The sequence below is a fragment of the Xiphophorus maculatus genome, chromosome 1 (genome assembly GCF_002775205.1).
Source record: "Xiphophorus maculatus strain JP 163 A chromosome 1, X_maculatus-5.0-male, whole genome shotgun sequence".
Classification (NCBI taxonomy): Eukaryota; Metazoa; Chordata; class Actinopteri; order Cyprinodontiformes; family Poeciliidae; genus Xiphophorus; species Xiphophorus maculatus.
The window spans coordinates 4,663,709-4,719,167 of NC_036443.1; the positions used below are offsets into that span (position 1 = coordinate 4,663,709).

Sequence of the window (55,459 nt, forward strand, 5' to 3'; positions counted from 1 at the left end):
GTCTCTCAGCGCTTGCTTTTCCTTTATCCTCTGTTCAAATTATTTTGTGCCTCAGCTGCAAAGTAGCCCAGTTGGTTTCAATCCTTGCTTTGCTAAAAAAGAAGAATCCAGAGATCTCTGGACATCTCTCCAGCAGCTGCCTGGAATACTCGGCAAGAAGTGCTTCACTTGATTTAACATTTCTTTCAACAGATGCAGACATTTGAGTTTAGGAACGACTTTATTTCCAGAGTGTATAATTTCTGACATGGCTATGCATAAAGTACAACAATCAGTCACAGCCTCTTTTGTTCTGGCTATGCTTTCATAGGTTTTTTTTTCTATGAACACTGAAAAGTGTCAGAAATGAACATTCTTCCTGTGAGTGTATTTACAAAACCCTGCTGGAAATCAGAGGGTGAGCTGTACAACAAGGACCTCCTACAGGCTGAGAGCTGGGCAACAGAGTTTTGCTTGACCAAAACCAAGACATGCAGGACGGGTAAAGAGCCTATGATGAAAAGGGTTTTCCTCCACAGACTTTACGCCCCTTTACCCTGCTTTTCTTCATCTAACATCAAAGTCAGTTTTATCCACAGACGCTCACAGATGATGGTTACACCATGGCTGCCGTTGCACTGACAGTATTGCCGAAGGCCGTGTTTATAGAGTCTCTGAAGTTTATACTTAACATCATAAGAAACAAAATGTTCACCTTACTGAATGATTGAACCAGTTAGTATCTCTCACTCCTTCTTCAAGTTTTATGCTATCATGTGTTTTTTTGGCACAACTTCATGCGATGCTGGATGAAGTCACGAGACATTGTGCAGTTGGAGTCAAATGACAGTGGTCTCTGGGTGGGCACTTGGTTTACCAGGACAAATGATGATCACCACAGTTCCACGAAGAGCACCGTGACCCAACGTCTAACAGAGGTTTCCTTCTGTAGCCGCAACACGGCAGCGAACAGTTCCGTGTTGTCAGTACGTTGTTTCTTTGATGATGTTGGTGGAGAAGGTGTGGTTGCTGGAAATGCTGATGGAGTGGCGGGTCAGGGGGTGCGGCTGCTTCCTGGGTGTGTGGCGGCAGGGCATGAAGATGTAGCGCAGCGTGGTGAAGAAGATCTGGCGGTAGGTGGCAGACACCAGGTTGTAGAGGATGGGGTTGATGGCCGAGCTGACGTAGAACAGCACGTTGGTCAGCATGTAGAAGTAGTGGTAGAAGTCGTACATGTTGCTGCAAGAATAAACAGAAGAGAGAAGGAAGGAAAGCAAAAATGTGAAATGTTTGGTTTTGACACACCAGTTGTCCCCCTTCTCACCCTTTGCTGAATGACATTTGACCTCAGGTGCACTTTTTGAAGTTTTTTGGGGAACTAACGGTCTGACTGAACATTCTCTCACTTCCCCGCCGTCCGACCATGATGTCACTGACCGTTGTGCTAAGAGGATAAACATGCTAAATATTTAGCTTTAAGCTTAAAGCTAATAGTTAGCTTTAAGTTGAATATTTTGTTTGAAGTCAAATATTCATCAAATATAGAAGTCAGCTAATACTTAGCTCAGAGCAAAATATTCAGCCAGCTCCAACTATTTATATCAGCGCAAGCTTTGCATGCTAGCTATTCACTTAGAGCTAAACATTTAGCTAACATGCAAATTCACTTGCTGATGACTGGAAGTGGACTACCAAAATAAAAGCTGGGGCTTGTGAACCAGAGGTAGGCCCAGCCATCCTATGCCAAGTGATTGCTTGTTCCCATAGGGAGGTAACTTACCAGTGGAGCACACCTCTGGAACAAGCAATTTCTGTCTTTAGTGAAATCATTTCAATGCTCTGATGAAGTGGCTCTGGTACCAATCAGTTGGCCCTGCCTAAGTGAGCAACGGTCCCAGCCTGACCACTCCTGTGAACATTATCTGGCTCCACCGCTGGCTGGTGAAGAGTTGCTCATGTCACGTCTTCATGATTGTTCCATTTCCTCTCAACATTTACAACATTTCAACTTAAAACATAGCATGAACCGTCTTAATGGCGGTACAGATTTTTAATCAATGGATCTCTATAGCAACAGTAATTACACCAGCCTGCCAGCAGGCGTTTATATGAAGGTTTGTAAGACCTAGATTTTATTTTGATAGTCCACTTCCATTTGTTGGCAAGCAAATTTGCATATTAGCTAAATATTTTGTTTAAATCATTTGAAACTGTGATATTTATGAATGAATGAAAGACCTGGTAAAAAAAAAAGACTTTGGCAAATGAACTCCCATTACAGGCTAAATAATCCAAATTGTTGTTAATATTTGACTGTGTATCTTTTGTAACACCATACATGATTCCTAGCTGAAATATGTATGTCATTAACAAACTTCTGTACAATCTAGTGACAAACTGATGACATGATCAAACTCATGAGAGTACATCTGATGTGCACAAAGAATCATTAACGGCTCGCCTTTGGAATTTCAGTCTTTTTGACGAAATAGCTGGGAGACCTAAAACACAAATGCATTAATATAATTACCAAAACTAATTATCTTTCAAGTGATCTTTTTGCTCTGATTACCAAAGAGATGACGCTGCGTAAACCAATAATGCACATTTCTAAGCCCGTGGTCCACTTCCAAAAACACAAGCCATTATTGAAAGGTTTTCAAGATTTAGCCTTGGGATTCCTGCCAGCCACTAACTATATTAATGCTGTGAAATCAGGAAACCAATGGCAAGAAGATTCTGCACGCTGGAATCTCACAGATACACAGTCACGTACGTCAGCTTTCCAAATCCATGTGGTACAAATCTAATCTCCAGAGGAATGAAAATAGCAGACACATCCTCTCCGCGAGGATCACGGTGAAAGTGTTGTAAAAGAAGTAAATTCATTTGATGCGATCTATTTATGTTGCACCTTATAAACGCTACAAAAAGGTTTAAAAGGAATGGAAAACCTTAAAGTGACTGAATCTATCTCCAATAGAGACTGACGATAAGGAAGCAGGAGATTAAGCTACAGAGAGAAGGGGAGGACATTAATGGAGGAAAAGTTACATAAGCCCAGACGAATGCTGAGAGATATCAGTAAAGAGAAGAAAATATCATGAGAGTGTAAAATATGATCATAGAGTACACCGTTCACATTTCTTTTTAATTTTGTTCCATTTCAGATCATCAAACACATTTGAACATCTAATAAAGATATTGACGATTTGATTGTATTGCTTTCTGGCTAATTGCAATTGTTCTGTTATGTCAGCTAGTCCTGGCTGTGCTACATGCTGTATGGAGACGTAGAAAAAGAAACGGTTTTAATGAAGCTGATCGGTGACGTAAGGTAAATGTCAGAATTTATTCTGCAAATGTGTTACCATCGGCATTTTAGAACATTAACAACATTGGCTAGAACATTGGCTTTTGGAAAAGCCAAAAACCACCTCAAGCTCGCATAAAAACCTTTTGCAAAATTGAGGAGGTTATTTTGAATTTTACCATTTCCCTCGACCCTTCCTAGTGCAATACTTCTAAAAATGTGCATAAAGAAAACTTCGATGGAAACACGGTTAATGACATCTATCAGTCTGGAAAGGACTACAAAACCAGTTCAAAGGCTTCACTATTCCAGCAATTCAATTCAATACGGTTCGCTTAAGTTACAGAGCACTAATTCACAAAAGATAGTTGCCCGAAGTCACAAAAACAAAGAAAAAAACATCTCATTTAAATTCAGAAATACATATTTAATCCAAGGTTTAAATTCAAATAAATACATTCAAACTTGATCTTTGTTTTGAATAAATGCAATCAGGTATAGTTTATCACTTCAACTGGTAATGAAAGTTTTGCAAAGAAAGCTAGCAGATTCCATTGAGACTTGCGGCAATCATCTCTTCTGTATGAGCATGTGGCCGCAGTGGACAGTTGATTGCATCAAGACATTAACTGTATAGCAATCAATCATACTGAGCGCGCAAGACATGATGATAGAGAGAACTCCCCTCTAACAGGAATGGACCTCCAGCAGAATCATGCTCGACGTGAGCGGTCGTCTGCCACCAACGGCATGGCAAACGACCTTCCAGAAAGAAAAACAGAGCATAGACACAAAAAAACACAAGCACTCAACAAGGATGGCCTTCTATGCTAATGAAAACGTAGAGAGGTAGTGGCAGGAGTAGCAGAGAAACACAGACGGAACAGAAAACTGAGTCGGGTTTTTAAGTCTGTGGGAGAAAAGACGGCTCAAGAAAATTGCTTTGTCTAGGAATGAGACAAGGTTTAACAGTGAAAGACAGTATCACAAGTCATGGATGCATGAATTATGTAAATAAATAATTACTGTCTCAGCCATGGTAAATACCCTCTACCAGCCAGTGAGAAAAACACAGTTTTGTCAGGGCTTTCCCAGTAATCTGGCTTGGCAAAGCACAGACACAGTGGGTCCGTCTGGCACCGGTCTGGTGTTGGGTCAGTCTACATGTGCAGAGGGAGTTTAGCCGCTTCTGCTCAACAATGGTAAGAGGAAATGGTGAGAAATTTGGACAAACTGAGAACAAAAAATTTAAACCTTGAGAATTTTTAACATGATGTACAAAAACATCTAAAAAAGATCCTTGTGTATTTTACCGTTTCATGGTCATTTATGCTTTACGTCTATTGCTTCTCTTCACTGTGTATGTAAGAGCAGATGAGAGTGACTAATATTAATATTCTCAAATGCGCTCCGTTTGATTTAATCAGACAAATTATATTTTGATGGACTAAAACTAGAGAGAAAGAGATGGAAAAGGCAAGTGAGAGAACAAGAATTGAATCTAATCAATAAGATGTAGCTCTCCTGCTTCCATTTTTCAGACGCTTTTAACCGATGACTCTAAAGGACTTCTTTAGTCAATACTTAAGTTCATTTGTGCATATGTTCTTTTAAAATTATGAATATAAGCAAACATACGTGGGTCTAAAAACGCTGATGCCCTGTTGGCGAATAAGCTATTGGAGATGGATGCAAAAGAGACTGAGGAAAAAACCCCCAAACCAAAGAAACAAACAAAAAACTACTCACTCTGACCAGTCGGAGATGTAGCAAAACATGAGGCGACGAGCGTGATAGGGCAGCCAGCAGACCACAAAGGCAACGACCACAGCTCCTGAACACAGGACAGAGTTGGGGAGAATCAGATGCCAATAAACAGAATGCATACATAAATCTCAAACGACAAAGTGAAAAGTCTCCCTTTTAAACTATGAACAATGTTCGGATGATTGGAGTAACAGTGTTCAAGAATCAGCGATGAGCAAAGCTGTGATTGAGGCAGTAATAATAGAGATAATTATGACCTTCAAACGTTTGATTAAAAAGACAAACAGGTCACACCCCCATGTCCAGATGCACTAAAAACCCCGGAGCCTGCCCTTCCAGAAAGAAAATTACTTGTAATTTGTATTTGATTGTAGATGAGCTCAAAAGGCAAAGTAATTTGAAGCCAGCTGCTATTTTTGAAGTTTGAATGCTATCCAGAAGCACAGTGCGGTGATGTTCACTTATACCCCTCGAGCAAAAATAGATTCAAGTCAGAAAAAAGTTTCAAATTATGATGGCATGATAACTAGAAAGGATTACTGTCAAATGTATTTGATGAACTGCAAAGAGCATTACCGTCATTTTCTCTCGTTCCTCTTTTTATTATTTAATACAAGAATGTTCTGCCAGTGTCAACCTCCTGCGCCACTGATAAAAACCTTTTTACATCAGCATTCATTAGGGATAGGGGACACAAATGCAACTACTGTGATTTTCACAAACATATTTTGTACAAAACTTCATAAACATAAAAAATACATATATAAAATGTACTTAAATTCCCAGACAAATCATCCACTAATCCAATGGTGTCCAAAGATTTTCTGGGCCCTCTATGGATTACAATAAAATCCCCCATGAATAAGAAAAAAAAAAATCAACTGGGCACACACATCGTTCAACCAGACATAATGATGTCAGACATTGTTCAACTTTGTCTGGTCCATTTTGTACTTTTACGAAATATAGGTACAAAATACCAATATTTTGTATAGGTTTATACACATATATTGTTTTTAAACTCCACTGAAGTTTATTTCACACTTCAGGTTGCAACAAAACACACTACAAACCATCTTTACAGTGAAACACTTTTGTGTAACTGTTTTTTTTTTTTTCACATTCATCCATACCGCTCCCCACGCCCCTCTGCAATGGCACGGCGCCCCACATAGGGGGTGCGCCCCACACTTTGGGAACCACTGCACTAATCTATCCATTTATTGTCACCAACTTACCAATTGCAGGTTCACAAGGAAAACTTAGAGATCTCTTTTCCAGTTGACAACTTCCCCTACACCTTTCACTTTCGTCACCAGACCAGACGGTACTGATCCACATAATTATCTTTCAGTCCATTCTACTTTCACTCACAAATATCAACATCTTTAATGAAAACACTGATATGAAACCCAAATAAAATTAGGCATGGAGGAAGTAGAGGGAAAGTAACATGCCGCGTATGATGCTGCCCTATGAACTCCACACCATTCATTTTGGCATGCTTAATGTCCGTGCAAAAACATCAGCACTGACATCGTCACATCCTGAGCTTTTATAAAGATTTATAAAACCCATTGGAGACGCAGCAATATAAAGGGTTTGCTCCACAAACAGCTTCGCTTCCCCACCTTTAGACTCCACCTAATACCTGTTAGGTGAAATCCCCTGGACATCCAGCCAGCAGTCTCTGTGTGTTCTCTGGTCTTTCATGTCGAAATAACAAAAAAGATGCACTGCGTTCAGAACTCAAGTAAAGCAAAGAAAACAAGTTCATATTGGTTACGGCCCTGGGCCTTCTGGGCTGGGTTGCAGGTGTCTTGTTGGCTGTCTTTGTGCTCCTCCCCTTTATAGGTGCTGCTGATTTGTTCATTTGGAGCACAGAGCATTTAAAACCTGGCTGTCTCCACCTTCTGGGTTGCCTTCGGCGTCCACTCTGCTCTTGACGCTTGTGGTGTTTTGTTGCCAGGCCTCAGCTCCCCATCCTTTTGCACATTTGCGTTTGTCTTTGTTTTTGCACCTCAACACTTGCATATGCACTATAACACATCCAAGCATTTGCATTACGCCACTGATACTGACATCCACAATCCATTGTTGTTTGTGTTAATAAATATTCCTTTTTATGCACTTTAACCACTGCATGGTCTCCCGTTTTGTTATGACTTTGAGCCAGTCGGAACAATATTCATTTAGTGACAGCAATACTAATGTTTTAACTCAGGAAGAGTTCAGAATATATATAATATAATATTTTGTGGAATAACTATGAGGTTTTAAAAGGGGTTCAGTGCAGTCATCTCTTAATTTCTTCCAGAATGTATCATATCTTTCATATCTTTGTCTAGATATGAATTAAAGAAATACAATGGCACAGGTCTTGCTGGACGTATCTGCCTCCTATCTGATTTATTATAGCTGTTACTCTGAGTAGCCCATCCTTCCAAAGCAAATATCCTGGGACTATTTGGGATTTGAGAACCAGTAATCACTTAAACATTAAGCACTCCATCTCCAAAACTTAATAAAGACAGTCTCTAAGAAATCAACTTCCCTGCCTCAGCTTTGAAAGCAGCTATGTAGGAGGCATACACTCTAAAAAGTGTTTTTGGTTGCAGCTCATTTTATGGGCTTATTTACATTAATCTCACTTTATTCTAAGTTTTGCTAACATTATTCATTTAGTGTGTTTAACAAATTTGGTTGGTACATTTGATTATATAAAGTGATTTGCTAGTAAAAATGCAACAAAAACTTATAAATTCAAATAGGAAAATAGTTGAATATGATATAACGTTTCCAAAGTGTTTTCCAAATGCCATCTCTGTAATAAATAGGTAAGCATGCCATATTGTGGCATTAGAAGAACTTGCTGTCTTTTGTTTTACTTTAAATCACCTCTCAAATTCAGTCTTCTTTTGTCAGTATGACCCAAAGTCCCCCCTGAACAGAGCAGCGTTTCTCAGTTCCACTGGTTCTGCTAGCTTCCTCTGGCTCTGTTTTTGATATTCCCTACAGATTGCAAAGTCACAGCTCAGGTAATGTGTAGCGCTTGCTAAAATGTCAGCACATCTCAAAAAGCCAATTGCCTCTCTTTCTACTACCTTCAAATACCAAAGAACATGAGCTGATAAACATAGCGGAGTGCTTGAATAAATGCTCCTGAGGTAAAAGCAGTGGAACCTGAGCACCATGAATACCCAACGTGCTTCCATGTGCAGCCCATCAAAAAAAGGGCAGGAAGTAAATGTTATTTCTCAGGATGCTCACAAAGAGATTGAGATTGGCAGATCACACCTCAGCATTTGGTACGTCACCATCATTCCCCACCAATTGGTCTCAACTGGATATTCAATCAACACATACAGAGTAAATGATGTTGAAACCATGGCAACCCATGCTCCAGTCACACATATATGTCAAAATTACGAACCTCTTGATCCACCAGAACAGTTTGTCCACCTCTACTGCTGCTGCTATTCATTGTGGGGTTTTTGTACCATATGGCAAAGGCTCCAACTTGGGTTGCGTAAGTGTTGAGTTAAGAGGTTTGATGGCTCCATTTTTGTAACTGGCACTCAAAGCAATTTTATGCTTCAGAGCTTAACAGCTGTCCCTTGAAGAAATTGAACAGCCTGTTGGTAGATGAACCTGACATAATAACTATTACCTTATTTCTCTCTCTGTCTGCTGGATGTGTTGGTTTATGAATAGTCCGTATGCAGAATTGCACTGCACAACTATGACAACTTGTTGGTCTGCTAAATTAGAGGCATTTCAGGGTTTCCCTCCGTATATTAAAAACCCGGTGGGCTTTACTTGCCCCCCACCAGGCTAAGCATTGTTTACTCATTTTAAATAGATTTGTTTTTATACAGTGATAGCAAAAACAGGTGGAGCGCTAGATAGTGTGGATGTTAGAACGTCAAAAAAGTAACCTTCCATATACGGTGTCATATTTGTCCCACCAAATAACTGATGTGAGTGCATATATTTTTGTGTACAAAGAGTAATGTATCGCATGTGGATTCACATCTCATGCGCTTGCTCAGTCACAGGATTCTCTAACAGGAGTACATCAGAAATAAAGGGACTGAAGAACTGGGGGTGTTAATATTAATGTTAAAAATTTTCTTTAATGTTTTTTTTTTAATGTATATCTAAGAATGCTGTGTGGGAGAAATAAATTACAATATCTGTGAGGGAAAACCCCGAAGGGATTAATAAAGCTTTGTGTCTGCGCCTGATAAAGTTTGGGTCAGTGAGCCACACCGTACACAGAACTCTGTTAGCTAGTCAGAGTATTCATCAGCAATAATGCTTTTGCTGTCCAACATTAATCAGCTCTCTACACGCCATATAAAAATACTGTTTCATGTTGTAGTTTTGGGTTTAATCATGCCTCAAATTCATTTGACTCACATTCCCTATCATATATTTTTCTAAAGCACATATAAAACTAATCCACTATTTTTTTGTTTTGTTTTTTGCAAAATCCACCCAAGTCACACTTGAAATTTTCATTAAAAGGCTCCAGCTTGTTTAATCTGACAGGAATCTTGGAAAATCTAATGTAAATTCAAAAGGATAGTAAGAAAAGACGTGTTATGAAAGCTGCATAGCTAAAATTCAGACGTCCAACTTTATTATTTTTTGTGAAGGGTGAGTTGTGATTGCTTGGCAATTAAAAATCCAAAATGTCCAATTGAATCTAGACAAACTGTCTTGATACAGGAGACAATATTAGCAATTATAAAAAAAAGTTAATTATTAATATCACTCAGGAATATATGTTCATGTACAGTATATATATAGTTAAATTCTCATAATTTAGAAAAGATTTTTAGCAAACACTGTGACTTTTAGTTGACAAAGATCCTAGCTGATGTTATAGGTAAATGTGGAAATTGGACCAAAAGGTGAATAAAATGACGCATTTGCATAAACACTTGCTTAACTGGGAGGTCACAGCATTTTTTCATTTTTATACCTCTACTCGCAAAAAAACAAAAATATTTATTTTAATTGCAGATAATATATGTCACACTGAAGGAGACAAATGCTTAAAATGTTTTTTCTAATGGTCTCCTTTGTTGTATCCCAAAAGCCTGATATTTTATTGTCTTCTTAATATCTGTAGACCGGTAAGAGGGTAACTGTGGTTGGGACAGGAAGCAATACTCATCCTTAAGGATTTCCTCCATAAATTAGCATGTGTTTGGATTTGAGGACACAGGAAGAGGCAACTTCCCTGCAAACAAACACAGAGAAAGTGCAGCTGAGATTGTCTTTCTAAAGCTTACGGGCATTGATATCATTTTCTGAACATGTTTATTATTGTCTCAGATAATGAAGTAAATGGGGACTGTTGCTCCACCAAAGACATGTTTCTCTAACATTACCCTGGATATTGGAGAAACTGAGAGGAAGTGAGGCCCGACCTGCACCGAGGACAAAACAACACACTTGTTTTCCAACACAATTATCTCCTTTTTCTAATAAAACAATTAAAATCCATCGTAGTTTGACGAGTCCATCAATACTTTTCTGACTGGTGAACATACTTATGTAGCCATACTCTTAATTGAAAACTAAAAATGTTAAAGTAAGGAAACACTAGAGACAGGATAGCAATCTGGACTGACAACAAATGAATAACAGTAAAAAAGGCACTGCTAAAAGATAATAGAATAAATAAATGGAATTCTAATTCATTTGTATTCAGACTAAAACTAACATAGCTAATGTTATAAATAATAAGAGTGAATGTAGTCCTTTAAAAAAAAAAAAAAGAAGTAATAATGTAAAAAATTAATGGCTTTTGATACAAAAATATCAAAAATTGCTGCAGCCGTGACTAGAAGCACAATAATAAAAGTATGCTTCATTGTGTGTTTTGTTCAGAAAGCTGTCTGGGAAAAACCTGAAGGGTCAGCAAAGTTTAAAGGATAAAAGCAAAGGAAGACCATTAACACTTTTTGAAATCCGTAAAAGCATCTTCAAATCAATCCTGAGACAAACAGAAAGGAAGTGCAACAAATTGGTAAATGGTGCAAATATTGTTTGTTCTCTGTGGTGATGCTCAACATTGATTTGGCCGTGGTTTGAAGTGAGCTCACTATGTTTTTCTCGGAAAAGGAGACAAAACATGGGCCAGTCCATTAGGTAACACACTCATGGTGCGACCGTGTGTGTATTACCTAATGCAGCTGCTTCCCTGAATCATTAGGAAGCTATGAAGTAGGTTCACTTGTTCATAAAGCCATTACTCATAATCTTTGCATTGATGCTGCTGTAGTTTTGGCAACAGCACAACATAACGTGCAAGATGATTGTTTTCTCATTAAAGTTGAAAATGATCAGGAAAAAAAGCACCAACTCACTGCCACAAACTTTAATAAATGCATGTTTTTAGATCTTATTGACTTCTTACTTCGGTTAGTAAGAACTGAGATAAAAAGCGCTATATACTGTAAATAATATTCCCATTCTAGTTGACGACTGGAGCCCATTTTTACTGTATTTCTGTCCTAGCCAATAATAACAATAATACTCAGTTGAAGCTGTGAGAGTCCATCTGAAATCACCCATCAATCTAGAAAGCAAACTGATTGCTTTAAAAGAGGGAAAAATCAAAGTGTTCTTGTGTTACCAATGGTTACTTCCAAGAAAAAGCGTGGAGCTATAATTGGTTTGTATCAAAACTGCCTCAGATGAAGGAAACTGCTGCGGATTGTACTTCAGCTGAAAGTTTTCTATCATCAGGAACTATATGTTAAGGTGTTTGCTTGACGTGAGGAAGGATTCAGAATGTCCAAGAGAATCTGTTGGGAAACCTTGCTTGAGAAATCTACAGATAACCATTTGTCTTGAGATGAATAGATGACATCGTCCACGCAAACTGGATTGAGCCAAAGTGTAACTGATGAATCTAAATGAACCGTCCGGCATTCCGGGTTATTAATTTAACCAGTTCATTGACATTGATCAACTGCTGCTGATTGAAGTTTTGCTCTGCCTCTCCAACAGTCGGGACACTAAAAGACTAGACACGGTCAAGCATGTGAGGAGAATGAATGAGTTTAAAAAAGAAAAGTACATAGATTCCATGAAGACAACCAAAAGGGAAAAAAAAGGAAAAAAATTGACCTCAATAATTCAGACTGTTTTGTCGAAAGGTGATTGATCGGCAAACGCAAAAGACCAAGATGGAGAGACTCCGGTTTCTGTCTGTCCTTGTAAAGAATGAAAGGAAAGAGCTTCTGTAATAATTCTATTACTTTCTTTTTCTAACAAATTAAATTACCTCTCTTACAGGTTAGAAAGAACTTGGCATAATTTCCTGGAAATCATAAGAAGATATTTGGACTGGTCTACATTCAACTGAGACTCAAAGGTCTACGCTAAGAAAGTCCTTGATTAACTTAAAGGTGCTCATTTAAAGAGGACATATGCAAAATCCACTCTGTTGTGTACTTTGAATATCGAGGAAAGCAGAAAAAGTTTAATTTAGTTTTGTCTAGATCAGGGGTGGGCACTCCTGGTCCTCGAGGGCCGGTGTCCTGCAACTTTTAGATGCATCTCTACTTCAACACACCTGAGTCAAATAATGAGGTCGTTAACAGGACTCTGGAGAACTTGACTGCACTTAGAAGGAGATTCAGCTGTTGGATTCAGGTGTGTTGGACCAGGGAGACATCTAAGAGTTGCAGGACACCGGCCCTCGAGGACCAGGAGTGCCCACCCCTGGTCTAGATGCTGTGTACATTTCTTTCTATTCTCTTTTGGGTCAATCCATTCAGTTTTCTTGGTTTTCTAATATTCTTTGAACTATTACGTCTCCGTAATTGAACTATTCCGCTAAGGAAAATAATGGACTTCCGGCTAGCCAATTTCACAAATCCGTCATTTTTGTTTCTCGCAGTGATCGAAGTTCAACGTGTTCTGTGTCTGCTGTTTTTAATTTTCTGTCACACTGAAGTGTTTCAGATAAAAAAATCACTTAAACATAAATATGTACAAAAAAGCAAGTCTGTTCCACAGTGTACAGCAACAACTGCTATCAAGTGCTGCATCCCCAGAACTAGAACCAAACATGGAGAAGCAGCATTCAGCTTCTTTGCTCCACAAATCTGGAACAAACTTCCAGAAAACTGCAAAACAGCCGAAAAACTGAGTTACTTTAAATCAATATTAAAAATCCTACCTGTTTAGAGCTGCCTTTGAACCACAATGAATGAAATGAAACATTCTCCAACAAATATAATGCTTATTGAGGATTTTGATAATGGCAATTCTCTTAAGATATGCACAACATGTTGTTTAATGTGTGTGTGTGAACAGATGCAACAGCTGGGGCAAAACCAACCGATCCATCAAAATGCAGGTCAGCAACTGCGTTTCCAACATTGATCAACACATTATTCCCAATGTGCCTACAGACGCAGGGAAGGTTTGTATTATTTCATTTCATGCAAGTGTTACAGTTTCCCTTCACTGTGTTTACACAGCGTGCGGGGTCATGCATGTGTGTGTGTTCATGAGCTCCACTCAAAGACTTTGTAAATACACTTCGCACGTCCCGGTGGGAAGAACACACAGCAAGTAGATTTAAGCACTGACTACACACATGCATCAAAGCAGAACAGAGACGAGACCGGTGAAGATAATTACTCGATTGGGCAACAGCTAAACACGTCATTTGGGACAGTTATTAATCTGCCTGTAAATGTGCTGCTAATTCATTTCTGAATAGAGTCAGCATTTGTGGAAAAAACAGCAATATAACAGCAAATTAAAAAATTACTAAGAGTTCAGATACCAAGAATGTACCAAGAATGTTATCTCATCCTAATTAGGTGATGACATTGGTTCAAAACAGAAAAAAATGAAGAATTTGTTTCCTACTGTTCTTGTTTAACTATTTTTCTAAGCTGACATTGCATGATCAGGAAGATACAGGAACTAAGACGAAACTGAAGCTGGTCTCCAATTGCAGCTTTCGATTTGGGAAATGGCTAAAGGGCGACTCCACCTAATTCTTCACTACCTTCAGCATCTTTAAACTACTCTAGCTAAAAAAAAAATACAACACTTAGACCCTACAAACCTGCACTGGATTATTCTCAACTAACTTTTTTCATTTGCTGTCATGTTGCAAATGGCAAAGCTGTATTTTATAGAGATTTCTTGCTAAAAACCAACTTAAAGCAGAACATAATGGTAGCCTGGTAACCCCCCCCCCAAAAAAACCTTGTCTTAAACTTCACTTCATCCAGAGGCTCTCAGCAGAAACGATTGTGTCCTGGAAGCATAGACTCTGTTGGAGTTTGAATTTTTACCTAATTGCTAATGTGACGTATGTGATGCACCAGTTCGACATTAAGAAGCTTACTATAAATTGCCTGCTCTGTACACAACCCCCCTCCACAGTGAAGAGAGAAATGGCAATCTGAACGAGGCGGCTGTTGATGATAATTCAATATTTGGAAGCGTGGCCAACACGGACTGAATGGCTTCGTTCACTTCCTCCGCTGCCATTGCTAAAGCTACAGGCAGACTACAGTTCTAAAACAGCGCAGAAAGTTGATGTCATCGTTCATGACTTCTCCTTCTGTTTCCTGATTGGCTCGGTCAAAAATCGACTGAAGACGTCCGAGTCAAGGGGAGAAAGCCCAGACTGGGCTGAAAACCAGAACTTTTTCTCGAGCGTAATTGCACAGGGCACAACAGTGGTCATGCTAACATAATGGTGAAGTGGATAAAAAATATTACATGGTCTCTGACAAGTGTGCCGTCTGCTACATTCAGCCCCCCTGGGGAAATTCATGATTGAGCCACATCTCGTTGCAGCTACAGCTGCAGGTCTTGAGGGAGGTGCCACATTCAGAGAGATGATTTTTGCCCACATTTCTGCAGAAAATAGCTCTCACATTTTCAGCTGGTCATTTAATCATGAGAATACATTATAAAGTACAAATTGTGCAGTCACCAAATGGCTCTTAAAGGTCTTATATTTCCGAACAAACACATTACCTCTAACAAGGTAACCAACTGGCTGGCTGGCTAATGTGTTGGTAAAAAAAAAAACAAATCTTTCTCTGAATAAAATTAAAAGATTAGACCCTTTCAGCATGTTCTATTTCAAACTCTACCTCACGTCTCCTTGAGGTAAATCCTTTTAACATGGACCTTAATTTTGTTCCCACTTCTTATGCAAAACGTGTTTTAATTTGGTTTAATTAAATCACAAGAACAGCATAAGTGTGAGGCATTCAAATGTCGTTTCCATCTCATTTCGGTGTCGGTGTTGATGCGAGTCCACAGCTGCTCGGTGAGGTCAAACAACCTGAAGGAAATTATTCTAAGTTTGTTTGCGGTAACAGATTAAAAGGAAATTTTAGAGTCGTCCGTGATTGCTGGGATTTTGCAGGAGATAAGTGTACTGCTGCCAAGGTGAGATTTGAACATCAACATATTTCACCATAGATAAATTGGACCCTTACTCACTTTTACTTTACAATCTCAATCTTAATACAATGAATGTCAAAGGGCTCCTTATGAGCCTTCCATGGCCTTTGCTTCCAGGTTTTTTCTCCAGATTCGTCCTGTATATGTCGCTTATTCCTTCATGACTGATAATGAAAACTGAGAAGCAGAGGGTGTGCTTGGCCTTGTACATCTTCTCCCAACTGCAGGAAATCAATTTCTCATTTCACTCTGCAAATTTACAACCCCTTTTTTTTTGTTGGCTGTCATTGTTGCTAAATATGCAGCAGTTACATGTTAAAGTATTCTCACTCGGACTAAATGAACATTTTTGAAGAGCAGATTTAATTATTTAATTTCAAAAATACAGCTGCAAAACTAAAAAAAAAAAGTGTTTTTTTTGTTCTTTTTTCATTGACATATATGGCCAAATCCAATCCAGAATTTTGCACAAATGTATGCAAAGCACTTTCTGGGTTTTTTTAAAAAAAATTTTTATCAACGCATATATAATCAAAGTCTTTCGAAATAAAGATTTGTCCCTCAAACGGTGCTGGCAAGCAAACGTTACATCTCTGTGCTGTTTAGCTACATTTGAACGAAGCATCTTGATTGTGTTTTGTGGGGAAACTATTTTTATGTCTAGGTTTTAAAGACACTCAAAGGTGATATAGTAGAGTAATAAAGATCAAAAACAATAGTCGGGTCTTGAGTAGAGATTTAAAAGTGAGTTTATAAAAACGCCTTAGTTCCTCTGCCAGAAGACAAACAGTTTTGGTGCTTTCTCTATGAGATTTTTATGTTAGCTTGCAAGGTAGAGCATATTTAGGTTGTAGATTTAGTTTTGGATTGGTAAGAGACAAATCTACAATCAGAAGCCAAAGAAGTTGTGAAAGCTGCCATATACATGAGAATGTCTTTGCCCTGGTCTGTTGTCAAAGCTAACTGCTTTGTGAACCAAGTGCAGACATGGAGCAGAGAGTAGTTATTACAAAATAAAAAAACTAGTCCAATATGTTATTAGCATCTTAAAGGAGGTCTGAAGTCTTTGTGGATTTTGGCGATCAGTGGTTGTGGTCTCTTCAAACACCAGCGATCCATAGAGGATTCCTGGTCTGAATGCAGGTTGAACAGTTACTTTCCTGAGCCCAGAATTTCAACAGGGCTTCTCTGCAGACAATACAGAAAATATAAAAGGAATTCATGGGCCTGTGACAAGGAATCTTTGACTGCTTCGTTTTAACCCACCTGTGAGAGTAGCGATCACACAGACATAGACTTTATTGTTATTCAGCTGCACATTTACAATATACGTGTTGAGCGAAATTTTGCTGAATGCCAAAAAATGAAAATGCCAGAGATTCATCGTAGAGCCAGTTCTTACCTTACTTACATTTCAAATGGCTCCCACCATTTTCTTACACTTTGATTTCGAAACATTTTCAACTAAAACTTGTTATACTTTAAACTTATGATTTGCTTTTGATAACTAAAGGTGAGCACAAGAATTCAAAAAGACGCAGTTGCAACAGTTGAGCCTTGAAAGGAAGAAGAAAATCTGTCACCTGACGACAAAAGTATTTTTGATGTATTCAAACGACTTTTTTGTGGATTTTTAAGTTTTAGCAGTTTGTACTTACGGAGGACGAGAACTCCATGGCGAAGCGACTGAGCGCGGTTGGATTCCACTGTCATGTTCAGCATGGTGGGATTTCCTCTGGTGATGGACATGCGGTGGTCTTGCTCGGCTTCCTGGAACATCCGCAGCAGCTGATTGGCTATGACCCCATTGAGCACGGAAATGGCAACCATCGGCAACACAAAGGACAGGAATGCATTTACCTGTTTAGGAAAGGGCAACATGTTAAAGACTGGTTGAGTTAATCTGGACAAATACTAGGTGACGTTATCATTACTCAGATAACAGTTAAGACCACAAGTTTGACATTAAATAACACAAAACCTTTTTCAGTACCAAGTCAGTAAGCATGATCAAAATAATCTATACTGGCTATAAAAGGGAGAATGGTGAGGAATATTTTACATACACTAACACATTTACATGCACTAAAAGTGCCATGCCTTTAATCAAATACTGGAAGTTTGTTGAAAATAAGTTGGTCTTTTCAGGTCAAATTAATGTTTTGAACAGACAATGGCCCTGTGTATACAGCCAAATTAGTTTGCAAAGTGGCTTAAGGTCAACAAAGTTAAGGTTTTATGAATAGTCATTACAAAGTTCTCATCTCAGGCCAATAGAAAATTTCTGGGCAGAGAGCAGGAATCTGGAAGCCAGGCAGCCTACGGCGACTTATTTATTCAATTCAAATGAAGCCTAGGCGCAAATTCAAACTGGAAGACTCTTTCATCCCCACCGGGACCCGTTAATTGAAGCGACCTGCCCACAATCGTCGACCTATCAACGCTGGACCAAGCCACGTCACGTCCAATCATCGACCAAGTCCCAGCTGATAAGGACCTTCATTCATGGCGTCCTTCGCTCTCCAGCCGAGCTCAACCCACCACCACCCCTTCTCCTCCATTCGCCCGGTCCTGAGGCCCGCACACTTCTTCAACCTCCACCACCAGTGCCGGGCCCTGGGGGATGACGTTCCTAACAGCATCGGGGATGCTCATCTGAAGCCCATCGCTAACGCTGCGATAACCGTTATCCCCAGCCGGGGCCCGAGCGCCAAAGACTTTAAATTCTGTTTGTCAATAAACTCTTCTAATTGTCTTCTTATATCCGTCTGAGTCTCTCCAGATTGAATTCAGTTTATTCGTATAGCGTTAATTCACAACAAATGTCTCAAGGTACTTTACAAAAAAATACATTGCTTCATCTCAATCATACACACAATCCAAACAGAGCAGTAAGCTATCAAAGTAGCTTAAAACATTTCTATACAAGGAAACGCAGCAGATTGCATCGAGTCACTGACCGTTACACCAATTGTTTCAGGAGGAAAGAGTACAAATTACAGCAAACTACTTTACACTGTGAAAGGATGCCCAAAATGTTTAACCCAAGTTATTTAGTTTTAAAGGCAATTTTATTGAATATGAAAGAAATGTACGTCGACTTCTGACTTTAGAAGATAGCAATACAAATAAACAAAAAAACATGTCTCTTTGTTTTAGCATTTAGCTTAATGAAAAAAAAAACAAATTTCTTAAAAATTAAGAAATGTTTTTTTTGGTTTGAGGAGATTAGTGCTACTTCGGTGGTGAATAACTGCATTTAAATGCATTATTATTATTATTATTATTATTATTATTATTATTATTATTATTATTATTATTATTATTATTATTATTATTATTATTATTATTATTATTTGTTGGGAACCGGGGTCTTGGCTCTTTGTGGGGATTTTCTGTTGCCTGCTGCTCCCCTCTTCATCCACTAGATGGAGCCTAGAGGCTGCTACACTTGGGAGGGCGTGCCCGCTGACTCAGGTAAGCACACCTGTGATTCATCATCTAATCCTCCAGGAGTATATGAGGAGCAGGCTGCCAGCACTTCGTTGCCTGAGTGTTTGCTAGTCATGGTACTCTTGGACCCTCTGAGCTCTATGTGTTTCTCTGAAATTACTTCTAGTAATTAATCCTTGTTGCCTCTCTCTCTCTCAGGTAGTGATGGCCAAATGAAGCCTCATGAAGCAATGAAGCTTCCCGGCCCATTGCTTTGCCCAAAGGTTCGTTACTCGGTGGTTCATCCATTTCTCACTAGTGACATCTGCTGTTCAAACTGTGACAACCTTGTCACTCAGACGGACATATTTAAAAACAATTAGTAAATGCAATAGTGTCACAAAGTTTTTCTCAAACTCAGGCTTAGTAACGGGAGTGTCAATTAAATCCTATTTAACTCATCTTTTTTAGTTATTAGAATTTGTAACCAATCCTGGTACATGTTGACTGTCAGTGGCTGTTTTCTTTTGTCATCGACTGATTGGACAAAGACATTTGTTTTAGTGTACTCAGAGTGCAGTGCTTGTTGGGGCAGACAGTATTTGAGTTTTGATTTGCCTCCTAAAAACTAAAATTCTTCAAAAGTTTTCTTTTTCTTGGATTTCTATTGGCTCTCTGATCTGATCCCTTATATTTTTACTCATCAGGCCAGAATTTTACTCTTCCAACAGCTTTAAGTTTGTTTCTGCTGTGCAAGACCGCTATATGTTTTGCAGAATAAAAAAAAAATAGTGGAAATTTCAAGAAGGTGAAAATTTTGCAGGTGAAGGGTTTAATTTTTATTTAAGAATCTTGTGAATGATCATCTCAAAGTATTCCCAGATGTCAGATTTTTTTCTTCTTGCTGGCTCCTTTTCAATCAAGTTTATTTGTGTTGCACATTTCAGCAACATTGAGGTTTCAAAGTGCTTCACATAATAAAAAAACACAAATATAAAGTCAAAAAATATAGCATAATTAACCATTGAGAAAACCAATAAACATTACATTTTGATGAGTGCCATTGTCCAAATCATTAACACACATGAACTATAAAAGGTTCCTTTTATTTCTGCCACTGCTGAAGACAAAACCCCTGATGCGATCAAATACAATAACCAATGAAGCAGCGGCTCATCACGCTTTTATTTTGAAAACCGACACGCAAAATGAAGCAGTCACGTGACCCATGCAATGTGAGGCCTCGTTTGTTGCCAGTCACGTGGTTTTCAACAAGACAACACAAGCCTCGAAACGGGGCTTCATCGGACACGCCCCCTTATTACTCAGCTGGTACAAGCCTCGAAGCCTGGCTTCAGGTAGCCCATCATTACAACATGCTGTACACGCTCTCATTTTAAGTATTGCTATTGTCATTACTATAATTATGATTTTTCTTTTCATTAGCCTGAATTTTTTTTTGTCCCCCCCTTTACTCCCCCCTGGTTCTTGGTGGTCAATGTAAATGACCTTACTAGTATTTTGTGTTTCCTCATGTAAATAAGGAGTATTTGTTGACATGACAGTCTATAATTTTATTGTGAAAGGGCTTGGAACGGAAGGTGACAAGCTAGACAATTAACTGCTCGGTCATGGCGGAGAGAGAGAGCGCGCACGGGTCGGAGCGAAAGGGAGATAATTACGGAGTAATTCTAATTTAGGTGTAGACAATCAGTTAATAGGCGCTTGGTTGATGAGGGAACAATGTGAGTGTTTTGTTGTGTAAATATATGTTTAGTTTTCCTGCGGAACTTGTAGTTCGCTATTGAGTGTGACGGTTTTGTTTTGCCACTAGATGGTGCTAATATTCTTTGGTTAACGGTCAACAGTTGAAATACGTTGTATTTTATTTCATGACACAGGGATGTTAAGAGTTTAATAAATACGTGTATTGTAACACATAATTATAGCATGAAAAATTACATACATATTCATTGTTAAGGTAAAAGGTTAGAACAACACTGTTTGAGTTACTAATGGTATTTTATTTGTATATTTTGTAGCTCTTACTGTGTGTTCACACACAGAGGCTGTAAAATAAAGGACTGTGAACCATCAGTTTGAGAGACCATCCTTTCAACCGGGACGCTACATTCAGTGTGTGATCAAGGCAGGTAGGACAAAAAAAAATACATTATGTTATACAATGTCAAGTTTTGATTGCATTTTTTTTTAACCCTTAATAACTTGGCCTTAGTGTTGTGGAGTTGGGTTGTTTCTGACAGCTGACAATCGTTCACTGGTGAAAGGCACCAGCCCTCCATGACCCTGGTAAAGATTAGCAGAGTGAAGAAAATAAAATGGCAATTTCAATTTTAGAGGGCGCCTGCTTCAGGTTTGATCTGCAGTTTTTAGCAGTTGTAGGAGAGGTGGGTTGGTTATTAGCAGATTATTTCTCTGAAATAAAGACTGATGTCAAATACAACTTATACATCAGTAATGTTTAATATATTTCGTGGAGAACAACAACAAAATACATTAAAGACTGTAATGTTGCTGCTGATGGATACTAGCAAAGGGCATGTGCAAAGGAGATTAGTGAAAGCCAAGAAAGAAAAAGGACAAGAATGGGAGGGAATGAGGAGGTGAAGCCAGACAGGAGTTATGGCAGCTACGATGAAGCTGGCTGTCTGATGAAAATGTGTACAGATGTGTCAAGTGGTAATTAGATTAGGCATCTGCGTAATCAATGCACCTGTAATAGAACTTCCCATCATTCCTTCCCGACAGCATTCCCTTAAATACGTGACTCAGGCGCACGCTCAGACGGACTGATGGTGTTTTTCAAGGGGATAATCACGGATGAAAAATGTTAATGGCCTTAATGAACAAGGTGGCTGACTTCAGAAGTTTTCCTTTCCTCCTGGGCTCTGATGACTGATTGAAGCTGATAGAGAGAAGAGGGGGACCTGCAAGGTGAGCTCTGGCTTCTCTGCGAGTGCCAAATTCCAGCTGAGTGGGAAGAAAATCGCAAAAAAGCAGCCAAGAAAGCTGATAGATGTGGATAATTAGGAATGAAGTGGAAGGAAACTGAGATATTAGACCGATTTAATGGGTGGAGGATGAAACAGCAAGCAGCAAAAATTAGTGTTTTTTTTTTAGATTTTACATTCATTAAAGGAAAAAAGTCAATGGAAGGTCAAAAAGATTTGAAATGGACCACTACTGGTCCCATTAAGACTTGAATGTCACTGTCACTGAGTGCCAGCAGACATCTGGGAGTCATAAACACCGATTACTTTATGGGTTCAGGAACCATTGGTCTGATCTGTCACTACAGATTTATAAGGAACTGGTTGTGGGTCATCATGTCTTCTGTTGGTCTCCAACAATAGCTGCATTTCCACTGACCGTAAACATGTGGAATTACGAAAATAAAACACAACAATTTTGAAAAAACTCAAGTTTTTGTGCTAGGATGAGGCGGTTCTTTTGGCCCTATCGAAATGATTGTCTTCTGCAAAACTGCAATGGAAACACATTTTCCACAGCACGAGCCACATGATCAACATGCGTGATTTTAGTTGCATTTCTTATTTACTTGAAAAAACGCATTTGTGAAATTGCATGTTGTAGACTTTAGTGGAATAGCAGTAAAGTTTTGTGCACATTGGTAATGCAAACTATTGTTTAAGGAGAAGGAAACAGTTGTCTTCTCCTTAATAAAACACTTTGTATTGAATTATTGTTCTTTTGAAACAAGAAATAGACATAATTAGAATAACCAATGAAGAACAGATATGGAAAACAAGGCAGAATTAAATGGAAACAACTAAGGAAAACCAAAAGAATCAGAGGAGGACGCCGGCGGAATAGCAGCCTTGGAGGACACCGGCGGCGTAGCAGAAACCTAGGAGGATGCCGGCGGAAGAGTAGAAACCTTGGGGGACACTGGCAGCAGAGCAAGTACCTTGGTGGACATTGGAGGTAGAGACGGAATCTTGGGTATGTGTCCCCTCCTGGCTGACCTCCTGAGCCTTGCCGGAGACCAACAGGCCTCACTATGTAGTCCTGAAGGTCAGCCAGGAGACCAACGGGACTCACTAGGAAGCCCTGAAGGTCAGCCAGGAGACCAACGGGACTCGCTAAGAAGCCCTGAAGGTCAGCCAGGAGACCAACGGGACTCGCTAGGAAGACCTGAAGGTCAGCCAGGAGACCAACAAGACTCGCTAGGAAGACCTGAAGGTCAGCCAGGAGACCAACAAGACTCGCTAGGAAACCCTGAAGGTCAGCCAGGAGACCAACGGGACTCACTAGGAAGACCTGAAGGTCAGCCAGGAGACCAACAAGACTCGCTATGAAGCCCTGAAGGTCAGCCAGGACACCAACGGGACTCGCTATGAAGCCCTGAAGGTCAGCCAGGAGACCAACGGGATTCGCTAGGAAGCCCTGGAGGTCAGCCAGGAGACCAACAAGACTCGCTAGGAAACCCTGAAGGTCAGCCAGGACACCAACGGGACTCGCTATGAAGCCCTGAAGGTCAGCCAGGAGACCAACGGTACTTGCTAGGAAGCCCTGAAGGTCAGCCAGGAGACCAACGGGACTTGCCACGAATCCCTGAAGGTCAGCCAGGAGACCAACAGGACTCGCTAGGAAGCCCAGAAGGTCAGCCAGGAGACCAACGGGATTCGCTAGGAAGCCCTGGAGGTCAGCCAGGAGACCAACGGGACTCACTAGGAAGCCCTGAAGTTCAGCCAGGAGACCAATGGGACTCACTAGGAAGCCCTGAAGGTCAGCCAGGAGACCAACGTACTCGCTAGGAATCCCTGGAGGCCAGCCCGGAAACCAAAGAGCTTCGCTATGAAGCCCTGGAGGTCAGCCAGGAGACGGACAGAACTCGTTATGAGTCTTGGAAGGTCCTAAAGGACGCCAGCGGCAGAGTAGAAGCCTTGGGGGACACTGGCAGCGGATCAAGTACCTTGGGGTACGCAGGGAGCGGAGCAAGAAACCTTGGTGGACGTCTTTAGGCAGAGTAGAAACCTTGCAGGACACTGGCAGTGGAGCAAGTACCTTGGGGTATGCTGGGAGCAGAGCAAGAAACCTTGGTGGATGCTGGAGGCAGAGCGGGAACCTTGGGGGATGCTGGCACCGGAGCATGTACCTTGGTGGACGCTGGAGGCTGAGCGGGAACCTTGGGGGACGCTGGAGGCAGAGTGGGAATCTTGGGGGATGCTGGCAGCGGAGCAAGTACCTTGGTAGACACTGGAGGAAGAGAGGGAGCCTTGGGGATGTGTCCCATCCTGGCTGCCCTCCTGAGCCTTGTCGGAGACCAACGGGCCTCACTATGAAGTCCTGGAGGTCAGCCAGGAGACCAACGGTACTCGCTAGGAATCCCTGAAGGTCAGCCAGGAGACCATCAGGACTCGCTAGGAAGCCCTGAAGGTGAGCCAGGAGACCAACGGTACTCGCTAGGAAGCCCTGAAGGTCAGCCAGGAGACCAACAGGACTCGCTAGGACGCCGTGAAGGTAAGCCAGGAGACCAACTGGACTCGCTAGGAAGCCCTGAAGGTAAGCCAGGAGACCAACTGGACTCGCTAGGAAGCCCTGAAGGTCAGCCAGGAGACCAACGGGACTCGCTAGGAAGCCCTGAAGGTCGGCCAGGAGACCAACGGGACTCGCTAGGAAGCCATGAAGGTCGGCCAGGAGACCAACCGGACTCGCTAGGAAGCCCTGAAGGTCAGCCAGGAGACCAACAGGACTCTCTAGGAATCCCTGAAGGTCAGCCAGGAGACATACGGTATTCGCTAGGAAGCCCTCAAGGTCAGCCAGGAGACCAACAGGATTCGCTCGGAAGCCCTGAAGGTCAGCCAGGAGACCAACTGGACTCACTAGGAAGCCCTGAAAGTCAGCCAGGAGACCAATGATCCTCGCTATGAAGCCCTGCCTTTCCTGCCAACATCTTTCAAGTGTTAAGCTCTTCCGCCAATGGCCCCATGTGTCAAGCTCCTCTGACCCCGCTGTCCTGTTGTCCTTATCCTCTTCTGCCACCGATAATCAAGCATGAAGTTTGGAGCCCTCATGACACTTCTCTATTTAGAAGTGCCATCTTTCAAGCCATTGCCTGAAAGTGCCTCTTTGGAACATATTCAGACGTCTATTGATCACACGTCTGAATACAGACGGCCGAATCTGTGGCTGGTCTGAGACCGACTGGCTGTTTTCGTGGGTTTCCCTTTTCAGATGGCTGTTGGTTCTGTTGTTCCTCTCTGTCCCTCAGCTTGTTCAGCTGGTCCACTTCAGGTTGCAGGTTGGTGTTTTCCTCCTCCATGGCTGTGTTTATATGCTCCAGGGTGGTGCTTTTCAGCTTCAGGGTGGAGTTTTCCTGCTCCAGGGCGGTGTTTTTCTGCTCTAGGGCTCTTTTTTCCTCCTCCAAGGCAGCGTATTTTTGCCGCAGGGCGGTGTTTTCTTTTGCCAGTGTACTTTTTTCCTCCTCCAAGTCTGTGCTCGTCTTCTCCAGGACAATGCGTTTCACCTCCAGAGAAGTGACTGACAGCAACAGCTTGGTTTTTTCACGCTCCAGGGCCCTTCTTCTCTGATTCAAGTCGTCGTTGTGCTGCTGCATGTCGTTGTTCTCCATCTCAAAAATGATGTTGTCCCGTTGCAAGTGTTGGTTTCTCCGGTCCAGGGCGCGATTTATCACCTCCAAAAAGGGGATTCTCTGCTGCAGAGTGGTGTTTTCATGTACTAAGGTGTTCCATTGCTCCTGCAGGGCGGTGTAATCCTCTGCTAGGACGGTGAAATCCTGTTCCATGGCGGCATTTTCCTGTTCTACGGTGGTGATTTTCTGCTGCAGGATGGTGTTTCTCTGCTCCAAGGCAGTCTTTTCTTTCGCCAGTATGTTACTTTTCTCCTCCAGTGCGATGTTTTCCTGCTCCAGGGTGGTGATTTTCTGGTCCAAGACTGTCCTTTTCTGCTCCAGGGTGGTGTTTTTCTGACCCAAGGCAGCTTTTATCTTCTTCAATGAGCTGTATTTCTGACCCAAGACTGTGTTTTTTTCCTCCAACGTGTTGTTTTTCTGCTCCAACGTGGTGTTTTTCTGCTGCAGTGACGTGTATTTCTGCTTCAGTGTTGTGTATTTCTGACCCTTGACCGTGTTTTTTTGCTCCAATGTAGTGTATTTGTGCTTCAGTGTGGTGTTTGTCTGCTTCAAGGAGGTGATTTTCTGGTCCAAGGTAGTGTTCATCTGTTTCAATGTAGTGTTATCCTCCTTTAAAGCTTTATTTTGATTAAACACTTTTTAAAATTCACTGTCTTTCTCCTGAAGCAGCTTCTGTATGTCATGTGCAGCTTTTTGAATGTTTCTCGCTTGCATCTTCAGGTCCTCGTTTGCTTTTATCAGCGACTGTCTCTCTGCTGACATCATGTTGATATCTTTCAAGATGTCACGTAGCTTCTGTGTCTCTCTAGCAAGTTGGATGTTGTCATTGCAAGAATGAGAAGATGATGCCGTGTTGCTCTTACTCATTTTTGATTCTTTTTGTCTGGACAAATCAAAAAACTGCTCAAACTTGTTAGGAGACAATCCTTCTGCTTGCTTCTCTCTCTTCTGCAATGGTTATGACGTTATGACGCAGGCTAGCTCAACAAGGAGAGTCACTCTTTGTAACGTCAATGTGCATGATGTCACAAACTGATGTCACTACCTCAGCAGAAACACCAGAAAACTGCTCAAGTTTGAATAAAAAAACTTCATGGCTGAAAGCAGCTCGGCTTAGCTGATGGCTATAGACCTTTTTCACGGCAACCGGAAGCTGCATCTCAAAGGACTGCGGCACTTCCGTTTTGGTGACCGTAATTCCAGTACCCTGAAAAATGTCTCTCCTCCTCCGGTCCTTTTCATCATCATTACTTAATTAACTCAAATTTGGAGCTGGTTCCATCCAAACTTGGGCCTGTGCCACAGGGCTCACCAATGTCTTATCAATGCCCACCTGAGAAGTCATCTGGTAGCATCATTTTGCACCACATGGCTCCAGATTTCCCTTCTCGTCCTTTGATGCTGCATAGTCTTCCGAATATGTGTTTTGTGCCCAAACTCGGTCAACTTATGCATCTTCAGTCTCTGCAAGTGTCACTGGAAATGTCTTATGAAATAGAGGCCAGAACAAGAGAGCAGTCCAGATGTCCTGCATGGGTACAACTTCGACAACCAAGACTCACTGCTAGCCGTTTCTGTGATGCTTGCAGAGGAAGTGCAGAGGAGGAGTCTGCTGCCACAGCACTGGCATCTCGGATGATCAGGGGGTCCACTAGACAAACTGCCGCCATGAAGCGTGGTCTGCAGATGGAGTCTGAGGTGCTTGCAAACTATGCTGAGATGTTGAGGGTCAATGTGCTCCCTGTGGGATTCATTGTTCGCCCTGACACATCCTATCTTGGTGCAACTCCAGATGGCAAGGTGTGTGACCCATCAGAATCCCCCCGTTTGGACTGGTTGAGGTAAAAAGCAGCATGAAGAGTGACGTGTCTCAGGTTGCTCACCTCAAGGTTCAGGATGGCTAGGCTGTTTTGAGGCATTCACACGCACACTACTGGCAGGTAGAGGGTCAGCTGGCAATCAGCGGATTGGAATGGTGCGACTTTGTCACGGACACACCAACAACAATAACTGTTGAGCGGGTGTGGCGTGATGAGTCTTTGATTGATCAAATGAAATCTAAACTGGACTCATTTTACTTCAACACCTTCATTGATGTGTTCATGTCAATGCAATAAGAATTATAAACTTAATTATAACTTATCCTTTTGTTTCTTTGTATTTCAAATATCCAATCTCAAGCTGTGTGTAAATAGTTGTTACTCATGAAACGTATACAGATGTGCAAGTTTCTTTAAAAGGCAGTTGCATAATTTACGAAAATTTGTGTTCTTAACTGCAGTTGTCTTATAACCTGTGTTTTAAAATAGCTTTTTAAGGTTTTCTTAAGTATGTGCAACTATTGTTAGATTTGATATATATTAATTGATTTGTTTTCTTTGCAATTCAACTTAAACAAGAAAATACAAAAAGAACAGTACAGTATGCTGCTCAAGTGTGTTTTAATTGAATTTTTTTTTTAAGTCTAGACATTTAAATAACTTTTTACACAGCACTACAACAATTAACCTACAGAAATAATTTAGTCTGCAACACAAAATGGGCCTTGATAATTTGCCAAAACACAACAGTTGTGCCAGATTTGATTGACAGTTCCTATTAAAGTGAGAGGCACCGGAGAATCCCAGATGTGGTAGCACTTTACTCTGGCGATTGCTCGCTCTACAATGATTCGCAGTGGAGCAATGGTCTGGGTCTCCTCTGTCTCTTTCTTGCTGAACTGGCCAGGATGCCTAAATGGAGGAATGGTGAGTTTGGCTCCAACTTCATGAAGGAGGTCTTGAATGAGGAAGCCTTTATCTGCCATGACTTCGTCTCCCAGCTCAAGCAGAGGAAGGATTCCACTAACCTTCGTTATTTCTTTGTCTGAGATGCAGCCTGTGTACAACTCTGAGACAGTTCAGCTGGTAATATATCACCAAGACTGAAATCCGTGCTTGGGAGACGGCGGCTGTTGAGGACAATGGACTGGCACAGCAGGGTGTGAGGACCAACGGTCAAAAGGAAACATTGTGCCCGAAAACAGAAAAAGGGGAAACGGGCGGCCGGTTGACCCAGCTGATGATTAGGACGCCACCAATTCCGAATTCTTTACAATATGTTTTTCAATTTGTTTTACTGTTTCTTGTAAATAAAAATTAAACTGGACAAAATTCTCTCCTGTAATAAACCATCCCCCAGATTCAGGTTACACTAGCAGATCATTTAGTGCTGTTAAACTACAGCTAATGTGTACGATCATCTGCAATTTCTGTTTTGCATTTTTCCTCTTATAAGTTTACTCTAATTCTGTACTGCTGCAGAAACCCCCCACCCCCTGAATGAACCAGATTTTGAGAGCCCTGCTGGACTGGAAAGAACAAATTTCTTCTTCAATCACCAACTTTAGCCTTCCCTGACCTTTAAAACGAAGGTGTAGTTCAGTCCGGATAAACCAGCCAGCTCCACAAAGCCTGCCAGTAGAATATGATCCAGGGTGCAAAATTAAGTCCTCAACTCAGTTTTTGCACTTTGGTGAGTCTTTTAATGATTGTTTTTTTTTCTGTCCGCTATATAAATTCTGGGCAGATACAGGGGATTCCCCCAGAAAACCTGCTAAGCCCGATGGTAGGGCCGCTAGGGCAGCCCACCATGTTCTTGTGTTGAAACATTTTTAAAACCTACAAAAATATCGAAAGTACACAAGAAGGCATCATGTTTTGGAAATAATATTGTGTGAGGACAGGTAAAGGGATGATTGGTGCACAAACCCCTCATGTCCAGTTCAGTGTGTCAACTATAAACCTCGCTTAATCTGTTTTTACTGTTACTGGTGTAGAAAAACAACCAATCAAAGGACACTTAGTTTGAATAGAATAGAATAGAAGTACTTTATTCATCCCAGCAGGGAAATTACTTCGCAGTTACAGCATAGAGACAAGATACAATAACAACTACCACTGAGTAGTAGTTGTCTATAAATTGTAAAAATATGAAATGCTGTTAATATAAAAAGCAACTTAGAGCAGTCCTTGCAAAGATTCAAAAAATGCAGATACAGTATGTATATGTAAATATATGTACAGCAAGTGTGCCACAGTGTAGTTGTGCAAAATCGGACTGATTAATGCAGAACAATGATTTAGCTTTTATTGTACAGTGAGATGGCATGTGGCAGGAAGGATTTCCTGTATCTGTCCCTACGACAGCAGAGCTGGAGCAGCCTATGTGAGAAGATGCTCCACTGTCTGTCCACTATGTGGTGGAGAGGGTGCTGTTTATCGTCCATAATAGACAGAATTACTTCAGAGGACTTCTTCAGTGTCTTCCTCTCCACCACAGTTTCCAGGGACTCCAGCCTTAGTCCCAGTACAGAGCCAGCTTTCCTGATGATTTTGTCCAGTCTATTAGAGTTGCTGGCTCTGATAGAGTGGGTTGCTGCAGGTAAAGCCTGCTGGCTTTATGATCACACCCATGCAAAAACCCTTTATGACTTAAAAAATATCATAAAGGCCCAACTCACATGTGTCAAACTACATCATAAAGGCCCTGATTTATTTATTTAGACGCCATGCGATGGGCTGGTGACCCGTCTAGGATATACCTCACCTCTCACCCAATGACTGAGACAGGCACCAGGCCCAAAGAACCGCCAAAGATAGCCATATATATATATATATATATATATATATATATATATATATATATATATATATATATATATATATATACATTTTTTTTTAAATATAAAAAATGTACCTGAAAAACTTATTTTCAATTACAGAAGCACTAATTTTGTTGTCCACTAGAAGATCCTAAAGGAAAACATTCATCCATATAAGCCTGTGTGCTGTAAGGTTGCTCAGCAGGAAAATGATTCAAAGCACACCAGAAAGTTCACTTCTGAGTGGTTCTGATAAAAATCCAGCAAAATGAAGGTTTTGAAGCGGCCAAGTCAAAGTGCAGACTTACATCTGATTGAGATACTGTGTTGTGACCATAAATGCACTGGTCAGATTATGAAAGCTGTTCAGTGTGGCTGTACAGACGTTTTCACAGAACTGTTTATCTCATTGTAACGTATCCCCGGCAACAGGCCGGAGAATGGATGTCCTTTACTGCCGCAACAATTTTCTGAACTATAGACATGCAGAGTGAAAGAAACAGACCAGTTATTGAGTTTTACATGAATACTGAAGTGTTTTAATGGATCGAGCTTTTGAACCATTAGCACCATTGCCAGCGTCTTAACACTACTGTTCTTATTTGTCTGTGTAACATTAACAGAGTTAATGAGTTGTTTACAGATGTTCACATGGTTCAAAAGAGTCTGCATTTAATACAACAGGAGGCTTTAACTATACAAACTTAATACAAAATATGGAGATTTTATTTAAGATTTTACGGGTAGTGGCTCCTCTGTGTTGATGGGATGGAGGTAAATTCTTAGCTTTGTTTTATTGAGTGGTTAATTAGAGCGGGAAATGCAGGAATTTGACTTTGGGTAATGATGTTGATATTGCTGACTGTTGAGACACTAAGTTCAAAGGCCATCAAACACCATCGGAAGAAGCAATTATTGAAGACGGAGTTACCGTCAGAGTTAAGCTCACACTGCTGTTATGATGGCAAAACAGAAAATGCAGACAGAGCTAAACAGACAGAATAATGCAGACATGCAGACTTTGGATCTGATTAGGCCAACAGATTCAATCTAAGAGGTAAAAATGTATCAATATTTTTGGTATGACAAAATTGAATGAACTACATTGTTGTTTTTTTCCACCAACACCTGAAGTCAGGGACCTCCGTTAATAAAATAGTTGAAGTTCCTAAATTGGTCCAGCCTCATTAACAGAGTTAATGAGTTGCTACCAAGACAGCATTTAACAATGACAAAGAACTTATTGTCATTACAAAATAATAAAAAAAGGAAACTCTTGTCAGAGCTAGGCCTGTCATGATAGCAAATTTTGCTAAGCGATTAATTGCCTCAAAAATTATTGCGATAAACGATAATATTGTTTGAAGACCTTTTTACACTGATGTAATGGAAATGACGTAATAATGCATGCGATTTCCTGCCAAAGATAGATACACTTTATTTTCAAAAGAACACTAAACACTGGAACTGATAAACAAAATAAACAAAACAACCAAAAACAAAAATAAAATGGATTCTCAGTCTCCATTAACAAAAAACTCACTTGGAAAAAAAACTAAACAACATAAAGCCAAAGTGGAAATAAATACTGCATTCAACCAAAAGACTGCAGATTATGAAGTCTGTATATTATGTTGCCCTTCAGTAATAATTAGATTTAAATAGAGAAGATGGGCACATCGACTACCTGATGCAATAATTCACACTACAGATTTTTTGCTCCTATTTTCCCCCTTACAACAATCTTAGCACGTTGGTCTTTCTAAGATTGTGTGGTGTGTTACGGTAGATCATTGTTGCCGCTCCGATCCAAATCAGGGGTTTTCTCCGACTGGGATCTTAACACAGCCTGTTGAATGTGACAGGTAGCCAATCAGAAAGCGCGGATTCTCCTCCGTGTTTTTTGAGGGGAAATTACGTCGGGGAATCCCAAACAGCTGATACAGCGCAACCCGAAGTCCAGCGGACATTGGGGATGATATGTGGAAACAACATTAATGTTTATTTAACATGCAAAGAATATAGAAATGACAAGAGGAGGAGTTGGAGCGAAATTGCTACCGCAGTTGATAAACTCGGTAACTTTCCAGCTGTTCTTCGTTAACGTGACGTAAACAGGTTATAACGATTTTCATTCAGTCAGGACTTTACTCTGACACTAGCCACATGCATTGCAGGTAGATTGTAGTAAAGCATTGATTAATGCCTGGTTTTAAAATTAGTTAACTGGACTTGTAGCCATTATTTTGTGCCCATTGTTGGACACCACACGGCAGGAACGAACCCGATCGAACCGTTATACCAAGGATTTCTGTCGGCTAATGTGTGATCTGTCAGGTTTTGAAAATGAGCCGACAATCGGCCAACAGCTCTAAGATCGTGTAGTGTGCCTGGGCTTTACACTAAGGAAATGAGGAAGGGAGGAGTCGGTGGAGAGCACCGGAGTTGAGCCTTTTTTCATTCAGTCTCATTAGCTGAAAGAGAAAAAGGTCGGAAGAGACGATAGTGCCGATAATTAAAATGACGTCGATAGTTTTAATTTATCGTACGATTAATCGATTTATCGTTTATCGCGACAGGCCTAGTCAGAGCAAATTAATATTTAAAATGAGCAAATGCACCAAATACCAAAAACATCAACAATGACTTGGTAGAAATATATATATATAATATAAAATAAAACATTTAGCTACACTTAAATACTCTAAATTTCAGTGTAACTGAAAATGAAGTAAAATGTGTACATTTGTTTTACACAGAAACAAAGTCTCACTCGTCTCCTCCTATGACTAAATGTACTCACTGGACTTAGATTTCTTTTTGATTGTGTCCCAACTCAGTTTCAGCCTGGATCAGCATTACAACACATATGAGACGGTATGTGCTCTGTTGGTGTTAACAGTCTGGGAGCTGCCTGTATGAATGATGCAGCATTAATATTCGTCTCTCAGCAAGAATTATTCTCAAGCGGTCCTTTCTTTATAAGATCTACAGTCAGTGTTTTAGCTCAAAACAAAATGTTAAACATTGTCAGGTACAACAAAATAACTCAAAATACGCTCGTCTTTTGGCTTACCAAATAAATCTAAGGTTTGTGAGATGTGAAAGGTAACTCAAATCTTTACATAATTGTGGATGAATCACGTATTTGAATCAATCTTTCATGCAAAATGCAGTCTGCACTTCAAGTCAAAGTGCAGACTTATATTATTGCCAGGATTATGGTTAGACAAGGATGCAAGTGCAGAGAGTCAGACTTCCAGTCATTTGGGCCATGCAGACTGTTTCTCTTAAGCTTTATAAATACTCTCTTACATAAATCTTGATGAAAGGTGCTGTACAGGATTGCCACGTAATAGTAGCTTTGCGTTTCGTTCCTCTCTGCTTTCTGTGTGCACATTGTATTCCAGTGGCCCTGACAAGTCCATGAATACCTGCAATCCTCATGTCAAACAGGAGCTGAGAGGCAAAGAACGCAATACGTTCAAACCTGAGAAACATTCTGTTCTGTAGGATTCAAGGATTTTTTATTGTCATACCACCTCAGCTTGATTGACTCAAGTCCAAATTTTGAACCAAATTGGTACTGAGTATTGGATTTTAAGACACTAATAAATGATAAAGTAATTTATGTGATATATAGTTATGTATATTTTTAAAAAGTGTGTGTGTGTCTATGAAGCTGAATTAGGTGCAGCTTGAGTTCAGTAGTCTGACGGCAGAAGACAGGGTGGTGGTCCTTCTCTGGATGCTCCTCAGCCTCCTGCCTGAGGGGAGCGGCTGGAACAGTCCTTCATGATGAGGAGCGTCCTCCTCCTCCTGCATCGTGCCGTGTAGAGGTTCATGGTGGAGGGAAGTCTGCTCCCCACAGTCCTCTGTGCAGCCTTGACCATCCTCTGCAGGGTCATCCTCTCAGCAGCAGTGCAGCTGCCGTGCCACGCGGTGATGCAGCTGCAGAGAATGCTCTCCACCACACAGCGAAAGAAGCTCCTCAGGACTAGACAGGAAGTGTCATTACTCCAGTTGAGGTCACTGGTACCTGTAGCTGGAGGCCACCTCTACAGCTGCTCGTGGATATTCACATCAGCCTGGTGTGTGTTTTAAAAGGACACAACAGAACTTTAACTAGAACTAAAATATTTAGCATAGAAAGTCCATGTTAAGCACGCTGCAAGGCATATTTGTCAGAACTTGTAAGCTAAATGAATAAAAAAAATTTAAAAATCAATTATCTCAGCCATCCAACATCTCCCATTAAGTCCTTTATTTTTACTAATGAATATATTCCTGCAAATAGAAAGCAACAGACACATGATCCATACTAATCATTTCATTCACTGCTAATGTCTGGCTCCACCCACAATAAACCAGCAACAAATGATGTATATTCCATCGTTAATTTCATGTAAAGACGGTAATCAGAAAAAACACCAGAGTGTCTGTTATGGAATCACATCAGGAATATTACCATTAATTAATACAAATAATTATTGATAATGAATGATACTAAGCAAACTGCAAGAATGAAAGTACTGTATATAAATACATTTCAGGAATATTATATTGTTAGCAGTGCTTCAAGATATTTTTACTCAAGTAAAAGTGAGAAGCATCCATTGAAGAAATAAGAGTAAAAGCTTTTCGTAAAAATATTACTCAAGACCTGAGAAGCTGATGAGAACGTCTGATTTAATACTCAGAAATTATAGAATCAGACAGAGAAAAAAAAGTTATGAAATAATGTGCAATCTCTGGTACTTTAAAGACAAAAATGAAGAAATGAATAAACATACATAAATAACATAAATACAAATTCAAGCAGAAGAAATAATTTTTCAAATCAATTATTTCCTATATAACATTCATCAAACCAATACTTACAGTAGGTGATGCAAGCAGTAGTGGAAATAATATGTACTTGATTTAGGAAAACACAAGAAACGTGAAGAAATAAATAATTTTTAGTAGAGCATACAAATATGCTCACTCTTTATTTATTTTAATTGTATGTTTCGTTTTGTGTTTGCCTTAAGACTCTGTAAGTCGGTTTGTGAATAACATAATTACCAAGTCAAGTTTCCTGGGGAAACTGCAAGTAGGGGAAACATTTCCTAATTCTCTTGATGTGACAAACATTTTGAAAGCTTTGTCTTCAGTTTTTATTGTTTGTTTATATTTCCAGTTTTCTAAACATCCAAATAAGCAACAAATACCCAGACTTTAATGTTGTGTTCTGGTTCTTTTTTTTTGTTTGTTTTGACACAAAAATGAGACGCTGCTTCATTTACTATTTCTTCATGTCTGTTTATTTTTTGAATCTTTACATGCCTGAGATGCGTCACAAACTAACATTTTAGATCATTAATATGAAGAAACACTAAAAATTAGGAAATGCCTAAAGCGTTAAAGCTAAAGTCGTCCTAAACATGTGGAAGTGTTTTATTAAAATATCTGTTAGACAACATTTTCTTCTCCTGAGGATCTCGTCCCTGGTGATCCGCCTGACCCGGGTCTTTGTGTGTAAATAAACGGTATTCATCACACTTTCAGCAGGGAATAATCCAAATATTTAAACTTTTCTGACAGTGTTTAAACCAAAGTCTTTCCACAGCTAAATACAGCGTGTCCCGTGCTGTTCTACAGTTTCCAGCAGAGACAATCAGAGTCGTAAATGAACCTGGTTCCTGTCTGGTGTTGTGTCTAACATGAACAACACAGAAGTCGATGCATTTTAACAATATCCATACGAAGCTTTGTAATCCTCTTGTTAACCTGTTAAATTTGAAAGCCAGACAGGTGAAATAAGCAGCAATGAAAAAAAGCTTACAAACAAAAACTCACTGGAAAAAAAGTGGAAGAAAACAAATAAAGCTGCTCCGTTCTCTGTTCTCTTGAAATTGAAAAATCAATTTCAACTGTTTTCCCAATCAGAGTATGAAAAGCAGATCTCTCCTCCTGCAATGTTATCGTTAAGCTCTCAGAAAATACAATTCTAGCAAGCATCCTTACACTATTTCAGAAAAATGATTTCATATGTATTTTATATTTATTATAGGTCTACTTGTCAATACATTCAGAATTAATAAGGTATTTTTCTCTATGTTCCAACATTTTTGGCTTTTAAACATTAACACTGTATTTGCTGCATGCCTTTAAAACTGGGAGACATGATTCATTTCACTATTTGACATTTTTTTATGTATATATATGATTTTTAAATAGGTAGTTTTGAATTTTGGACTTGAACTTTCTGCTTTTCATGGAGACTGCTGTTTAGTTCATACTGCGATTGGGGGCTTGTTTTTCCATCTCTGTATTTTCTGTTTAAACTATTTGAAAAGAAGTCCAACGCTTGTTTTGTTTTTGTTTTTCTCTTGCTGCTGTGACGGCCATCCTCAGACGTGGCTTCTAAACCGAGGTATGTCTAGATTTCTAGAGCTTCCACCTTGTTAGACTGCTGGAACATGTGAACCAAATTTGTTAAGTATATTTTGAAAACAAAACAAAATGCCAAACGCCCAAGGGTGGTGTTTTACAAAAATACCTTTTCAAATTTTCAGTAAGGTGTCGACGGTAAACGTATACGCATACACACGTGTGGGTGTTTCTATTTTAGGCATTTTGTTTGGTGTGTTCTGACGAAGCAAGAGCGAACTAGTTAGATCCTGAGAGCTTTTCTGAGGCCGTAAAAAAACACAATATATTGGATGGTGAGCATGATAAGAGACATATAATGGGCCTGAAAACAATCTAAAATCATATGTTTGTAAGAAAAGCAGTCAAGAAGAAAAATCAATTTCTAGAGATGATACACTTGGTCCTGTCTTTATGCCAGACAAGCTAAATTGCTTTACACAAATCTATCTATCTATCTATCTATATCTATCTATATCTATATCTATATCTATCTCTCTCTCTCTCTCTCTCTCTCTCTCTCTCTCTATATATATATATATATATATATATATATATATATATATATATATAGATGGTAAGAGTGTTTGAGATCTGCTTGTAAAAAAATATTTCCCCACAGCCATGCATTCTTGTCTCAACAGATGAGTAATCTATCTGTCTGTCTGTCTGTCTGTCTGTCCACCTGCTGAAACTAGATATTTTTTTTTAAGATGTTTGACAGAAAACTACTTTAAAGGAACGTCAAAATGCCCAGAATGTTTTTTGTTTTTATTGCAAAAATACAACCTTACATTGGACTAGAATGAGATATGAACTTAATGTGCTTCTTGCAAAAGAAAAGTAATTTATTTTCAAGTACATCATCTCGGCCTTTGTTCCTATGTCTCAAAAACATGATCAGGGTTTAGATGCAGCTCATCCATTCAGTGAATGTGCTGTTTTCCTCTCTGGCTCAGATTTGAGCTGCTTTTTATACACACAGCCATTCTGTTAGGTAGGTGAACCAACCAGACCTTGGCCGGGTCGTCTCAGTAAGACCATAGAGGAGGACAGTGAACTGACTGCAGCCTTGGCGAATCTTTAAAGAAAAGTCTCAAGAGTTACTGCATTCTGTCACAACTGACATAACTTTGATATTTAGCAGATCCCTTAGAGTTGGAATCACTGAAGCTGTAAGGAGACAACTTTGGCTCGGGCTTAACAGCGAGGAGACACTTAGGGGTTCAGTCCACCAGAACTTAAAAAATGACAAATCGAAATAATTAATCTTACTTAAAAATAGCTAAACGACAACTTTGGCTATTTTCAAAAGTGAGTATAACACTTTTGAAAGCACAGAGCATGTCAACTGGAAAGATGGAAAACCGAAAATAGGACATAGAATTAAAATTAAGTGGAATTACCTCCAATTGACACAATCAGCATGTTTAAAGGTGGGGTACACCACAGAGAGCTCAGCAGTTCAGTGCAGCGACAAACATCCACAGTTGCATCTCCTACTAAGGTCACTTTACAGTCACCAAGCAACCGGTCATGACTGCTTTTTGGCTGCAGGTAGATGCAGGAGTACAGAGAGAAAAACCAGACATGCATGAGGAAAACATAACATTACACACATCAAAACCCCAGCTCACACTAACACCACCTTCCCTCACCTACAATGCTTTGCAAAATTATTCATGCTTCTACATCTGTTCACATTTTGTCACAGCCACAAAACTTCAACGTATTCAGTGAAATCTGGTATGTTCTCACACCCAGTGGTCAGGTAGACTTAGTTCGATTTTGACACTGCACTGTCAAACCGACCAAGCTCTCTGAACAACCTGGACCCGCCTTGTTTATAGTGGCGATGTACCAGGATTCACTGACAGAAATGACACAAGAAGAAGTCATTAAGCGCAACTTCATTGTTCACAAAATGCAAATGACAATGAAGTGGTGTCAGATTTAAGCAGCTTAAAGATTTCTCTTTTGTCCTAAAGCTGAAAAAAGAAGAAAAAAAGAGAAAACAGGAACCATTTCACCTGCAAATGTTTGACTTGCACGCTTGTTTTAGTTGTATTTACACAGAATACCCTGTGATTTAGTTCACTTCCTGTTTTTGGAGCGGTTTCTGATCCACTTGCCATTCTCATAAAATCAAACTGCACCAGAAATAACTTCAACTGAACAGAGACCCAGGTTTGTAGACAGACTAAATTTAGCGTTTTTGTTTGCCTGCATCAGCGTATTACTACGCATTGTGTAAAGCAGGTCGGGTTATAAAATGGTATTCCAAGCTTTTAGCATCTCACAGAAAATGAACCACCATCTGTGAAAGAGCCTAGTGCAACAGCAAGGAAAAGTTCCCTCAAAGGTTTGCTACAGCCATGAAGCAAAAATATAGAGGAGGATGCACACTTGTGAAACAATACATCTGGACGTTACACATTACCCCAAAAACCATCACAACTATGAAACATGGTGGTTGGCGACATCATGCTCTGGAGAAACTTTCAGCAGGAACAAGGAAATTCTATATGTATAGAGCTAAATACAGGAAAATTGTGAAAGAAAACCTGCTGAATTGCAAAAAACCTGAGACTGGGCCAGACTGGGACACTCCAGTACGACAACAAATACGGGTTTCAGTGGAATGGCTTACACCAAAATGCACTCATTACTTTACAATTTAATGTAAGGTAAAATCTAGACCTAAATCCCTTAGGCTGATATGTGACAAGATGCTCTTAGTCAATACTGATTGGGCTTGAGCTGGTTTATACATGGATATGGACTAAATTTCAGCCTATAGATTATGTAAATCCGGTCCCAAGTCCCAAGAAGACCTCCTGGAAAAATGCTAACACTGTTGAAACTAACGCCACTCGGAGAGAAAAAAAATATGCATCGTAACCAAGCAAAGAAGGAATAATGCAAAAGTCTTTCCTCACGGATGAACTGGAAGGTTTGCAGTTCAAACTCACCATGCTGCACAAACAACTCGCCCCCTTGCATCACAGCATGAGGCCACTTAATGTTGCAAAGGCAAACAAGCTCAAAAGTGCACCGGCTTCCCTCTAAGTGCTCACTGAGGCGACGGAATAAAAAACATTTATCTAACAGGAAAATATACAGAAACTATGGGAACTGGAGAAAGTTCACTTTCCTCCAACGGCGTGATCTTTTCAATAATTTCCACATATGCAGACATATGTAGATCATAAAAGACAGCTCCACAGTGTCTAATTTTCTGGGCTTGACTGTTTTCTTATTCGGGCTGTAAAATTTGCTACGGAGTTAAAGCAGGTCTGGTTACTAAATCTGAGTCCATATTTTCCACCTAACATGTTTCAAGAAGATGTTATTCATCTGTCAAAATAACATGTATGTCATGTATGTTTCTTCAAGAGTGAGAGGAAGTCAATACACCAGAAAAGCCCGCACTCATGCCCAAACATGGAAACTCCAAGCACAACAGCCTCGGTCAGGAAACCAGAGACTTCTTCCTGCACCACTGAACTGCCCAGAGAAACATCAATACATTCAAAATACAATTCTTCTCTGCTGTTAAGACGTAGAAATGGAACCACTTGACATAGATAGTCTACTGAAGTCGCCTTTTTGATGATGATTCTGTTTACTTTTAAGGCAGTATTCCTGTTTGTGGTGCTCTGACCGAGCACAGACATGTTTTCCCAGAAAGTCTGAAGATTTCTGTAATACGTTTTATTCCCACCTTCACTGTTGTCACAATAAAATACCACAAAGTAATGTGTTTACATATTAAGACCATTTTCCTCAATCTTCAGCAGACCAATGTTTTGCTCTATGGCACTACACCAACACTTTTAAGCTGCTGAGGGTAAACATTTAGAAACTGTCCCGTCGTCCAGACTGGACTCGAGGTGCAACACCAAAAACATCCACAAGAAGTGGCAGAGCACACGGTGCTTCTTGAAGAAGTTTAGAGACTTCAGTCTTTGTTGCAAACATCTAAAAAAAAGGTCAGATTTATCAAAAAGAAAACAATCTGAATAAAATGTAAAAAAAAAAAAAAAAATTAAAGCTGAGGACAGGACACATAGGAAACCCAAGACAAGGCCACAGGAAGAAAAGACATGAGATAACTAAGTGGAGAAAACCATATAGCTTCTGGAGTCTAGACCAATAGAGAGACAAGAGTCCATTTGTGGAGTCTGGGTTTGATAGTTACCAGGACAACAGTACTTCTGACTCGTTTCCACTAGTGGCTGCTTGGAGCTGCTAGATTAAGCTGTACTCAGTTATATGGGGTTTCCATTAGTAACAGCCATAGGATCCCAGCCCCTTTATTTGAAACCTTTGTCACTTTGCTTCCAAGCGTGCTGGAACTAGGGATGTGACATCAGAAAAATGTCGGTCACTGATTGGCTAGGGGCTAGGGTCACTGGTTGCACCAAAAGGGCAAATGCCATACAAAAATTTGACCCACCGTTTGTCGAAACTGTCTCCCTGCTGGCAGTCTTTTCTGGCTCTCTTCCTTGACATTGACATTGTTTGGTCGTGTTGTGTTTCTATTACATGCAGATCACATTTAGCTACTTTTCTGACGCTGGGACTGTTCATCTAAAAGACAGCCCCACCCAGCAGAGCAGTAATTAAAAACCACCAGAGCCCCACTGTGGGAATAGGACTTTGGTGACTTCACTGGGTCTAGAGTAAAATTTGGCCCAAATGGGATAATGATGTAGAGCCGTTCTTCAGGAGTTGAGCTCTGACCATTAGTTCCAGAGAAATGAATTCTTAATGCTCCAGCATAACAATACATATTAGGTCATTTTCATCCTCCTGCTGTGAGATGAATAACCTTAGTATGGAAAAACTTGATTGGCCAGAGTCCTAACCTCAAACTGATAGAAAACATCTGGGATGAATTAGAGGGGAGCTTGTGACACAGTCCTACATCAGTGTCTGACCTTACAAATGCTCTTCACGAAGGATGACATTCGACATTCTCCTAACCTTGCAGACATGCTTCTCGGAAGAGCTGAAGCTGTCAGACCTGCAGAGTGGGGGCCAATACTTTTGGCAAAGAAGCATAGGAATTTATCAACATCAACCTGAGAGGGGGCAAGCAGATCAGTATCAGGCAACGTGGTGAATCCACATTAAACGGCACTGGCATTTCATGAATTGATAACACATCTAATTATCGGGAACAGACTGAGGAAGGATTAATATATTAGCAGCAGGTATTAACTGGCCAGGCAGGGACAGAAATCATCACAGCCAGGCCACATATCCAGTCAGCTTTCCACTGTCTGACTGCATGATAATGATGAGAAATGTGGGGGTGTGTTGGCATGTGAATTTGAATTTACTACATATAGAAGACCACTTTTACCCACTAGGGGAGGTCATTTGTGGAATGTAAGATCCTGTTCCTGGATCTCACTTTTTTTTTGTTGCAGTCCTGCTGCACTCTACTAACTAGTAGTAGCTGCATTATTTATTTTTGCCATTTATGGCGCCGATTAAGCAGCGAAAGAATTCAAGACGGCTGGACTATCACCCCGAGCAGAGTTCCCTCTGTGCTCCTATTAATCCACAAAGATCCGTCCTCCGTCTTCCTCCGTCCCCTCTGCACTTTGTCTTTCCAAGCATCTACAAGCCTGGTGAGGCACATATGTACCGTCTCGCCACTCAAAGTTCCTGATTGCTGTGGAAAGAGGCTAAATGCGTGGAGCCTCTGGTGCTGAAACCAACAGGCACAACCTGTCAGTGCATGCAAACATCAGAAACACATGCACTCCTAGAAAATTCTGTACAAGGTATTGGCTTGTCTTGGTCACTGATTCTTCTGTAGAATTAATGTTTTGGAAGAGATTTTCTTCTGTGAAGAGAAAATATATGCTTGTGCCTTTTCTATGTATAAATTTAACCAAAGCAACCAAGAATACAATCTTTCAGCAACTCTGCAGCTCCAGTTGGTGATTATTATGTTGGAATGGTGAATAGAAGGAGAAGAACAAAGACGAGACAGAGGGTATGAGGGGACGAGGCAAACAGCATGTTGATGCAGAGGAGCAAGTTGGCACAGAGTAGCAAAAAAAAACTGTGGCAGTATTTTATCTAGTCATCTCAGCAATTTCTAATCCAGCGAAGCAAAATTCAGTGTTTCTCAGCTAATCTTAAACTATCAATGACAAAATAAGACATCAAAGAGAGACAAAAGCAGCGGAAAGGCTCCATTAAAGTGTGACGAACATTTGGGTTAGAACTATAAATTGGTCACAGATGCAATAGATAATTATTCCTGTCATAAAGTTATCAAGACTTCCAGTCTTGGTACTGCCATACAGCCTGAACTCTAACCCTACCTGGGTGGATGTGCCATAACTTTCTCCAGCTGAATAGAAACTAAATTGAAGTTATTGTCTTTGGAGCAAAAGAAGAACAATCAAAAGTCAGTTATTAGAGCTAGAAACTAGCGATCAGGCCTGAAATCTGAGTGCAGTGATGGACTCTGACCTGAACCTTCAGAGACAAATGAAGACAGTTAGGTCTGACTAACAAATCAATCCTCCAGCTGCAGCAGATCCAGAATGCTGCTGCTGCCATTCTGACTAAAACCAGGCAGATAGATAACACCAGTTCTAAAGGCCTTCCACTGGCTTCCTTTAGCTCAGAAAATAGACTTTAAAATATTGTTGCTAGTTTATAAACCACTGAACGGTTTAGCACCACAATACATTAAGGATTTACTATCACTCTTGCCTTTAAGTCAGCGCAATGTAAAGATGGTAGGAAGAGGAAACAGGATAGGAGGAGAAGCAGCTGCAGCGGCGGCATTAAACAGACAAAAATGTGAGACCAAGAGAGGGAGATGTGAAGACAGGCATGAATCACAAACTCATTATGTGCCACATCTGTTACTCGGTGGCCTCCGAAGCCACCCAAAGGTCAGTGAAACCTACTGAATTTTTAAAGTGAAGTTCTTTAACAGCAGAATGGATTTTATAAGACAGTAAATTTGAGATATCTTTACAAACTCCTTATATCTTTGATCTTAGCGTACTAATGTGTGAGCAAATTTGTTTGTTTGGCCAAAACAACTTGGGTATTATTAGTTGTTTGCAGTATTCCTAATTTATTTTACACAATAATTGGTAACACTTTATTTGACAGGTTGTGAATAAGACTGACATGACACCGTCATAAACACGAGTAAGTCTTCATGAATATTTATGACTGTTGTCATAAAGTGTCATTCGATAAATCATGACACTTTTAATACAAAGTTGACATTATTCAAAATGTCTTTGTTATGACAACTTGACATTAACCAAGAAATAATGATCTGTCATAAATCTATTTTAGAAGTATTACTGATTTGGTTTATACTTTTGCCATCTGGTTGAAAATATCGCTTCATTAGATAAAGAAAAGACAAAATGTACATTAACATTCATTCACCATGGCAATAAGAACGCTAATCACACAATAAAAATTCGGTTACAAAAGGTAAAGGTTTTCAGATCTCCAAACCTAAACATGTTGTTATTATTAACATTAGTTAAGGATTCCTTAAGTGACGTTCTATTTAAAGATTATAATAAACACCCGCAGGTCATAACTTTCTGCTCACTATGTGAAGCTTGATGCTTAAATTCAGACTTTCTTATCCAACTGGTGTCCTGAAGAAGCCTGTTTTAAAACAACAATAGAGAGTATTGTATACAAAAGAGAGCAGTTTTTTTTAAAAAAAATAATTTTTTATTATTACAAAAATACAATCAAATTTTAACTCCTTATCACCTAACCCTATTTAGAAGTGAACAAAATAGCTTTATCACACCTCTAACATCCCTTCAGCACCGATGGATTTAACCTTAAATCATTTTCTTCACTTTAGATGAAAATAAAATCATGACTTTTTTTTATATGTTGATGAAGTTTGAAACAATGCTGATTTATGGTACAGTTAATGTCAGATTTTAACAAAATAAACCCTATTACATAACATTGTAAATTCCTGTGCAGTCTTCTGACCGCACACATCGGAGCGCAAACTGGAATCAGACACACAGCCGTGCGTAAAGCCTTCACCCCGCAGTTTAACCACAAATTCCATCATTGCATTCCTCCATCTTTCGCAACACACACTCCGTCCTTTCACAGCTGGTTATTCTATAAGTTCTGATGTGTGAATATTTGCAGTGAATATCTCGGGCTCCGTAACTCTCGCTGCGCAAAGACCAGCAGCTGGAAGCACACACACACACACACACACACACACACACACACACACACACACACACACACACACACACACACACACACACACACACACACACACACACTCACACCCCCGCACACGCACCATCTCCACCCACCTGCAGCACGGTCTTCATGGTGACAGCGGAGACGATGGTGGTGCAGATCTTCTCCCCGTTGCGGGTCATTTGGCCCATGGTGAAGAGCATCGGAGTGGCGAGCGCGAAGGACGCAATCCACATGGCGCTGATAAGCTTCTTAGTGCGGCTCCGGGACATGATGCTCTTCGCTTTGAACGGGTGGCAGATGGCCATGTAGCGCTCCACGCTCAGGCTGGCGATGTTGAGCGCGGTGGCGTAGGAGCAGCTGTCCCGCAGGAAGTAGTAGCCCCTGCACACGGCGTCCCCGAACACCCACGGGTGGTGGAACCAGATGAAATTGTAGAGCTCGATGGGCATGGAGAGGACGAGGATGAGCAGGTCCGACACGGCCAGGCTGGCCAGGTGGTAGTGCACGGTGCTCTGGAGGTTCTGCAGGCTCTTTTTGGTCAGCAGGGTGTACAGGGTGATGGAGTTCCCCAGAGAGCCGACGGCGAACAGAGCCACGTAGATGACGGTGACTATCACCTTGGAGTAGATGTCGGTGTTCACCTCCAGGTCTTCTTCCTCGGGTCTGGGAGCGCCCGTGTCGTTCCCGACGGGAGACAGCGACTTGTTCCCAAACAGCCGCTGCGCCAGCGCGCCAAAGCCGGCCAGGTTGCGCTCCGAGAGCGTAAAGTTTAAATCCATTCTGCTTTTAAATTTGAAGCATCCAAGGATCGCGATCTGTGCGCTGATCCGCGAGCTGCTGCTGCTTGAGAAAAACCGAACCGATGCGTGGAGGTCGGAGCGCAGCTGCTTTTATATTTGGCACAGCAGGGAGGCGCGCTCGCTATTGGCGCCGCTTTGATGACGCTTGGACAGTTAGTGAGAGTTTCATCTGTGAACGGGCAGATTATTAATACATTTTATGAAGTTGCTCCCAGTAGCGGAACTAGACTTTTAGCAAGAGGTGGCCAAAGGGGGGATAAGACTTTATTTGGGGGGCTGAATACTAATAAAGGAAAAATATCCAGTTACTCTACGCTGGTAAGTAAAGAAATAAACATTGAGCTTTAAAGTGGATGTTGCAATTTTGCATTTTTTATTTTTTAAATGTGGGACTTTAAAAAAAAAGCACCCAGGGTCTTTGATGCCCTACTTTTGATTAATTAATTACATGGATTTTAACACGTTCAAAATATGAACACCATTATTTGAGTAATCTAGATAACAGATTCAAAACAACACATGTCTTAGTTGAGCTCATATTTATTCGATCCTTTAGCAGCAAAGGGGTTTTGGAACTGAAAATGTCTCTTCTTTCATTCATCAATGGCTTTTGATTAAAAATGTGATTTCAGTTAATTAATTACAGACCCTGCAATTCATTTGATTAAAAATCTGAACCCAGTCCCACCACTATAAAAAAAAAAGAAATAAAAATTAATTGAGTTCTTTTTCAACCCAACATTAGATTATGAAGAAGCAGAGAACAATCCCAAGCATTTGAAGACATTTGCCCTTTAAGATCTTTCTCTTCTCATCTAAAAGGATTTAATTTAATAATGCAGACGCATTTTAATTAAGAAGGGGTTTTGCAGGGTATTCCTCTCTTCCTCTGTCACAGAAATGCAGAGAAATAATGTCAGACGACAACCATAGAGCTCACCTCAATGCATCACAATGTGCTCAGGACTTCATTTGTGGCTGGGTCTCCTTTGCTAATGATTCACTCACAGCGTGCAGAGATATTATCGCTGGACGGGAAGAGAGGAATTGTTGCTCTAACGGTTACTTGGCAATAGCCGGCACCGTTCAAACCAGTGTTGCAAAGCAGCTCTGCCTCTTTATTGCCAACAAACCCAACAGAAAGCAAGTTGTTTTCTTCCAAGCTCTTTAGCAGCCAGCGGTGTGTCTGCAGCTCTTCCCATTCCGTGGATAACTCCATTTCTTTTACTGGGCAGGACTCTGGCCTGCGAGCACACACTTAATCACGTTTATTGCATCCACACACAAATGGTTCTGTTCCTCTGTAAGGCACCTGTTTGGGTGCTGCAGGAAACGTCTTCCGAGAGATTCGCAAGCGCTGATATTTTTCAAACTGATGCATAGTTAAGACATCTGTCTACCTGAGGGCTTTTGTTTGTCACTGGGAAACGCAAATACACATGATGTTGAAAGACACTCTTACCGGGATAGTTTGTGGTTAAAGAGTAGTCGACATTTTTGTCTCTCAACACATCTTCACAGTTGTTCAAGGTCCTTTCATTCTCCCTAAATGAAAATTATGGCAACGGAAAAGAAAAATAAAGCATGTTGGGTCGAAAATGAAATTTGAACGCTTACAAAAGGTTGCTCTGCGCAATGTGTTAATGCACAATTTCAGTGCAAGGTTAAAAACAATGTGGATTTTAAAGAATGACTGCCTTGGTATGAGTTGAGAAGAAAGTTTGTTTTTTTTCACTTAAGTGAGCTGAGAAATTCTGTTTTAACATTTTTTTTGTCCAACTGTCTATGAGGAAACACTGATGTAGCAGTAACAAAGATGCAAAGTGAAAAGTTATTAGTTTATTTCAAATTGAAATTTTATGTACATCTTATTTCTTTCCCAGGCTGCTGGTGTACTGTTCCTGGCCTTGCAGTGTGTGATGGTGTAGGTGGTAATACACACACAATAAATCAATAATTTATTGAAGTGCAAAGTCTTTCTCCCATTTAAATGTGTGTTTACTGGGATGAAGGGTGTAACGTGGACAGTCTAATACGGCATCAGGACAAGAGAATGTTTTTTGTTGGAACTGCAGTCTACAGATGCTCCTTGTGATCAAATGTGTATGAGTTGAATATGAAGTCGGCCGAAAATGATCATCAGAAAGTAGGTCAGGCTGTGCTCCTGTTGGAGCATCTCTGAGTGTCTAACCTGCTCAACTGAGGGAATCTTCATCACAGCAGACAGTTTCTGTATTGTGCAGCATAAGACAAAAGTGCAACTAATCCCCCTGTGAAAGCGTGAAGCAAAATTATGAAAACCTCCAACAAACTGGGTGGAACCAAGAGGCGGAGAGGCACGGCCGAGTTCGGGGATGAGTGGGAGGGCTAAGAGCAGCTGGAGGAAAGAAGCACTTAGAAACTTTATCGTTATATTTTGTGATTTTTCAAGACACCTCTTAAGACTTTGTGTCTGTGTATATATATATAAAATAACTGGTGATGAATCAAGCAACATTTGTCTGTTTTGCTGGAGACTTAGTAATATTTAGTGTTTTTGCATTGATTGGGGATAAAAACAAAAGGAAGCACTCAACTACTGCTACAGGCGATTTTTGTATGCATCTCTCTTTAGAAACAACAAAGTGTGGCATTTAAAAAAGATGTGGGGACCAAAGCTGCCTGTTGTGTATGAGCTCTGGGGATGTCAATTACACAGCATGTGCTAGACATCGGAACGGACTTAGGTTTTTAAGCATACACATATAATTGCATACCTTTTTGCGCAAAAACAATTATGCTGCCCACAACTTACATCCGGAACAAAACATCTATGCATAGAAACTACTCTGGCTCAAACTTACTGAAATACTTGGCTTACTGACTAGATAATTAGTCATGATGTATTTACTTTGAAAAACTGGTTGGAAATGTACAAATCAGCAAATTTAGGTTTAGAAATGTCTTTTTTTATGTTGCTTTGCATCCCCCTAAATTGTTATAGGAGAAGCTAAAACGACTTAAGCCATCGTGACGCATAAAGCTGAAATTGCTTGAATAAATAAGCAATAGCCCTATGTGTTTCTGTGTGAAATATTGAAATGCTTCTTTGGTAGTCACTGTCAAACATGGCCCACTAATATCATTTGTAGCGATCTGACACGTGGCATCGGCCATGTCGGTGGTGGCAAAGCATGCAATCTGCTTCACCAAAATAATAAGAAATTAAGATAAACATATATTAGATAATTATTAGAAACATCATGTTCTATTCTGTAATGCTCTTAAAAAATATGGTGGGGAGGCTGTTACAAATTCTTTATAAAGAAATTCAAAGAAAAAACATTTATAGCTCTGGAAAATGTTTGAAGCCAGTTGTTGCCTTTTTCCACCTCAAACAGGACGGACAATGCTCTACAACACGAGACCCCAATGTACGCTAGATATACTTTGCAGAGTGTCATGTTCTGGGGAAAGCGTTTAACCCAACTGGTAATTCATTAAATGGTTTGTTACAAAGAATGTGCACAGTGGAGACTTCTTAGGAGTCATGTGTACTACAACAGACCTACAATGAAGATAACTAACTTTGGCTCCGTTTTTCCTGAAGATGTTTCCACACCCGTCTTTGTCTGCGAGCCTCCAGGTTCGACAATCTCCTGGATGTGTGCGGAAACGTTTCCAAGCGGCGCGCCTTCCCTTTTATTCCATCAATCCAGAAACCTAACTCGATAATTTGCTATGCAGAACACATCAAGCAGTCCGTCTGATGCAGCTGCTTCTGTTCTGCTGTCGCTGTTCAGCAGCAGGGAAATCAAATCTACAGCTGTCTTCGACAGACGCCACAGGAAAATATGAAGCACCCACACATGAAGAATCTAAAAGTCTGTTTTTATTGTGCCAACAAAATGACTGAACCTTTAAACTTTTCAAACACTCTACTGAGACTAAGGAGGATATTGCTACATTTTGCTTTTCAAGAGGACCCTGTTTGACAAAGACCCTATCTACTGGTAGACAAACGTGTATGTTTTGGTTGTATTTTCCCAGAATGCCATGCACTTAAACAGCTCTGCATGGTCGAACCGAACTGTCGAAATCAATTCTCAGAATCAGAATCTGTTTGAACTTGAGACACATATACTGTTCAGGGACAAATTGACCTTGAACAAAAAATCAGGGTCAATTTTGTTGACTGATGAATCTGGTTTATCAGTCAGGGCAGGAGCAACAGTTTTGAGGGGCAAATGTCCAAGGCTGTGGACTGAACACGCAGGGCCCTTTGACCTGCTTCCTGATTTTTGGAGCTGTCTCTGTTCCACTTGGCATCATCATCTGCATTCAAACCACAACAAAGTTCACTTGAACTGAACCAAGACTTAGTGTGAATCCACACCAGGCCTGTTTAGTCTGCTTTAATTGAACTCTGGTTCATTTGTCTAGAAAGTCCAGTTGATTTGAAGAGATGTGAATGCGTAATCAAACTCTGATGCAGTTGCCATCACTACAACATGCTATCTACTTGATATTCCTACACATTTTTGATATTCCTACACATTTTTGATGTGTAGGAATATCACATCAAAAATTGGCATTGACACTCAAAATAGTGTTGCAGTTGTAGCACAACTCTGCACAGCTGAAATGCAGCAGGCAGGACTTCCAGAGTTTGTCTGTCCTGTTAGGTCCTCTGTTTCGCCTCCATCATTTCTGCTGAATTGGAGAAATTCAGCAGCACAGAACAGCAGAAAAAGACCCAGTTTTCTAAACAAGCACATAATCCCAATGTTTTATATAAACAAAATGCTTTTTATTTTGCCCACCCAGGTTCATTTGTGCCATTTAACACCTCAACCACTACATAGGAATCATTGGCTTTCTCTCTCTTTCACCTGTGATGTCAAACCAACATCTCTGCTTTCTGTCGCTTGTTTGTGGCAGAGTTTATGGAATGCATTTACTGCAAATGATTTCAGTATTGCTGCAGCTGATAACTTGCGTGTCTCATGCCAAGAAGTAAAGTATCCCCCACACACCAGTGAGATCCATCTTTCCCGTCGACTTTAAAAGATTGCTTTGCTGGCTGGACATCTGCAGCAGAAGAAAAATCTCATATCTTACTTTGGAGTCTTTGTATTCTTTGAAGTTTTCACTCTTAGATTAAGACTTCTCTGCTGAGAGCATGTGAAGAGCTCCTTCCTGTTGTTTACTGAAGCCTGCGCATGATGTCTCTTTTTTCAGAAAGATACTTAGGCAACAAAATCATGTTGTCGTGCCGCAAAAGTCCAGCTTAACGTGAAAGCTAAAGACTTTTTGGGAAAAATATTTTATACTTCCAGTGTTACCTGCTATATGTTCACAATTAGACCTTCATCTTGTATTTGGTAGAGTTTAAAGTTTAAAGGTGTGTAAACAAAGCTATTGTCACCTTGACTCTGGTAGCTGTTCCCTCTGGCACAACTGATGAATATGTGGGTAGTACCAGCTTTGGATCTTGATTGAACCAGCTTGGATGCAGAAAAGGGAACACAATGTAAACTAATTTGGGTTTACAGACAGAGAGGTTAACTGTTAACATCATTGGAGGTGTTTTATAAACGGATTTTAATTTAGCTTGTACCAATGTTTACATACGGATGTAAACATTGGTACATTCACATTAATAAATTCCAAGATATTATAGGCAATAAAGTGAAGTCTTCTTTTATTCCTGAGCATAAAAGTGACAGGGGAAGCAGAGTAATAATTTTCATAATCAATGGCATTGATAGGTTTCAGAGCAGTGCAGTTGGTAGCACTTGCATTTCCATCTCTAATGTGGGCAAGTCTATTTTCCACTAATGATGAAAAAACACAATTTCCCACAAGGGAAAGACCACAGTTGTGGTCTAAATAAGAAATTTAATTGAAATCACACATGAATAAGCGTGTTCACACCATGAGTCACTAAAAATCATGGCAGTGTTACATACATATAGTAAACTGCGTTTCAGAGAAATTGTTGTGGTTTTACATAAGAGCTATGGCTTCGAATGACACAACTTTCAATGAACTGTGTGAGTGTTAGTGGAGCCAGCTGCACATTGAAAAAAAACAAACCCAAGCCGCCATCCTCCTATCACTTCCTGTCGTCTTCTTTGTGGTTTTTGCCAGTGGTAACATCCACCTGTTGATCATGTGACTTGTGTGATGTGAAAAAACTGTTTCCATTGCAGTTTTGCAAAATACATCTATTTTCATAAGGCCAATAAAACACCTCATCCTAAAAACCATTATTGAAAAATGTGAGATTTTTGTTAAAGTTGGCTTTTTTCCATTAAGTAAATTTGATTGTATAATTTCAGTCTGCGCACCCTGATAGTTTAAAGGAAATGGAAATGCAGCGACTGTTGCCTTTCAGCAAGAACATCCTGAGTTTGAATTCCAACTGGGGTCTTTCTGCATGGAGTTTGTATTTTCTCCCTGCACTAATGTGAGCGAAGACTAATACAAAAAATGAATAAACCTAGGGAACTAATTCCAGCCAACAAATTATAACTACTATATAAATGTTGAAGCTAAAACATTATTACACTAAAATGTTTCAAATTATTAGTATGTTTAGCTACTCCAGAGAAAAGTTTCTTGCTTCTAGCAGCCTCCAGGATTCCTCCACTTCCTGGTGTCGCATCATAAAAGGTCCTCTCCACCAGCCAGCTCTTTCATTCTCAGCAAAAATCAATGAAGACAGTTAATGAAAGGTGTTCAACCATGAAAGGTGTTCACCCAATGTGTGCACGCATATCAACAATTATAAGTCAATATGAAGGAAAGAATGAAATTATAATTATATGAGGAAACAAATACTAACACTGTGAAATGACTGAAACCTTTGCGACAATGTTTATATTCCATGGTAAACGTGGGGAATGTTAATCTGTGACATTTATTCTGCAAACATCTGAAGGAAGGTTTAGATCCAGAGCTTGAAAACAAATTAATTTTCAAAACTCTGCACACCTAGAACATTTTTTCATGCAACTTGATGAAAGGCAGAATATAAAAATGTAAGGCACCTGAAACATTAGATGAATAATAATAATAATAATAATAATAATAATAATGTTATTATTATACATTAATATGTATAATAATAATAATAATAATGTACATTAAAATAATTTATTATTCTTATTATTCTTATTATTATTATTATTATTATTATTATTATTATTATTATTATTATTATTATATTATTATTACTTAATATTCAACATTAATGTTTTGCTTATCCACATGTTGTCGTGGACCTGTCTACTTTTACTCATTACCATTTTCCAGTAATGACTTAAAGCTGAGACGACACACTTCACTGCACTCAATATGGGCTCTCAAAGAGAAGCTTATTGTCATAATTTGAGGCTAATCTTTTGACCCACATGCAGAATACACTTCAGGATACAGAGAGTGTCAGTTAAATAAAGTTTATTGTAAAAAGAGTTTGAATGTATCTTCTTTGCCCGGGGTATGGGACAGCTGGAGATCTGGATTCTGAGGATGGAGTAGATGAGAGGTGAGTAAGTTGTACTGAAGGTGAAAAAGAGAATAATAGGAGACCTTACTAGTGAAATGGAACTGATCCACCAGGGGGAGGTATTCTGCTGGTGCTGGAACTTGGTTTCTAGGGTGAGTGCCGGGTCCAGGTGGGGTTGGAACTGAAGCCAGGAGATCCAGAGAGAATGGGCGGCGATGAGGGTTTGTTAGTTGCACTTCATTGGAGGGCGGACAGGTTGTAGCACAGACTTGATCAGCCAGAAGAACCAGTCGTAGGGATTTATGAACCAGGGGTTTCTTTATGAAGAATCTTGGAGGTGAAACGATAAAACTCATAAGGCACAAAGGTAACAGCCGCTGAGAACCTACAAGGAAAACACAAGGGAGGCTTGAGTAAAACACTTAGAAAACTCAGCAAGAGCACACACTGAGGGGCACAGAGTACCATGAACGGCAACACTCAGGCATCGAAGGACTGGTGACAGGCTTCTCTTAAACACTGGCTGATGACAGATAGGCTGCAGGTGTGATGGCTGAACACCTGAGACCGCCCTCTGGACAACACAGCTTCCTGGCTCCATCTAGTGGATAACTAGAGACAAGAAAAGCAGCCCCACAGAAACCAAAACTCCAGCTTCCCAACAGTACCCCCCCCTCAACGGCCGCCACCTGGCGGCCCAAAAGAGCCAGAAGGAAGTGAGGCACGGTAGTCAGAGATGAGTCCAGGGTCTAAAATGAAAGAACCGGGCACCCAGGACCGTTCCTCCGGGCCGTAGCCCTCCCAGTCAACGAGGTACTGCCACCCACGACCCCGCCGACGGGAGTCCACGACCCGGCGAACAGTGAAAGCCGGGTGCCCATCAATGTCCCGGGCGGGGGGCGGGGGCACGGAAGGAGGGCACAATGCACTGGTCTGGACAGGTTTGACTTGGGACACATGAAACGTGGGATGGATGCGTAAAGTGGACGGAAGACGGAGACGGACTGCAGTGGGGCCGATGACTGATTCGATCTCATACGGGCCAATGAATCTGGGGGAAAGTTTCTTACACATAGATTTAAGAGAAATATCTCGAGCCGAGAGCCAAACCTTCTGTCCAGGTGTGTAGTGGGGAGCGGGGATCCTTTTGCGGTCTGCAAAGCGTCGGTTCTGTTCGGCTGTGCGGTTGAGTGCGATGACGGTCTTGTTCCAGATGTCTTTACAGCGGCGGATGTGGTGTTGAACAGAAGAAACGGAGATGTCTTTCTCATCGGATGGAAATAGTGGGGGTTGATATCCCAGAGAGACCTCAAATGGAGAAAAACCAGTGGCAGCAGAAACATGAATGTTGTGAGCATACTCCACCCAGGGTAGAAACTTATTCCAGTCAGATGGATTGGTGGATGTGAAACACCTGAGGGTTGACTCAAGTTCTTGGTTCAGTCTCTCAGTCTGACCGTTGGATTGGGGATGATAGCCGGATGTTAAGGTGACCTTGGCATCTAGAGCAGAGCAGAAGTGTTTCCAAACCTGAGAAGTAAACTGAGGACCGCGATCAGACAAGATCTCCTGGGGAATTCCATGCAGGCGAAAGACATGTTTTATCAGGAGCTGAGCAGTTTGAAAAGCTGTGGGAAGTTTTCTGAGGGGAATGAGATGACATGATTTAGAGAAGCGGTCTATTATAGTAAAGATGGTGGTCATACCTCTAGATGGCGGAAGTCCAGTTACAAAATCAATGGAAATATGGGACCACGGGCGCTTGGGGATGGAGAGAGGTTGAAGAAAGCCGGATGGAGGTCGGTGAGATGACTTATTACGGGCACAAGTGGAACAGGCGAGGACGTATTCCTTGACATCATTATGTACAGAAGGCCACCAGAATCGACGGTTGATGAGTGCTATGGTACGACTGATTCCTGGATGGGCTGAAAATTTGGCCGAATGAATCCAATGAATGAGTTTGGCTCTGGCTGTGGTTGGTACATAAGTCTTGTTAGTGGGTCCGGTGCCGGGATCAGGTTCAGACTGTTGGGCTTGACGAATGATGCTTTCAATGTCCCATGTAACAGTGGCCACGGTGCAGCTAGGCGGTAGTATGGGGGCTGGGGTCTTATTTGAGTCGTCAGGAGCATAAATCCGGGAGAGCGCATCAGGCTTGATGTTCCTGGAACCTGGGCGATATGAAATTGACAGGTTAAACCGAGAGAAAAACAAAGACCAGCGGGACTGACGGGGGTTAAGTCGTTTGGCTGACTGG

At 40.5% G+C, this 55,459-nt stretch overlaps 1 protein-coding gene and 1 long non-coding RNA gene across 2 annotated transcripts; both read right to left on the reverse strand.

Moving 5' to 3' along the window:
* Positions 1–209: 209 nt before the first annotated feature.
* ntsr1 (neurotensin receptor 1) lies at positions 210–45,770 on the reverse strand. Its single transcript, XM_023326682.1, has 4 exons — positions 45,018–45,770; positions 17,188–17,389; positions 5,042–5,126; positions 210–1,218 (listed from the first exon to the last, which is right to left on the reverse strand). Exons 1-4 carry the CDS (start codon positions 45,684–45,686, stop codon positions 963–965), a joined length of 1,212 nt encoding a protein of 403 aa, XP_023182450.1. The 5' UTR covers positions 45,687–45,770; the 3' UTR covers positions 210–962.
* A 7,363-nt stretch (positions 45,771–53,133) lies between these two features.
* Positions 53,134–54,023, reverse strand: LOC111609753. The gene is made up of 3 exons (XR_002753303.1): positions 53,665–54,023; positions 53,288–53,584; positions 53,134–53,216 (listed from the first exon to the last, which is right to left on the reverse strand). It is a non-coding gene; the product is annotated as an uncharacterized LOC111609753 (long non-coding RNA).
* Positions 54,024–55,459: the final 1,436 nt, after the last annotated feature.

What these genes read in the sequence shown, in the direction of transcription:
- ntsr1 (XM_023326682.1), bottom strand. Translation starts at nt 45,686, where the DNA reads ATGGATTTAAACTTTACGCTCTCGGAGCGCAACCTGGCCGGCTTTGGC. An exon ending in CCATGGAGTTCTCGTCCTCC is followed by an intron (nt 5,127 to 17,187) that starts GTAAGTACAAAC and finishes TCCTGTGTTCAG; the next exon opens with GAGCTGTGGTCGTTGCCTTT. An exon ending in TACATCTCCGACTGGTCAGA is followed by an intron (nt 1,219 to 5,041) that starts GTGAGTAGTTTT and finishes TTATTCTTGCAG; the next exon opens with CAACATGTACGACTTCTACC.